Below are 60211 nucleotides of genomic sequence, written 5' to 3'. Positions count from 1 at the left end.
GGAAGAATATCAACCCTGGCCTTTGGCTATTAGGGAAGACTCCACAAAGAGGCGAACTAAACCAAGATAGAAGCTAGGGATGGTGAAAAGAGGAAAGAGTCCTGAACAGAGGAAGAAGCAAGCCTCCAAGGCAGAGAGAGCTCACTCAGTTCCGTGGGTGCATAGAACCCGGTGATGGAGAGCCATTTTGAGAAATTTTAAGTCTAAGGACAAACCTGACCAGATAGGCATTTCTAAAACTACTATTGGCTGGTTTGAAGAATATCTTGTGAGTAGAATAAGAAGAGAAATGGGGAGAACTATTAGGGGGATATTGCCTTCGGGGTAATCCTGGCCTAAACCCAGAAGTAAGTAATTGTAGAGATGGAGAGAACTAGAGGAACTGGAGAGTTATTTAAAAAGTAGATGTGACCGTAGAATGACATCAAAAACATCAAAGAAGACTGAATCAGGAGGTGTCCTAAGTTTCTGCCTTAGGCAACTGAATGGATGGGATGATATTCACAAAGATGGGAAAAGCAGCAGATTAAAAAATGGGGTTGAAAGAAGATAATTCCATTTTGACCATATTGAGGTACTCATGTAACATACAAATTCATAGAGGGATCCATTCTTTTTTTTTTTTTTAAAGATTTTATTTATTTATTCGACAGAGAGAGATCACAAGTAGGCAGAGAAGCAGGCAGAGAGAGAGAGAGGAGGAAGCAGGCTCCCTGCTGAGCACAGAGCCCGATGCGGGACTCGATCCCAGGACCCTGAGATCATGACCTGAGCTGAAGGCAGCGGCTTAACCCACTGAGCCACCCAGGCGCCCCGGGATCCATTCTTTATGAAAGAATAATTCACATGAGTTCTTTTAATCACCCAGTTGCCCTAATATGTTTTTAGTAGGTTTTTCATCTAGTAATATACAACTCCCTCTCTCTCTCTCTCTCCATATATATATATATATATATACCCACACACATACATACACATACACACACACATACACAAAACACAAACACAATTTATCTTATTATCTTATCACTAGGGCATTTCTAACATGAAGAGATGTTAGAACAAATAAAAGAACTAATATAGTTCTTTTTAAATGATTAACAAACTACCAAATGGATATAAATTTTTAAAAACCTCTAACAGTACAAAATAAGTGTGTAACAAAAATAAGTTTCTTCATTATATGAACCTATGTTAAGCTTAATAGAAATACAGATGGTTACATATAAAGTATGTACTATAGATATGTTTATATACATATTTCATAATACATAAAATGTCACCTAATATTATTTCATAATACACACATGTATTTCTTTGCTCTATCAGCAATGCCATCCCAGAAGCAATGAGCGCACCTACTACCCACATCTTGGTCTCTAATACTGTGTCCCAATAAAAGAAACCAGGTGGCCTTCCTTAGTGAAATGACAGATTCAAGGACTGATACAGAAATTATGCAAGATGAGCCTGGAGGGGCTCCTGGCCTGCTCAGTCAATAGAGTATGTGACTTTTGATCTCGGGGTTCTGAGTTCAAGCCCCAAGCTGAGTGTAGAGATTACTTAAAAAAAAAAAAAAGATAAGCCTGGAATAAGCCTGGATTATCCTGCAATGTCAGAAAGTAAGGAAGTGCTCCAAAAACCAAAACCAAAGCCACCCTACATTGATGGGGACATATGGAAGGGACACAGGAGCCAAATGAAAAAGCTTTCAAGGCCAAACCTGGAATAATTTGATGAACAAAATAAAGTAGTATTAGATTCTAACACAAAGAATAAAAGAGTCATGATTCCATACTGAATTAAATAAGTAATTAAATGAATAAATGGATAAATGGAGGGGGTTGATACAAATCTCTGTTACAGAAGAATTCTAAGTATCGAAACTGTGTATCCTTGATATGGTATGATAAAAATGGCTCTTGGCCTGTATGGTTTTCTTCCCTCCCAAAAGTGTAACAGCAATCTAAGTATGAGAAAAATCAGATAAATGTCAACTCAGATGTACCCTACAAAATACATAGCCAGTACTCCTCAAAATTGTCAAGGTCATCAAAAGACAAGACTGAGAAACTATCACAGCCAAGAGGAGCCTAAGGAAACCAGAAGACTGAATGTAATGTGGAACAGAAAACTAATGTTTGGTGAAAACAAAGGAAATCAGAACAAACTGTTGACTTTAGTTACCAATAAGGTATCAATATTGGTATTCTCGTTGTGGCAAGTATACCATACAAATTCAAGTTGCTAATAGGAAGAACTGGCTGTAGAGTACATGGGAACTCCATACTATCCCCTCAATTTTTCTGTGAATCAAAAACTATTCTAAAAATAAAATGTATTTTTAAAAAGATCTCTTGTTTCCATCAGAACCTTGTTTCTGATGGATCATTCTAGAAATACTCTGTTTATATGCAGATATCTTGACAATTCACCCCCTCACTATTCTTTTTCCACTTTTCTCTACTCTGCTCTGGGCCCCGAAGACTGAACTTATAACCTTAGCTCTCTGGCCTCTTCCAGTAGAATTTGGGTAATGGAGACACAGAGGGGTGGGGAAGATCCAACCAGTGAAAGATGAGAGGTAAGGAAGGGAAGCAATCTGTACATTTATCCCCCCAGCTTCTTCCTTATTGGGCCTGGAATTAGCAGGGCTTCCATTCCTCTCTTAAGAGAGGGGCCATAGTTCTTGCTGGGCAGCCCTGTCCAACCACTCTGGGTTGTGGTAACAGCTCCCACCTCCTTTTCCCTCAAGCTAGAATTGCTGCCAGCTGTCTTCTCAGACAGTAGACAGCTGACAGCTCCCCTCAGCTAGCCCTGAGGTGCTTCACCATTGCCTTGTTCATTTTCTTTGACCTCCCCACACTTTTTATATACAGCCCCCTTATTAACTATCTCTCGGGATCTTATCTCTTTCTTGCTAGGACTCTGATTATTGCCAGAGACAAATATTCCTTTCCTTTATACAACTAGGAGCATGCTTTACACACTTTTTGCACCTTGCCTTTTTTTCATCTATGATACATTTTGGGGTCCCTTACATGTCTGTATTTATCGATCAACTTCGTTGGTATCCCATAGTATATCCTATTGTCTGCAGATATCATAGTTTAAAATATTATATCAAAAGAGAGGAGTTAAAAGCTGAAACCTAGCATAGAGACCATGAATGAAGCCTGGGATAGGGGAAGAAGATAGAACTAGAAATTCCATGATGTTGTGGTGAGGAGAACAAACCTCACCAAAGCTGACCATCGCCAAAGCTGTGGAGACATGAAGAAGGTGGAAGTTAAGAAGGTGGGCTTTGGGGGCGCCTGGTTTAAAGCCTCTGCCTTCGGCTCAGGTCATGATTTCAGGGTCCTGGGATGGAGCCCTCAGGGTCTCAGCATCAGGCTTTCTGCTTAGCAGGGAACCTGCTTCCCCGCACCCCTCTGCCTGCCTCTCTGCCTACTTGTGATCTCTGTCTGCCAAATAAATAAATAAATAAATAAAATCTTTAAAGAAAGAAAGAAAGAAAAGAAAATGGGCTTTGGAGTCAAGCTGCTTGGGTTCATATTCCAGTTCATCCAACTTGGGGGCAAATTTGGGCAAATTACTTAACCTTTCTGTGTGTACTTTCTCACCTATAAAATGGGAATAGCAATATCCACCTCAAGGTAGTCCTTATGCTCAAAAGCAGTTAAGTTTTCAAGTCAGCTTTCAAGGCATACCACACTGGGTAATATGGCACATCCAGTGGAAATAATGCCATGAACTTCCATCCCCGTCTTTCCTCCTAGTTCCAATCCTTTGATTCTTTCTCTTCAACCTGCCTCAGCTTCTTCCTTCCTTGCTCTTCACACCAATCTCTCCCTTTATGCACGATATGCTATCTCTCTTGATACTGAAGATTTGCTTTTAAATGAAGAAATCATAGGTTCTAGGATTAATTGTGTCATTACTAATTTATAGTTCTGCAGAAGAGGTATAAATACTTTTTAAAACCATTTTTAAAATAAAGCAAAATAGCTGTCAGCCAGCCAAAAAACAAACAAACAAACAAAAAACAAGAAAGAAAGAAAAGAAAAATAAACTGTCTCAGATAATATGCTGTTGTTTTCTACAAGCAGTTAGAATTGTTGTCTGGATGAGAGTCTGCTCAGTTCTAACACAAATTACCTTAACTACTGAAGAGAACTTACTGAGTGTAAGGCACCACCAGTTCCAAAAAAGAAAGTAATCATACATGGGATAATTAGAAACAATTTAATAATTCTAAGTACCAATGTTTTTCCTTTATACATGTCATTTAAAAACATAGCTACCAACAAAACTTTACTCAGAAATAGTTCTCCAAAAAGTTCAAAGTATTTTTTAATTTAAATTCAATTAATTAACATATAATGTATTATTAGTTTCAGAGATGTAGTTTAGTGATTCATCATTTGCTTTTAACACCCAGAACTCATTACATCATGTGCCCTCTTTAATGTCCGTCACCCAGTTACCCCATCCCCCCAAGAGTTCAAGGTATTTCAGATTTTTTTTTTTCTCACCACCTAAATTCAAGGGTCATCTGCATTTTGCAGGAAAAAAAAGAGGTCTTTCCTTCTCCTTCATGACCTCTCAAGGGCTTGGTGCTGGCTTTTTTATCTGTCTACCCCGCCCCCCTCACAAAATGCCTGGGTGTAATTGCTACATACATATGTACGGAGGGCTCCCAGGATGCTATCTGTAGATCTGACTTTCCTGGATTTCAGCTATACTACCTTCCTTTTCTCAAGCACACCCTGCTCTTTGCTGACTCAGGGTTTTAGCATTTGCTGTTCCCTTTTCCAGGAAGGCTGTCTCCTCATCTTTCAGATCTCTCTTCCAGTGATAGACACCATTGAAAGCCATCCTCCCACTCTCCTTGCGGTGCCTTTTCCCCATCAGCAATTCCACGTGACATTGTTCTGTTTATTTCTCCCATAGATTTTATCACAACTAGAATATTATCTGATTTATTTCTTTGCTTGTAGCCATTGTCCCCCACAGGAGTATAAAATTCTTTGGGGGCAGGAACTTTGTCAAACCTGCTCACTGCTGTATCCCCAACATTTAAGAGGGAGTCTGACATAAGTAAGGGGTTCAATAAATATCCACTGGATGCATAAATAAATGGATGGATGAATGCGTGAATGGAATGCCTAAACATCCAACTCATGACAAGGCACATTCCTCAAGTTTCCCTTTTCTCCCTCCATTGATAAACCACAGGATAAGGTGTGCAAGGATAATTTTAAAATTTCTTGCTAGCCAGAGACAGATTTCCAGACCACACGTCAAGTTTGGATTCATATTAAAGAATCTGGTGCTTCCTCTACTATCTGAGAATTATCAAATTATATAAAAATACATTTTTGTTGACACTGCAAATTATTTAAAATTTAAATTTTTATTTATGTATTTATTTTTTGCAAATTGTTTTTAACTGGAATGCATGGTCACACAGTTTTAGAAAAATTCTTTTTTTAGGGATTTTTTTTTAAAAGCATGGGTTCTAAGTTTTTTAAATTAGTTTCATTCCTGCCTAACAATGTCTCAAGATTCCATCATTAAAGATCCACCAATCAATAATTTAATGAGTATTTCTTCAGTATCTATTACATCATCATGATTTGCTAAGGTCTTGTCTAGAGACGCAAAAGAAGACTAACATTATAATCTCACAGATAGGAAAAAAAAGACAGGCAGGAAACAATAAAAAAGCTTAATGGTGATTATCTGGGTAATGAGATAGGAAGTGAATACTGTTTTCTATCTTAATATATTTTTTAACTGGTCCACTTAAAGTCATGTCTTATTTTTTTTTTTAAGATTTTATTTATTTATTTGACAGACAGAGATCACAAGTAGGCAGAGAGGCAGGCAGAGAGGAGGAAGGGAAGCAAGCTTCCTGCTAAGCATATAGCCCAATGGGGGGCTCGATCCCAGGACCCTGGGATCATGACCTGAGCTGAAGGCAGAGGTTTTAACCCACTGAGCCACCCAGGCACCCCTTATTTTTTAATACCATAAAAGACATACATGATATTATTTCTGTCTTCAAGCAGCACATCTTGTATCTGGAGAGGGGAAAAAAGTAACATACGGGAAACAAACAGAACTATTGAATACGAAATTGTATGGTTACTGAAAAGCAGCCCAGTTGTTCAGTGGAGAGATTGGAAAAGGTGAGAAAAAGTCAAAATTCTTCCTGTGTATGCATATGGCAGAAATTTAGCATCTGTTGTCTTGAGAAGGTCAACTAGGAAAATGAAAATAAATGCTCAGGCTTAGAGTTGATTTTCCCAGCAAAAAAATGGCCACTTCGCCAGGCAGCTGATTATTCAAAGTTTCTACTGATCCCCCGCACCAGCCTGAGATGTGAACAGTGTTTCTGTTTGAAAGGTGGGACAACAGTGAGTTCCAAACACTGCCTCCAAACAGAAGGGACTCAATTCAGTTCTACAGATAAATAAATAAATAAATAAATAAGCAAGCTACACACTTTACAATTCAAAGGTAGAAGATGATAAACATCAAAGTCTAGGTTGCTTTTGAATCATCAAAATCATCATCAAAACAGATTTGGGGGATTATTTGCATATTTCCCTTAGTTTGTAGTTCTGATTGGAGAAATTTTAAGTGGTTTGAAACAAAGAAAGTAAAACTTTACACCATAAATTTGCCCTCTAGACCAGAAAAGAGTGAAAACTTGCCAAAAAAAAAAAAATTTTGAAAATGCTGCTAATTAAATTCTAGGATACCTTCAATTATAGGATGAGTCCACTTAAATGGTGAAAACTGTGCATTTTAGAATCATTGAAATAGTGTATATATTTTGTGACCATTTGATGAACGTCTGCTACACCCACAGATAGGAGACCAGTGTCCATGCAGCTTTTGTTTATCATTATAACCATGGCCGGCCCGAACCCGTTCTTAATCCTTGAATGAATGAATGAATGAATGAACCAACTAGTGTGTAGATCGAAAAGTGAGGTTTGTCTTACACTCCAAATACCTAAATGGTAATAAGAAATGCATTTTAAATCAGCACTAATGGCTAAATAAGTGCTGGAAAGTAACAGTAACATTGTCTGATACTTACTTTGAAGTGACACAGTATCTCTTTGGAAAGGAGACCTAGAAAGGATTAAATTCTGATAAATAAGAACCACCCACCTCTACGTGAACCAGGTGAAGCTTGATTTGTAAAGCCTAACTGAGTAATTTGAGGTGTTTAATGTAACAAATAAATTGACCAGGGAGAACAAGCTGTTAGCACACCCTACTCTTCCTCTGTTTTTAAAAGAGAGCCAGATTCAGACTATGAGAAAAGCAGTTCTCTACATTCATTGAAACCTGTAAGAGAGATGCCATTCTGTCCACGCATCATTTCTTTTTTTCTTATAAAAGGCATTTAAAGGGTGCCTGGGTGGTTCAATTTGTTGGCCATGGGTTCTTGATTTCGGCTCAGGTCATGATCTTGGGGTCCTGGGATCAAGAATCCCGTACCCCTAACTCGACTCTCAGTGGAAGGTGTCCTTGAAGAGTCTCCCTCTGCCTCTCCCCTCCCTCCATGGATAAATAAATCCATCCCTTTGTAGACAACCTGGTTCGGTTTCAGGGTTTTACTGGTAGCAGAACAGGTCCCTTGCTGTAATCTCTTGAAAGCTCTCAACACAAGGGTTTGTTAAGGAAGGAAGGACTGACTGACGGAAGGGAGGGAGGGAGGAAGGAAAGAAGGAAGAAAGGGCATTTAACAGAAGAAAACAGATCTTTAACCAGGTACATGCAGCACTTACTATGGTACAATTATTAAACCAAATTCTTATGTAGAAAGATGCAGTTCAAAGAATAATTCTACTCGCCAAAGGAAGTTACCCCCTTGCCTTCTAGTGCAAGTTGATAATTTATTTTCTCCTCTGTCCTTCCGACACCTCTACCCCACTCCTTATTCCTTTGATCTCTACCACCACCACCAAAGTCCCATTAAATTCTGATACAAGTGGTCTGCAGAGCTGACTGGCCCAGGTTAGAAGTGTTCAAAACAACGAGTAACAGGGAGCAGAAATTCTAGAATGGGATGTGGGTTTATATCTGTGTTTGTGCAGAGCCTTTCCACATTAATTCAACTAAGAACTAGCTGTGAGTCATTTAGGTGAATGACTGTGGAACCAATTGTATGAATTGATGATATGAAATCCTAAGCAGTCATTGGCAAAAGTTAGGAAAAATCCGTATGTACTCACCTGGAAGATCAATGACATAGACTTAATTTAAAGAAATTAGTTGTAGACTAACTTAAAATTTAAAATTTAATTTAAATTTAAAATTTAAGGAAAAAAGTTGTAGACCAATATGTAATTTAAGTTTTAGTTTTTTAAAGAAATATGTTTGGTTTATAAGTATATCTGTCTAGAAGACATTACAGAATATAGTAATGATGGTTGAGGGAGGCATAGTACGTGCCTTCAAAAACTTTTGGTCTCCAAAAAAAAGTTTTGGTCTGGTGAGGGAGATAAGACTCGTATGAAAACAGAATTAGGATATTAAAGTAGATAACAAAGGGCATCTTGAGAGAATCAGTTAAGGGGTCAAAAGAATTCAGAAAAAAAAATTGGATTAATTCTGATTAGGAACATCAAGGAATGTTCATGGAGAAGATAGTGTTTCGACTGGAGCTTGAAGCTGTGTGTGAGAGTGCAGAGAATGGAAACATTCACAATCTACTTTAAGACAAATATTTACCTCCATTTCAGAGTAGTTGAGTTACACATCCAACAATGTGTTGCTTATAGAAAAAGTCTGCATGTATATGTATACATATATATATGGAGAGAGATGCACATGTGTAGTACATATAGCAATTTAGTAATAGATGTACATTTTAAGTAACATACAGAATCTTAGAGGAACTTTGACCCCATCATAGGATGTTTAATAGCATCCCTGGCCTCCTTCCAGTAGATCTCATTAACATACCCCCAGGCATAACAACAAAAATGTCTCTAGACATCGCCAAATGCCCCCCAGAGGGGCAAAATAGCCCTCAGTTAAGAACCACTGGTTCTTAGTAAAGAACCACAGCTGACCTTTGAACAACATGAGTGCTAGGGGTTCCAAAACCTGTGGAGTTGAAAATCCCCTGATAACTTTTGACTTCGCTCAAACTTAACTACTAAAAGCCTACTCTTGAGTGGAAACCTTACCCGTAACAGTTGATTGACTCATGTTTTATATGACTTATATATTATACACCGTATCTTATAATAAATTAAGATAGAGAAAAAATGTTAGGAAAATCACAAGGAAGAGAAAACACATTTATAGTACTGTAGTGTACTTATGAGAAAAATTACACCTATAGGAGGTCCTGTGAGGTTCAAAGCTGTGTTGTTCAAGAGTCAACTGTACGAGCAAAAGTTCCCCTGTGAGTGGATAAGAATTCTCAAGTTCATGACCTGGATTTTTATTTTGGGGTCCCTTCTTCAATGGTTCTTTATTTTATTTATTTTTATTTTATTTATTTTAAGTTATCTCTATACCCAACACGGGGCTTGAACTCAGGACCCCAAGATTAAGTAAGAGTCGCATGCTCTTTTGACTGAGTCAGCCAGGCACTCCTTAACCTTATTTAAGAATCAAGTAAGTTTTTGAACATCTGTTGAAAGCTGCTGACTCATTCATTTGTCAGGGAAATGCACACACTCTCACCATGTGGAATACAAGTACAGGGAATTTGCACTGGGGTTCTCCCCAGAGGAGTTCTGTTTCCTGGAGCTTATAGAATTGTCATGGTCTGTATTTTCCAGCTAAGCAACTGCAGGCTGGTGTCCAGAAGGTCCACAGTCTTTTTGCGAGTCGGTTCTGTATTTACTTCAGAAACTGACAATCAGGAAAGAATCTTCCTGTTTACCAAAATCTCCCGTCCTTCATTTTCACCTGCATTATTAGTCAGTGACATTCATCCCAGCAGAAGACAGAACCCTGCTGAGCTAGGACACATCTGACTCCCTGTCACTTCTTTCTAGTCTCCCTTCCTGTGCAGTCCCGCTGATTCCTTCCTTAATTGCCTGGATGTCTGAGAAGATAGATAGAAAGAACCAAAGAGGCAGAAGGGTAAGAAAGCCAGTACCCTGGACACTTGGTTTTGATTGTGAAATACAACACACACAGGCACACACACAGAGAAAAGTGCATAACAATGTATCTAAAATGTATGAATAAATTATGAATTCTCTATAACCACCACCCACTGAGTGCTTGTGAAGAAACCGTCTCTAGAAATACAGGGACTGGCCACTGCTCCTTTCCTCCCCCTCTCCCGCCCCCCGCCCCAGCCCCAGCCCGAGCAGTATGAGAGCCTGACCCGAGCTGCTCGATTCACACAACCTAGGAGCCAAGGTCAGCGCTCCCTGCGGTCGTGTTTTCCACACAGGGCGGGGCTCTGCTCTCCTGCAACAAGTTTCCCTCTCCCACCCCCGACTTCGCATCCCGCGTTAGCAATCGGGACGTGAGTGAGGATCCCGTGGGCCCTCCCGTGACAACCAGTGAGATTCTCGGCCTTCCTGGTTCGGCAAAGGGAAAGAATAGGTGGGGAACGACGGCTGCCTCTGCGTCCCTCTCTTCGACTCAGGTGTCTCTGTTGTTCCATAAATAAAACGTCTCACTGCCTTCCGCGAGCGCTATAAAGGCAGCGGAACGGCGGTCCCGGAGGCATTCCGGGCGGGCCACCAGCCGACACAGGTGAGCTGGCCGCTGAGGATGCCGCTTACCCCACCCAGCTCTGGCTTAACTCTCGGGAGGCATCGCTAGCCGCGGATGGGACTAGTGCGGGGACACGGAGCGGGCGGGCAGGGGGCAGCACAGCCTTCTTTCTGAGCCGCTGAGAGCGAGAAGGAGGCTCGCAAAACAGGCCCGGGCAAGAGGTCTGCTCCACCTGCCCAAAGTTCTGCCCTCGGGAGAACTGCGACCCGCTGCTGGAATCCGTCTGCAGCACGTAGCCTCGAGACCCGGGGAACGTGGCTGAGTTTCCACGCCCGGCCGGGGGGCCGGTGCTTCTCTCCTTGTGCGCGCCTGGGGCTGTGCCCTGGTCGGGTGCGACGCGAGAGGAGCGCTCACAGTGTTCCTGTCCGTCCCCGCAAGCGCTCGCGCTCCAGCCGGGATTTGGGGAGATTTCAGGACGCGGACAGCGCCCTGGCTGCCCACGGGTGGGGATTGGGTCGAGCTCCGGAAGACCCCGAGGAGGGCCTCAGCCTCTTCAGAGTCCGGGAGCCCCGGGCAGCAGGTGCAAGCTACGGGACCCGAAGGTCCTCACGTGCCCCGGCGCAGCCTGGTGGGGCGCGCCCGGGGGCGGCGGCCTGGAGCGGCCAGGACGGCTGCGCGCAGACCCGGCGCTCCCGGAGCGGCTGCAACAGGTGGGGCCAAGCGACCGCTAACGGCGGTCGCCTCTTCCGCCCCATCCTCTCCCTTCTTCCCCGCTCCATCTCCTCCTCCTCCTCCCCGCAGGTCATGGAGGCGCCCGGCAGCAGGTTGGAGCCGCCACCGCTCCCGGAGTACAGCTGCAGCTACGTGGTGTCGCGGCCGGTCTACAGCGAGCTCGCCTTCCAGCAGCAGTACGAGCGGCGCCTGCAGGAGCGCAAGACGCTGCGGGAGAGCCTGGCCAAGGGCTGCAGGTAGCGGCCGCGGCGGGCTGGGCGTGGGCAACAGTAGTGGGGCCTGGCGTGTGGGCGCGCGGACCCGGCGTGGGATGGCGCGCCACCCTGCCGGGTCGCCCGGGTTTCAACCATCCGCACTGCTGTCCTTCCTGGTCGCACGGTGGCTCCATCATTCTCGGCCAGAATTGAGTCCAGTTCCGGAAACTCATCTTTGGGGACAGTGTGTTCCGGGTGCCCCATCTCTCTTTTTTTCCTCACTTCGGGACATCTGGAGTGCGCGTTGGGGTACAGGAGATCCCTGCGGCCTTCTCGTGAAGGTCTGGCTGAGGAGAGTGGAGAAATAGGGGCCCGATTCAAAAGAAATGATGGGTAAACCCATCACCTGACCAGAAGTCCTTGAAAGCCCCAAGTTCATCTAGGCAGGACGCCATTCGGAGATCCGGAATGAAGGCTGGAACCCAGGAGAGCGTACTCCAAAGTTCTCCCCTGTCAAACAGTGGGACCCCCAGGGAGACCTGCCATCACTCCCTAAACCCAAACTGCCGGCTGTAATTAGATACCACAAAAAGAACTAGAGAATTGTCAACTGCTGCCAGAATTTTCTTTCTTTTTAAGAATCTTTTATTACAGAACTTAAGTATATACAAAAGCAGACATAGTGGACTAATGAAGCCCCTCCATGTTTTTACCTACCATCCAGCTTCAACAGACAAGCTCTGTCTCCACCTACTTGCCTCCATTCCACGATCTTTTTTTTTGAAGCAAATCCTATATAGTGTATCTTTTTGTCTGTGTGCATTTCAGTATATATTTCTAAGGACTCTTAAAAAAATAACCACGATCTCCTTATCACACCTAAAAAAATAATCCTTAATGTGAAAAACGTTAAAATTTCCAGTTGTCTCATAAATACAATTTAAAAAGTTCAGTTAAATGGGAAGTCAGATAATGTCCACCCACCCTTAACATATTTTTTTTCTTTTAACTATAGGGTGCTGAATTTAAAAAATACTAAGCAACAAGGTACAATAAAGTGTACATTTATCTTGTTAAGATTTTTGCATAAACTGGCTCCAAGCTTGTATTGCCAAAATAAAGAGAGCATGTTTATTTTTTCTTTAAAGAGAACGAAGTAGTAGAGGAAGGCGTCTGGGCTAGAAGTCTGAAAATTAATCTCCGGTTGGAGACTCCACATTGATCGTTCTGTGGCTGGTCTAGAAAATGGGTCCTTGTGTAGGGATATTTTCTCAGAGGATTACAAAGGTGGGAGAGGGGAGGGAACACTTAATCCTGTGTTTTCTAGTACAGCGCATTTAAAAGCATAGATAGAGTTCTTGGCAAAAGCATGGTCAGCACTGGAGCGTTAGGATTTGACACACGCTTCTCATTCTTTTTCTAAGTGGTTGTAAAGAGCAGCAGAGTCCTGCTCAAAACTTTGTGCTTTGCAATTGGTCATGACCGAGATGGTATTGAAAAAAGTCTAATTGCCTTTCAACAGTTGTTCAAGAAAGAGGGGACTTGGTGTGCTGAAGACGCTTCTGCCCGTCCTGGACTGGCTCCCCAAATACCGAATCAAGGAATGGCTGCTTAGTGACATCATTTCGGGAGTTAGTACTGGGCTAGTGGGCACGCTGCAAGGTAAGGTGGTTGGTGGACTTGGCTTCCAAGTGACTGAGAGTAACAATCTCCAGCAGCAGTTTGTAACTTCCTTCTGAGTCCCAGGAGTCTGTACCAAGTGTTTGCTTACCCTTTGAGATCTTCACCTTTCCTCTAGAGCCCCTTAGTGGACAGATTTGCCTCTTTTTCCCTCTTCCTTAGAGTTCTCCGGCCGGGAAACCCTGCTGCTGCTCAAGCTGCAGGGCTTCAGCTAAAGCCCTAGCATCTGAGCTGTGGGTCCCCAACTTCTGTGAACCACAACTCACAGGAAGAAATATCATATCATGACATGCGCATGCATATCTCAAGTTTCTTGAGATAATATTACCCCTCACTACAAATGATATGTCTCTATCTATATGTTTCTACTCTGTTTCTATTCTGTCCTCTTCTATTCTGCTTACATTTTACAAGTGCTCATTGCAGTCCATTACAGTATTTTGCATCCCACACATGGGTCTTGACCGGCAATTTGAAGGTCGTTTAAGGGAAAGTGAAGGAAGTGTTTTAGTCTGGAGTATTGTCCATATGCATTATTTTCTGTTCTCCTTCCTTTTTTTAATATATCCCCTTTTTAAAAATCTCTGGCAAAATGTCTTAACAGAGGTGTTTTGCTTTGCTTTGTTTTGCTTTAAATAGGCTTTATGTTATATTTTCATGAGCATCTTAGAAACCTGTTGCATAGTTGGTGAATTGCAGTATGGGCATTCTCCTCCATCCCCCACCCCCATTGTCTTGCTTCTCCTACCCCTCCCCCACCCCCTACAACTCTACAAAGCCCCTGGACCATGAAAACAGAAGTATCATTTACTTATGATAATTTGATGGGGCATCTAGTAGCTCCAGGCACTAGGTGTGCTAATGTGAATGAGCTGGACCACCTGCTCTAAAGGAGCTCATGGTCCATGGGAAAGTGGATAATAACAATTCCACAAGGGCTGTGATAGGGGTAACAAGGCCTCGGAGGGGAGCATCGAGGCTTACAACCCTGCCTTAGGGGACTGGGAATGGCTTCCCGGAGGCTGAGTTGTCAGATGGAGTTTTTGTGAAGGTTAAGTCTGAGAGGGCCTCTTGATGGGAGATAGAGCCAGGTGGGGATGTGGGTGGAAGGATGGCTTGAAAATGGACTATTTCAGAAGTTAGATAACAGTCATTGAGCAATGTCAACGTTTGCCCATTGAGCTCTTAAGATTACTCAGAGCAAGCCTGGGAGAGTTCCACAAAGGAGGGTAATTCTGTTGCCCCCATGTGGAGCCCCAGGCTGACCCACCATGGTTTCAGTCACAAAGGTGGGTGGGAGAGGAGGTAGGACTGGGCAGTACATTAGTTCGATGACGCCACGTGCCCACAGAGGACTCTACAAGCTATGACGTAGCAACACTGTGTGACTCCTAGGGGACAGGAACCATCGAATTAATGTTTGCGGGTACCTGGCATGGAGACCGGTACAAAGTAGTAAGTAGCTGGCCTCATAAACACTTAGTGAAGAGGACTGAATTGCCTTTCTGATGATGAATCATCTTTATATGTAAAAAAAAATGATATTCTAGCTCCCAACTTTTCATAAAGTATCTTATAAGAATTAATCCTATTTTTAATTTTGTTTATGAAGTACCAGACACTATTCTAAGGGCTTTGGCCGATTATGTCATTTAATCCTCACAAAAATAATTGTTAACTCCTTTTCGATAGATGAGAAGTCCATAAAGCCTTTTTCTATCTCTATAAAGTTATCTTTGTAATGTAAATTTCTGGGAGGCTAACCTGGTTCATTGAGGCATTCATTCATCTTTCATTCACTTAATAGTATTTATAAACCAGTCCTGTATGCCGGGTGTTCAGTCCTGAAGATTCAGTGACTTATTGACAAGCACAGGTACTGACCTCAGCACAGGTACTGAGTTCTTTTCAAATGGTGGGCATTAATTATTAATTACATAAAGAGATTAAAATGGACAAATAATTATAGATTGTAATAGAGTTAGTCCATTGCGTTGGATTAAATGCTCTGTTTTAGGGATGACTTGGAGGAGGGAGTATGTATTTGAGATCGAATGGTCAAGGAAGGCCTTACTCAGGGGATGAAATTTAGTCAGAGATCCAGAGGATCAGGAGGCCACGGAAGGAGCAGAAGGGAAAGTGTTAACCAGGCAAAGGCCCAAGGCGAAAAGGAATTCAGTGTTTTCCAGGGAGCTGCAGGAAGAATTCTCTTGTGGGCAGGGGCAGTGTGTTGGGGGAGAGGGAACAGAGTTAGATAAGGTTGGGTGGGGCTGGGTTACGAGGAGGCAGGGAGGCACTTGCTCTCCGGAGGCTTCCTTGAATATTGTGCCTCGGGGACCTGCCTTGCCTCACCCCACTCCCAACCCCGGAGGACAGATGTGTCAGCGTAAACCAGCTCAGGCAGGAGACGGAGAGATCTGCAGAGATCTCAAACGTGCTTTGGAGCAATCACTGGTGTCTACTGATGGATTTAGCATGTAGAAGAAAAGTCCCAGATGGCTCCAAAGTCGTTGGCTTGAACAACCTCATACATGGTTACATCACTTATGAAAATGGCTGAGGATCAGGTTTGGGATGGAAAGTGAAGAGTTTCCTTTTGGACATGCTAAGTCTGAGATGTACAGGAGACCTCCAAGCGGAAATGCCCAATGTAGACTTGGAGCTATTGCAAGTGTGAAGGGCAGAGGAGAGGTCTGGGCTAGGCAGAAAAATCAGGAATGCATCTGTGTCGAACTGGTCTTTAAGGGAGTGGGAATGCCTGAGACTACTCCTGGAGGTAGGGCAGATGGAAGAGATGGCAGGACCATTCAGAGGTCTGGAAGATAAGAGGAGGGCCATGGAGACCCATGAGAAGGCTCAGGGGGCTGGAGAGAAGGAGCAGTTGGAGGCATGAAGGGTCAGAAGCCAAGAGAGGAGGCTGTTTTTAAAAGGACTGAGGGGCGTGTCGTATTCTTCAGGGAAGAGTTTGAAGATGGAACATCGACAATGCCTTTAAGAAGGTTTGCTGTGTGAGGCACCTAGTTAAGTGTCTAACTCTTGGTTTAGGCTCAGATCGTGATCTCAGGATGGTGAGATTGAGCCCCACATCAGGTTCCACGCTCAGTGCGGGAGTCAGCTTGAGATTCTCTCTCCCACGGCCCCTCCCCCTGCTCCCATCCACACACGTTCTCTCTCTCTCTCTCAAATAAATACATAAATCTTAAAAAAAAGAGAGAGAGAGAGAGAGAGAGAGAGAGAAGAAGGAAAAGGTTTGCTATGAAGCAGAATAGAAAAATGGCTGTAACCAGAGAGAGGTAAGGGATCGAGGTAGTATGAGGGAGGATTTAGGTTTCTTTTAATAGAAGAGATACTAGGATATATCTGGGAACTGGTGGGAATGTCCTTATAGAGAGAAAGATATCTATGGCCCCCCAGGGTGGAGGAGAAACTGAAAGTGGTGAGAAGGGGAGACTGCAGCTGGGGTTCAAGGACAGAAGTAGGTGGGTTGCTTCTTAAAGACAGGAGGGATATCTCCTCCATTTTTAAAGAAAGGACAAATGGTGCAAATATAGAAGCATTTGAAATTATGGTGAAAAGCAAATTAGGAACATCTCTGACGGATTCTTTGTCTTAGACTTTACCTAAGATTCATCTCTGAACTGAGTCTACGTGCAAAAGCAGGGGGCAGTTTGAGGAAAATACGGGAGATCTCAGTCTTTTTCAGAGCAAGGACATGGAGTTGGACCACCAGGCAGTCCTGGGGCTGTGAAGGATAGGGACAAAGTGAATCAGTTAATCCTTTAGAAGCCCCATGAGAAAAAAAGAAATGTTGCAACAAGGAGTCTGGAGTAGGTAGGCTGAAAGGCTAGGAGGCTATGGCTTGAGAGAGGGAGCTCCAAATTGAGATTTCAGGGGGTGATGCCATTATCTCTAGTGGTGGCAAGATCCATGACCCCCCTCTGGCCAGCTGGACTGCTGAGGAACAACTCGTCAGCGAGGGCAGGCTCAAGATACCAAGAAGCCATTGTTGCTAAGGATAATGGGATCTTTCAGACTTTGGCTATGTAAAAAAAAGTTACTACCAGGCAGCAAAAGATCAATGCAGGCCTTCTAGGGCTATCTTCATTCCCAACTGTGGGGAGACAGCTCTCCAGTGTCTAATTCCACCTTCTAGATGCTTGCAAAAGGTTGTTAGCCCCGCCTTTGTCAGTATATGCCACCATCCTAGATGGGAAGAGTATCAGCACAGAGGTTCTGTGGCTTAAATCAATGGCTTAGATTTCCTTACAAACTGCGTAGTTTCAAAATCATTGCACCAAAGTCCTTTATAAATAGAGATGATTACAGTCTATTTGAGTAGCAGTTGTCCCTAAGTAGGACACTGTATGGAAACAGACATTTTCTCAGGACGGTAAAAACTGCAGAGCCCAGTTCGGGGAAGTGAAGTTTGAGAAGGACTTGGGAAAAGTACATAGAAAATAGGTTGTTTTTATTTCCCACTCCTCCTTTGTTCGTCTTCCCTTTCGGGAGTCACCTTTCCATTCCATGTTCTTGGGACAAGTGATTGCTATTTCTTGTTGTAAGTTATGTCTTATGTTGTAAGTTATGTCTTAAAACGATTGCATCAGTAATACAGATTATTCTAGAATGCAGATTTTCTAAGGGTAGACACTTTCTTTTATGCACTCCCATAGCCTCTCAAACCTAGAACAGTTTGGGCACATGGTAGGTACATAATCAATAAATTGTCAAATGAATAGCCCAAATGTTTATTGTAGGAAACCAGAGAATACACATAAGGAATCTGAAAGGTACCTCCTCCACAAACTAGAAGTCTCCCTTGATCCCACCGCATAGACAACCCATCAATATTTTAGTAAATATCCTACTAGACACATAAATCACATAAATGCACATCCTTTTTTGAAACGGATTTTATTTTCTTATTTGTTAGAGAGAGAAAGAGAGAGAGTGAGCACAAGCAGAGGGAGGGGGAGAAGCAGACACCCCGCTGAGCAGGAATCCAGATCGGGGCTCCATCCTAGAACCACGGGATCATGACCCGAGCCAAAGGCAGACGCTTAACCCACTGAGCCACCCAGGCATATCTATAACAAGTAAGGAAAAGCAGCCATATCTATGAAAAAGAATAAACTGTCAGAATTGTAAGCACTTTGTCTTCTGGGGGTGGAGGGAGGAAGAACGATGTGATTGAGGAAAAGTACGCAGAGTGGCAACTTCACTGGCAATTTATTTCTTAAGCTGGACAGTGAATACATGGGTGTTTATTAATTACATAGTCTTTTTGTATATGGAAATGACTTAGCATAATATTGACAATCTTTCGAGATTTTTTGTGCACGCAACATCCATGTTTACTTTTATAAAAGTGAGAGCATGCATACTTACCACAAATTTTTTTTTTTTTGAGATTGATTTATTTGAAAGAGAGAAAGGAGAGCACAAAGTGGAGGTGGGGACAGGCAGAGGGAGAGGGAGAAGCAGACTCCCCGCTGAGCAGGGAGCCCCACATGGGGCCTGATCCCAGCACCCTGTAACCATGACCTGAGCCAAAGGCAGATGCTTAACAACTGAGCCACCCAGGGGCCCACTTACCATGATTTTGAATCCTGCTTTTCTCTACTTTTTCCTTTGTTCTTTACCTATCTCCATGTTAGCAGATGTATTCTTATACATCACATCAATTTCACTTTATAGAATCATAGTACGTAAAGTATGATTCAGTTAACCACTTTTCCATTCTGAGACATTCATTCAACAAATAATGCAGAGCACTTGTGAGCCAGCATATTTTGGTTGTTTTCTGCCCTTTTTAAAACTGCTATCAATGTAATCCTTTGTTGAGAACCCAGTGGTCAAAGGGCGTGATTTTGCTTTCACTGTGAGTGAAATGTGAGGAAGCCATAGGGAGTGAGATGTGCTGACTCCCTAAGAAGTATTTCACGAAGGAAAAGAAGGCATCATTGCGGTCTTCCAACTCCCACGTATGTGGAAAAGTTGAGATTTCTGCACACTGTGGGGTGCGGCCCCAGATGCTGTTGGGGATAGAGACCCAGCGAAGGAGCTGAGCTGGAGGAAAGCCTAGTAGAGTTGTCTTACCTGCTGCTGTGTACAGTTGTCATAGCTTCCTTTGTTTGGATCTAGCTTCTGTTCCCCAACAAGGAAGCGGGTATTACAGCACAATAACTCTGTCCCTCCAGACACACCAAATCACGGCATTCACACGAAACGTCTGTGTGCCCAGCTGCTCTGAGCCTTTGGGCTGAGTTGATGGAGTTTTTAACCAACTGACTTGACTCTCTTTTTCCACTCGTCTAATCGGTGGATGATTGGATTACTGATCGAGTCTATCAATTCATTTCAGCAGGTGGTGCATGAGGATGAATCATTTTCTCCGCTGATCCAGATCCCGTTCTGCATTCTAGCGTAGCCCCAGGCTGTGCGCAAAATAAGGAAGACCTCGCAGGGCAAGATGCCAACGGGGGTGTCTAGGAAAAGGCCTTTCTTTGCACAGTGGAAAGAACACCCTAACTTTTGTTTGTGAATGTAATCATTTTGGATGTACTTGCAGGCATGGCGTACGCTCTGCTAGCAGCAGTCCCTGTCGGATATGGTCTCTACTCTGCTTTTTTCCCTATCCTGACCTATTTTATCTTTGGAACGTCAAGGCACATCTCAGTTGGTAATTATAAGCATATATTGCAATTGTATTTATTCACGTTTAACGTGTTTTGGCTATTGTATGTGTATTATGCTTCCGTATCTTTGTTAATGTTTTCCAGGAAAATAGGCCTCCAGTGTTTTGCGGGCTTATCCAATTCAGTGATGCAATGGTTCTTCTTAGCTTTCAAAATACCATCTCTTTAGTATTAGGTTTATACTTAACTCTTTTTTTTTTTATAAAAGAGGAGAAAATTGAAAGATTGTCAAAAGTACAGCCTACCTTCAAAGTCTAGTATATTTTCCTTTTAAGAAGTGTAATAATTTTGACTCCATATTTAGAAAGCGTTCTCTTCCAAAATACAAAATGACAAGAGAAAAAGATGTTCAAGAGGTCTTTAAACCTACTGTTTTACGAGACTAACTTATCATTTACTAAATTATATTCATCGAATACATATTCATCATTTCATTAAAAAACTGTACTCATTTTTAAGTCACTAATATTGGAACACTGGCAAAATTGTGCCAAAACTATTTAGAAACTAAGCTTGGCTTTCCTTCTTGGTATGGCTCAAAATAGGCTTATTTTCTGCTGTTCCTAAAATCTGAATTCTCTTGTGCTGGAATGTTCTAGTAAATGAATGTTTTAATGCTATTTTGTGACTTTGACATTTATACTTGAGATAATTTTGCGCCTACATCCATCTGCTGGCTAGACATGTTACCTGGACAATCCTCTTGAGACAAATACAAGCATCTCCAGCCCATATCCTCATCCTTAGCCGTATTATCCCCAGTATCTAGCATATTGCCTTGCCTATGGAAGGAGATCAGGAAGAGGCTGTTGATTGAAATTGTTTCCTCACCTGGGAGAGACAATCAGTGTCAAATCCTTGACAGCATGTGCAACGCAGAAGCTGATTTTTTTTCTCTTTGGTATTCTATACATTTAAATACTCCAGGTTACTGGATGTCAGTACTGAGCCCTCCCAACTGTTAACACCTTCCATGACCAAAGGACAGGATCGCCATCATGGATAAAAATATCAGGAGTGATTGGGAGAATAGGAATACTTTTAAAACCACAGAATCTTGTAGACTGCCATATGACATGAAAAAATAATTAGTCTTGAAAAGAGAAAAAGAAAAACTACATACTCTTTTTGTTTTTTCTTTATCCCAAACCGGACCTTGTGATATTGATCAAGGTCCTCAGCACCAGAGAGATCGGGGCATTGGATGCTCTAGGAAATGAGCTTTTTGGAATAAATAAGATAGAACAAATAAGGATTCAGTTTCTTGGCCACCTCTGTCAGGAAACCTTTCCTGGGAACTCCCCCCACTGTTGCCCCAATATGCATGAAGAACATGCAAAGACAGGCTAGACAACCTTCCTGTGGATTCACAAAGCATCCTGAGTACTGTATTATAATTGCCTACCTACATGTCTCTCTGGGTCATGAATGCCTTGAGACATCTGCTTTGCAGCTTCCTTTGTGAACAAATGATATTCTCCCAATCACACCTAATAATTCCACACATCTTTCTAATCCTATGTAGACATATGGGACCTAAACATTTGTGATGAATAATTATTAATTGATAGAGGCTTTGCTCCCCCCAGGACCGTTCCCAGTGGTCAGTTTAATGGTGGGATCTGTTGTGCTGAGCATGGCCCCCGATGAGCACTTCCGCGTATCCAGCAGTAATGGCACCGCGTTCAATACCACCGTGATAGACTATGTGGCCAGAGATACAGCAAGAGTACTGATTGCGAGCACCCTTACTCTTTTGGTTGGAATCATACAGGTAATACAAGTACAATGTGGATCTACATGATTTTATTTGAAATAACTGAGTGTAAAACACATGGAATTCAAGATTCATTTAAACATGAAACCAAGCAATTTATTGGACCCCCAAAGTTATTTTCTAAATTATATTGTTTTAGGTCAGATGCCGAAATAGTCAGCAAGACCCTACTTATGAAGGCTTGAGTATCGTCAAAGTCAGAAACAGAAAAAAAAAAAAAATCAGAGTAACATGTGTGATTTAAATGAGGATGAGGGAAGGGGAGTGTGCAGAGCCAACAAAAGAGAAAAAAGTGTCCTGATGAGCAGAGCCATGGGATCTAAAAGGCACAGAAATAAGCCACATGATTTTGCCTTTTCTTCTTACATATCTAGAAGTACTTCAAGGTTCATATTACAAGTTTTTAAATTTTAGAGGGGGTAGAGGAGCATTCCTACAAGTATTTTTTTGTTATTTGCAGACTACCAGTTTGAACTGGTGTTAAGTTTGACTCCTTAATAGTTCAAGAGAGTTGGTCCTTCTCTCAGGAAAATGTTAACTTTCTCTTTCCTTCTTATCCTAGTTGATATTTGGAGGTTTACAGATTGGATTCATAGTGAGGTACTTGGCAGATCCTTTGGTTGGCGGATTCACAACAGCTGCTGCCTTCCAAGTGCTGGTCTCACAGCTGAAGATCGTTCTCAACGTTTCCACCAAAAACTATAATGGAGTTCTCTCCATTATCTATGTAAGTGTGGCTTCTTACTCCGGGGATGGCTCACTGAGAGAACTCTCGTCTTTTCCTCTTGAACCTGCGTCTAGAGAGCAGAAGTTCCTCCATGCCATACTTTGGGTGCCATGGAAAACATTTTTCTCTGAAAGCAAGCAACAGAATCAGGAGTAACACTGAAGAAGGCACATTTTACAAATCTTCGTTTTCAACTGGTCAAAATGGTTTCAGAAGAGTCACTGCACATAAAAATATTAATGGAAACAAAGGGTTAGGGTATAGGATAAAGTGAAGTCTGGTCTGGGAGGCCATGAACTTGAGTTCCAGTTTCAAGTTGGCCTCTGAGAAGTTTAGTAACCGTAGACACGCCATGGAGGATAGTGGCTGAAAGCTCAGGTTTGGAGCTGAATGTCCTGGAGTCATGTCCTCACTCTATTGCCTACTAGTTATATGAGCAAGTCACCATGCCTCAGCTTCCTTTTCTGCCAAATAGAGTTGGTGATAATATCTATATTCATAGTTAAGTTAAATAAGGGTATAAGAGAAGCACTTGGTCCAGAGGCTGGCACATAATAAGTACTCAAAAAAAGTAGTTAGGTTGGAATTATTATTTCATATCTCAAGTCTTTCTTTTTTTATTTGTAACATGAAATGACTGGAGATGTAGCTCTAAAGCCCTTTCTAACTGCGTGAGTCCATAAAATGCATAATGTAAATGTCTCAGCAATTATAGATGAAAAGGAACATTAGATTCGGAGATGATTCAACATGCAAAAGAGATGCAAAAGAAGGATGTAGATCACACTAATTAGATTTGAAAAAGTTCTTGGATCTAAATATACGTTCTATAGAAAGCATGCTATTGATGCTTGAAAATGGTAATGATAGTAACATGATGTCATCCTAGCTTGGGGAGAATGATACTATTCAAAAATAATGTGCTGGCCTTAAGAACGGAGCTTAAGTCCTTTAGTGACCCATGGATTAGCTTCTAAAACAACATGAGGCCCTGCATCCATATGTAAAAATCAGAGAGGTGGTCAGGAATTTGCTCGGTTTCGCGACAGTGCTGTAATCCCACGTCGCCCTTGCCATTCAACAGATCTTGCCCAGCGCCTGTGGCCATGTACTGTGCAGTGAGAAAAGGTAGAGGAGGCGGTCTCACATAGTGATTAACCAGAGGCTTTGAATTTCAGTAGAGCTGAGTTGGAAACTTGAATCCACTGCCTACCACCCATGTGATTTGGGGCATGTTATATTTCACATCTCTACAACTCACTGTCCATAACTGTAAAATGGAAGTAGTAACAGTAACTGCCTCTTAGAATTGTGAGAATTAAAAAGGAAAATCTGTATAAAGCATTTAGTACACTATCTGGCTCACAGTAAGACCTTAGTGAATTCATTATTATTATTGCTATCGTTATTATTTTCATTACTAAGGTGAACAGACCCCATGGAGCTCACTGTTCCCAAGGAGACAGCCTACTAATGCAGGCTGGGTTTTTGTTGTTTTTTTTTTTTTTGAAGAACAAAAAATTTTTTATTATGAAGATTTTTTATCGTAGCATGTGGCAAGTTGTGTGGTCTTTCTTCAATCATCTTTAAGCAGCCTGGAGAGTTTACTCCTATCTGGAAAAGTTGAGGTGAAGATTGCTTTAAAGGATTCCCACCTCCATATCTTAATAAGGCCTATAGGTCTGTTACTCACACAGTAACGCAGTGACATCATATCATACCCATCTCTCAAAAGAATGCAGGCTGGTTTTTGATTTAGAATTATTTTTGTCATTGTTGCTTTTTTTCCTACCGAGTGCTTGATTCATTTCGGAACCTTCTGACTGCCTTTCTCAGACAGGCCCTCTCATCTTTGCAGTCCTTGGCACGTCTTGCTTTTTCTTGCATTCATACTCTTGTCAACCGTTCATTCATTTATGCCTTCATTGTCATTCATACAGTTCATCGGTCCAGTAGGTGTTTACTGACTATCTCCAGTGTGCTGGGAACTATTTACTCCCCAGACAAATCCACTATGCCCTGAATCCAGCAAGAAGCCCCTCACTGAGTGTACTCACCTCTTCATGAACGTTGCTTGGCTCGCATCCACACAGACCCCAGGAGCCTGAGGCCAGTGGTTAACTTCATTCCCTGGCCATTGGGGGAAACTCTGCAGATACTAAGAGTCCTTCTGGTCTCCTAGGACTATGGTTTTTTTTTTTTTTTCAAGCTTTTATTTTAATTCCAGTATACTTAACATACAGTGCTATATTAGTTTCAGTATCATGATTCATTACTTCCGTATATCACCTGGGCCTCATCAAAAGTGAGTACTTAGTGTCTTCACCTATTTCTCCCATCCTCTCCACTCCCCTCCCCTTCGGAAACCATCAGTTTGTTCTTTATAGTTAAGAATCTCTTCTTGGTTTGCCTCTCTCTTTTTCATTTTGCTCTTTTGATTTGTTTCTTCTATTCCACATATGAGTGACATCATATGGTTTTTGTCTTTTTTTGACTGACTTGTTTTACTTGGCATAATACCCTGTAGCTCCATCTACGCTGTTGCCCATGGCAAGAGTTCATTCCTTTTGATGGCTGCATAATATTCGTGTGTGTGTGTGTGTGTGTGTGTGTGTGTGTGTACACACCACATCTTCTTTATCCTCTCATCTGTCAGTAGACATTTGAGCTCCTTCCATATTTTGGCTATTGTAGACATTTGCTGTAATGAACATTGGGGTGCAGGTGACCCTTCAAATCACTATGCTTGTATCCTTTGGATAAATACCTAGTATTTACAACCATGCAATTGCTGAGTTGTAGGATGGATCTATTTTTAACTTTTTGAGGAAACTCCACACTGTTTTCCAGAGTGGCTGCACAAGTTGAAATCTGGAACTGTGGTACCTCCACTTTTGTTTTCTTTTTTCATGATTGCTTTGGCTAGCAATCAGGGTCTTCAGGGTCTTTTGTGGTACCATACAAATTTTAGGACTGTTTGTCCCAGTTCTGTTCTGTGAAAAATGCTATTGATATTTTGATAGGGATTGCATTAAATGCGTGGATTGCTTTGGGTAGTACAGACGTTTTAATAATATTTGTTCTTCTAATCCATGAGCGTGGAATGTCTTTCCATTTCTTTGTGTCTTTTCTAGGACTATGTTTATGGCAAAGCTTGCTGCAAATGATCCCACTTTCAAACAGGGAACCAAGAAACCCTAGAACAAGGTCAAAAATAGTTGAAAACCAAACACAATTGTTACGTGTCTGTTGAACATTACTCTTGAAATATTAGGTTAGAATGTGTCATAGAATTATGTGAGAAATTCCTCCAGAGCAGTCAGGTTGGATGAAGATATTTCAATCTTCCCTGTGTCATCATGACTCTTAAGTTTGCTCTTCAGAAAAGGAAGGATCCCCAGGTTTGGAAAGGATTGCATAAGGTTGAATGAACCACTCAGTACTTGAACAGAGAATTTTGCTTGTGACATAACCAGATACAATCATTCATGAAAGAATCCTTCAACAAATGCAGAGTAGTCGGGATTCCTCCAGGAAAAATTGGAAGATTTTTATAAGATACTTTATCTGGCATGTAGCAACTTAACATCTCTCTCTCAATCTCTCTCTCTTTTTTAAGATTTTATTTATTTATTTGTCAGAAAGAGCACGCAAGCAGACAGAGTGGCAGGCAGAGGCAGAGAGAGAAGCAGGCTCCCCGCTGAGCAGGGAGCCCAATATGGGACTCAATCCCAGGACCCTGGGATCATGACCTGAGCCAAAGGCAACCACTTAACTGACTGAGCCACCCAGACGTCCCTTTAACATCTCTTTTGTTATAAGGCTATACTTTGGATTGTTTCCCTCCCCCAGCTCCTCTCCAAAAGGAAAACAGTACAAAGAATTGGAGGAGGAATTGGAGGAGGAAATACCCGGACAGTAAGAAAAACTAAAACTTGAACTCACAGATGCCAGAGCCACTGAGAATAGAGGTCGCAGAAGGGGGAAAGACAGGGTATTGGCAGAATTCACAGTTAGTAAGTTAGTAATACCCCTCCCCCCCCCCGCCCCATGCCACCAAGTAGCTTCTCAATTATGTAAGTAAATCACAGAGCACATTTAAGGGTGATTGTTTTCCTATCATTCACTTTAAGTGGCTTGTCTCAATAGACAAAGCGAGACTTTCTGCTTGCTTACCAAAATGACGGCCACCTCCTCATTTCTTCCTCTAACGAGGTGGAAGACCACACTGAAAAGTTCTGCCCGGATGATGGGAGTTTTGAAAGCCACCATTAAGCTCGATGAGACACTCTCTTGAATCTGTTTCAGTGTGTACCAATTAAACCATTCCAATAAGGAAAATAACGCTTGAACTGGTGATCTATGTATGGGCAAAAATTGTTTCTGGTAGGAGGAAATGCCCGACTGCAAGGGGTGATTATAAAGGGTTTGCTCTATTTATAGAGATGAATTAAAATAAATTTGGCACTAGAAGTTAACTGATAAATTTCCTCATGTGTAACAGCAGGTATAGATCTGTTTCTTATGGCTTTGTACCCCCAGGCAATGCTAGGCAAAAAAGGAAGAAATGATCTGAATGAAATGGTCCTAAAATTCTCCAGGCATGGTAGGAAATAGAGTAAAATATTTCCCATCACTGAAATGGTCATTATTATGATTCAACCTGTTCAGAATACTAGGTTGAAATACAGATTCATACGTGTATCCACATTTTAAACATATTTTAGGAAATATTTTAATAGTAAACAAAATTGGAATTAGTTTTCGGTGCTTCCTTAGAGTCTCATTTCTGTTATCTTTGAGTATAGTCTGACTACTTCAGTTTTATTTCTACACAGACTAAACTTTTTATTGTGGAACTTTTCATAGGAGATATCTTACTATATAAACAACTAGTATATGCTTGCTTAATGTAATTGCATAATATAAACTGATTTTGTTTTTTGCAACCCATATTACACTTTTAATAAACCAGAGGTGCTTTTTATTCAAAGCTCTCAGTGACTCTCATAGATTAAATGGGAATCCTGGAGTGATCATTTTTGTAAGGTGAAAATGTTTTTGTGATTGAGATCATTATCTGATTGTTTGTTTTCAAGTTTGGGTTTTTCCCTTTTGAGTTGAAAGTAAACCTTTACTACATAAACAATTAAGTGAAATATTATATCCAGCTTATGAATTAATGAGGCTCGTCATCAGAAAACCGATGATGGGAAGGGCCAGGCAGCAATGCCATAAGACCAAGACATGTGGGCCTGTTGGCTCCTGAGGCAGATGCCCTAAATTCTTGTTACTGTGCCCACTTGTGGTACTCCTCCGTTTTCTCTCTCTCTTTTTAAAAAAGATTTATTTATTTTAGAGAGAGAGAGAAAGAGAGTGTGAGTGTGTGTGCATGAGCAGGGGAGGGGCAGAGGCAGAGTGAGAATCCTAAACAGATCCCCCACTGAACAGGGAGCCCCATGCAGGGCTCCATCCCACGACTCTGAGATCATGACCTGAGCCGAAATCGAGAGTCAGATGCATAACCAACTGAACCACCCAGGGGCCGCCATTTTCTCCTTTTTACCCTGCTATCGTTAGCTTCCTCTTTTGCTCTCCCTGTAACTGCCTCTCTCAATTTTGACTGCCTCAGGAAGGCAAAGTAAATTTGTTGGTATTGGGTATCAAGCAAGAGCAAAAATACTCTCTGAGTGAAAGTCCAAGAGGCTTCCTGTAAGTCAAATGCTTGAACTCTAGTTCAGGCACTCGGTGGACGTCTTTTGCTAGTATAACAACTTCTTCTGTCATTCCCTTACTCTTGGAGCTGCTGGCCAAACGACTGCTGGATCACTTAAGGCTCTTTATACATAACTGTTATTGACTGCCATTGTGATTATTTAAAATAAAGCTTGTCTATAAAATTAAGTAATACATGTTATAAACAATAAGATACTTCATTCCTTTGTTTTCATATAAAAATGTATCTATAAAGGGACTCATTAAAAAAAAAAAAAGTAACCTTCACTGAGAGATTATTTGTTTCAAAGAATGAAAGAATACCTCTGAAATCATGCCTTCTACAGGACCCAAGCTGCGGGAACAAAGGTATTAGTGTTCTTCCCTGGGAGTCTCCCTTGCTAATCTCCCTTGATTCCCAGAAACCTCCTATTTACAAAACAAGACGAATTTATTCTTGAGTTGGCTTGTCTGCCCACTTGAAAAGAGTTGTTTTTATTTAAGTCATTTTAGTTCAAGTTTGAACTAAGTACCAAATTAATTTCTAAAAATTTATATATATATTTTATATATATATATATTTAAAGATTTTATTTATTTATTTGACAGAGATCACAATTAAGCAGAGAGGTAGGCAGAGAGAGAGAAAGGGAAGCAGGTCCCTGCTGAGCAGAGAGCCTGATGCAGGGCTCCATCCCAGGACCCTGAGATCATGACCTGAGCCGAAGGCAGAGGCTTGTTCACTGAGCCACCCAGGTGCCCCTAAAAATTTATATTTGAACAATGTATCAATTTAGTAGTTTTTCTTCAGGATGAAGAGTGGATCAGACCCTATGTAGCTACATATAAAGTATTTAGGCATTTTTATTTCCAGCCATCTCATTCAGGTTGGGGAAGAGTTTTACCTAAAATATTGGCTAATTGGGACTTTTTGGTTTGTCAGTTTTTAGTCTCAATAATAGCACATCGACATTGTGAAATTAGGTCACTTAATAGTCCCTATAAAACCGCTTTAAGATATAAATTTTTAAAGCTTTTCTGCAAGTAAAATTCAGTATGTAATGAAATTTTTTCTTTTAAAACATCTCATTTTTATTGTAAAAAAGTGCAGATGAACAAAAAAGTAGAAATCACCCATGGTTTTACCACTCCAATTAAGCATCATTAACTTGGTATATGTACTGTTAAGACCGGATGTTTTTAATGGTCTCTGTATTAGCCGAACACATTTTTATGATTTTACATGAAATTTTTAAGTGCTGTTTGATGATGTTATCATGATTTTTCATGTGGGAAGAATATACAATTGTTTTCTTTATACAGACTTTGATTGAGATTTTTCAAAATGTTGGCAACACCAACCTTGCTGATTTCATTGCTGGATTACTCACCATTATCATCTGTATGGCGGTTAAAGAAGTGAATGACCGATTTAAGCACAAAATTCCAGTCCCTATTCCTATAGAAGTAATTGTGGTAAGTAAAACATGTAATTAGAAAGTTCAGCATTAATGAGTTTAATAAGAAGTTGTAATATATATATATAAATATGGAATATTACTCAGCCATAAAAAAGAATGAAACCTTGCCATCTACAACAACATGGTTGGAGCTAGAGAGTATCATGCTTGGTGAAATAAGTCAGAGAAAGAGAGATACTAAATGATTTCACTCATATATGGAATTTAAGAAACAAACAAACAAAAAAGAGACAAACAAAACCCCCCAGATTCTTTTTGTAATTTAATTTTTAAATTTATTTTTTATTGAATTATGTTAGTCACCATACAGCACATCATTAGCTTTTGATGTAGTGTTCCGTGATTCATTGTTTAAGTATAACACCCAGTGCTCCATGCAATCTGTGCCCTCCTTAATACCCATCACCAGGCTAGCCCATCTCTCCACCTACCTCCCTTCCAAAACCGTCAGTTTGTTTCCTGGAGTCCATAGTCTCTCATGGTTTATCGCCCCCTCTGACTCCCCCGTTTTCATTTTTCCCTTCCTTCTCCTAATGCCCTCCATGCTATTCCTTATGTTCCACAAATTAAAAAAAAAACCCAGATTCTTAAATACAGAGAACGAACTAGTGGTTGCCAGAGGGGAGGTAGGTTAGGGATTAGGGAAAAAGATAAAGGGGAATAAGAGCACTGTTTTATCTTGATGAACACTGAGTAATGCAGAGAAAAGTCATATCATTTTACCGCACACCTGAAACTAATATAATGTGTGTTAATATAATGTATGTTAACTGTACTTGGATTTAAAAAAAAAAATAGAAAGACAGAAACCAACAGGGCAGGCTTCCTAAGGAGGAGACCAAAGAAAGGGGGTGAGGAGTTGTTAAAACATGTAGTTTTTTAAATTTTTGAACCTCTTTTGTTTTATTTCAGACAATAATTGCTACTGCCATTTCATATGGAGCCGACCTGGAAAAAAATTACAATGCTGGCATTGTTAAATCCATCCCAAGGGGGTGAGTGCGGAGCTCCTCTTAGGCTATACTAAATCAGTACTTTCTATTTAAAAGAAACCTTTTATTACAAGCTTCATTTCACTGATGCTCCTTCCATAGTCTTCCCCGTGTGTGATCTTAAGGAAGCACCCACTGGTGCAAACGGTCAGACAAACTGTGTGTGTAGAGAAAGTTTGAGCCATTTGTTGAAAAGCAGCTCCCATAGGCTCTAAGGTTTTTTTCTTCATTTTCTTAAAATGTGGCAGGACTTACACAGTCACCACCAGACTCCTGACTTAAACTCCTGTGTATAATTACAATATAATACAAATAGAATCATGGTTAGTCACATTTATCACACTGAGAACAATCTGCTTGAGAAATAAGGGACAGCTGGCCTTAATTCTCCACCAATTAGTTTAATCAATCTTGGGTAATAATTATGTCATTGGTTCTCACGAATAAAATGCATCATCTTAAGGGAGGTTTTCTATATATTTGGTAGTTTGGTGAGTTCGGAAAGTAGAGTTGAGTATCTTCGTGCACTTCTGTCACCACCTAGATGGGTGAGGGGGTTCTCCTAATTCGGGCTTGTTCTAAAATGCCAGTGAGATCTCTCATAAAATGCACTGAATGGACCAAGTGCAGTACGCTGTAATTTCAACATACGGCATTAAAAAAGAAACCCAGATGTTTGCTAGATTGGTAACATTAACCTCCCACAATTATGACCAGACTCACTGTTAGATAGCCAGCAGGTACTGGTACCAGAGGATGTCACTATCATGTTTGTTTCCACTGCTTTCAAAGTGACGTGCTTTGCACTTGTGTTTGAGAGTGTGGCGCAGGGGGAACGGGGCAGGGGAGGTCAGCAGAATCATCGGGGGTTTTCTCCTGGCTGCCTTTGGAAGGCCACTTTTCCATTCTAGTTGGAGCGGTGGTGCATTTGCCAAGTGTTCAGGGCCAACCTCAAGTAAATGGAATCATGTTGATCATGCCTGACTCTCCGTTCTAGGGTCCCACCACTCCCCACCCTTATCTTTTCAGAAAAGCCTCCTTCACCCTCACTCACCTTCATAGCATTAGCTCATGATCAGGCCAGACATGGGAGGGTTGGCTGTAGCCAAACAGGGCCTCTGAAGAAGGGCAGGAGGTAAGGGAAAGACAACTCAGAGGTCATTGGAAGGTGTCCAGTGTGGGTCCCAAGTGAGTGACGTGAAGCCAAAAATCAGCCCTGCTAAGAACTAGCAAGGTAATACAAATGGATGGCAGCTGTGGTACATTCAGGGTCTCCCTACACTTACTGAGCACCTACTATGTGCGTAGGTACTGATTACTTACTCACATCATCCTTCCTTGACTCCTTCCAATAACCCTATGAGAAGAGTATATAGCCCCCATTTGACAGCTGAAGAAACTGGGACTTGGGAATCTTGAATAATATGCCCCAAGTCAGTCAGCCAGTCAGTTTCATACAGAGCCATGGAGCCAGCATTTACATCCTTTGACTTTAAGTCTCTGTGCTTTACACTTTGTGACCCTGGAGAATCAAGGACCTGGTAGAAGGCCCTGGCATTAGAGAAGTTGGCAGGCAGGCAGTGGGCATTAGGTCACAATCAAAGCTGAACTCTGTAGGACTGGAAAGGTATCCGGACAGACTGAATTACCTCGAGTAAGGCTGATTGGGTCTCGGGAATGAGTCACAAGCCTGATAGTATATAAAGATTTTCTTTATTTGTCAGAGAGAGCTCACACAAACAGGGGGAGTGGCAGGCAGAGAGAGAAGGAGGCTCTCCACTGAGCAGGGAGCCCAATGTGGGACTCGATCCCAGGATACTGGGATCATGACCTGAGCCAAAGGCTGATACTTAACCCACTGAGCCACCCAGGTGTCCCCACAAGCCTTGTTTTAAGAAGTGATGTCCAAGCCCACGTCCTGATGAGCAGAGGTGTGATACAAATCTTGTGAGTCAGGATGAGATGTGGGAAAAAAGGAGTCTGGAAAGTAACCTCACCTGTGGGGAGAAAAAGGCTACTGGGGCAGAGAATCAGACAGATCTTGTTACGACGAAATCAACATTCATACTAGACCTTACTAAATGACCTTGAACAAGTCACTTCATGTCTCTGGACCTCAGTTCCCTTATCAACAAAAGGAGAGACGTAGATTCAACCATTTCTAGGATAGTAGATGAGCATATTAATTTGGATGATATCAGGATATTAGCTAGCTCTAAATTTCTGTGGTTTTTTAAAACAATCTTATTTCTGCTATAGCACCTCCCTCTGATTAGAGGAGGGGAATGTAGTTTCCTATTAAAGGAAACTCAGACATAAGTGAGGTAGGTGAGGGAGATTGTTTTGGTGGGGTTTTTCTGTTTGTTTGTTTTGGAGGTTTTTTGGCTAGGGACCTCTGGCTGTACGCTCTATGGATAAGTCATCAAGATACAGGTACATGAAAGCCATTCCCCCAGTTTTCATATTTGGGGACAACTGAATGATTATAAACATGTAGGTTTCCTTCCTTCCCTCCCTCCTTCCTTTTTTTCCTTTTTAAGTGGGCTTTTGTGCCCAAAATGGGGCTTAAGCTCACAACCCTGAGATCAAGCATCACATGTTATACTGACTGAGCCAGCCAGATGCCCTTAGGTTTATTTCTTTACATGGTCTGTAGAACAGTTCTGGTATGTCCAACAGTAGCCGTTCAACCCCACAGTCACTAGTCTTAGTCATTGTGATTCTGGAGCATTCTGATAATTACATAAATGTAATCTCATCTGGACTCAAGATTTTAAATATCGTGGCTCTTAAGATGCGGATTTTTTACTCAGCTCTTTTAGCATCCAATTATCGTTTGTCTCTTTCATAGACCCGACATCTCTTCCCACAAGGCAAATCTCATTTTATGGCCAGACTATCTTTTAAATTCAAAGACCTTTAAGATAAAATTGTGTGAGGAGAAACACTAATGTGTGAAATGGCGTGGCATCAGGCTGTATACTACAGAATCCATAATGACACATTTATTTGTGTCAGGGGTATAGATAAGGCAGCATTTGTAGAGGGGATGAAGAAGTCAGCTCATGAGAGAGCGCCAACTTCTAATTAAAAACTGTAAAAGCAATGCTACCACTTAGTTGTCCCAATCTGCTTTCCTCCCTCGGGATCAAGCAATTTCATGCCTGACTTGGGTCTGGGTGGATATAGCCTTTGACGAGGTAGGAACAGAGAACTGTGGTCAAATCCTCACTGCGTTTGTTTGTTTGTTTGTTTGTTTGAAAACTCACTAGGTTTTTGCCTCCCATACTTCCACCTGTGAGTCTGTTTTCTGAGATGCTGGCTGCCTCGTTTTCCATCGCCGTGGTGGCTTATGCTATTGCGGTGTCTGTGGGCAAAGTTTATGCCATCAAGTACGATTACACCATCGATGGGAACCAGGTACGGTCACCCTTGCGCTGACCTGCTTTTGTAGGGCGGCAAAGAAGAGAAAGGCATAAGCGGGACAGACTTAGTTGTCTGCTGGAGAAGGGATTGGTTTCTTTCATCAGTCCTTGTCGAGCTGGTTTCCCTCTTCCACGTGCTAGTTGAAATTATTTTGAAATACGCAGGCTGCGTCTCTTTTCTTTTTAAGAAATAAGTTGAAGCCAGCCGAATTCTAAGAGTTAATTCAGTCAGGTCCTAAATAACATTCAACGCTCACATATGAGGTCAGCATGAGAATCCTTCATGCAGTCCAGTGTCTCTGGATATATTTCATAAGGGGAGCTATAATATAGCAAAACAGTGCAGCAAACGCCAGCGATGATGGTTGTGACCGTTTTAAATTCAGGCTCTTGTACACACGGGCCCTTGTTCAGGTGAGCTGATTTTAAATTGCTCCACGTGTGCAAGCATGGGCAGTGTCTGGGGCTACCAGACAGGGTGGGCTTGGGAGCTTGCTTTCCTCCTCTTTTTCCTTAAACTCTTGGCAGGTCTTGCCCAGTGATTCTATTCGTAGCATCCCTGTCCCCCGGTCTCTGCCTTAGGAATTCATTGCCTTTGGGATCAGCAACATCTTCTCGGGATTCTTCTCTTGTTTTGTGGCCACCACTGCCCTGTCCCGCACCGCCGTCCAGGAGAGCACCGGGGGAAAGACCCAGGTAAGGCACAGCAGCGTGGGGGTGTCACGGTCCTGCAAGGGATGGGCCGGGGAACAGCACCCGGAAAGGCATTTAGGAGAGCCGAGTAAAGCAAGTAGCCTTGGAGCGCGGAGGCTTCTGCCTCCGGAGGCACAGATCTGAGCAGATCTGAGCAGATCTGACCTGGGGCTCACTTACCAACTTGATCCATCTCCTCCCCAGAAACCTCTCTGACATTGACGGTTTCCCAATGCCCAGATCCTCAAAGGAATCTCTGTGTCAGTGCTCAGCTCGCAGGTGGCTGTATTGACCTGCAACCTGGGTTTCCGGGATAAGAAGAACTGACAAGGAAATCAGTGGTAAAGAATGCTGATTTTTATCAATGTGTTATCTGGAGATAGAGAAGACGGAGCACGCACTTTCTGGTGTTAGTGAGCTGTTGCATTTTCGGGAGAATCCAAAGTGTCCACTATGTTTCCTTTCCAAGGATCAGGAAAGTTCCTGATAGGAAGTTCCTGATAGAATTTCCTCTAGAAGCCTTCGTCCCACAGAACAAATCTGCCAGCCGGGGATATTTTGGTGATAACATTTTGGCCTTTCCTCTCGAGGATGATTTTTGTTCCTGAAGTTCTACCCATGGATTTAATCTTATCAGTGTGGTTTTAGGTTGTTACCTTCACAAAGGGACCTCAAATCTGGCATCCCAGTTCATCTCTGAATCACCCCACCTTTGGCCACAAAGCTAAGGAGCCATTCTCAAAGGCTATCCTTTCTAGCGGGGCATGGGGTCAGATTTGCCAAAACAGGTGAATGGCGGCAAGGGACAGGCTCAGGAATTGTGTTTCTGTTGTGCCTGGGGGGTGGTTCCCTTCCCCACACAGAGGTATTGTAAAAAGTGTATTGAGACTATAAAGAAGGATGTCATTGAATACAAGGTAAGTACTAGGACACACAGGAGCTTCAGTTAGGCTTTGTTATGTCAGGGACACAAAGCAGTGTGAAAGAGATTGAGAAAACTAGTGACTCCCTACAGTGGCCTGCCCAAGAGGAGCCTTAATTGTCCCCAGGGCACATGTGATGCTCCTTTCCCATTTATAATGGATCTCTGTGTAGGGGGATTGGAAGAATGGGCCTCTTCCAATTTCTTGGGTCCTGTTGAACAACATCTAATTTTAATTTTCAGAAATTTTCTTTTTAAAATTGAACTTCCTTTTTTTGGGGTGAGGGGGAGACAGACCAGACCTTTCTAGCTCTGTGGGAGCAGGGAAGACAATCCAGCCCGTACCAGGAGGCCGAGCCAGGCGTCTGTGGTCGGGGAGAAGAGGTCAGAGGTGATTTCCAGAGCTGCCCCATGTTCCAGTGGCGGCTGTCAGCACACGAGTTGAAGTAAGATGAAAGCGCTCTGCTATCATCGGAGATGGGGCATTGACAGACTCTCCAGGGCCCGGGGCTGTATGCGGGTGTAGGCGGGTCCCCCATGGGTGATGTCCACTCTCCTGCTGTGGCGTGCAGGCTCAAAGGAGGCACGGGCCAGCCGGCCCAGGAAGAATGCCCATGTAAAGCGACTCCTTGGCAGAGGGCTTGGGGATAATGGTGTTCTGGTAAGCTAACACCCACCGCCACACACTGGCATGTATTATATTTAGGAATGAAGGATGCCAGCATTTCAATAGTGAGGAATGAAGCAAGCACAGAAGGGGCTTGACATTTAATTACTGAAATGTATACTGAGTTCTGGGGTTAAAAGTCCAAGTGCCTGGACTGAAATCCAGGGACTCAAGACTACATAAACTGGATGGTCTCCCCCTGTTGTGTGGCTTCTCAGGCTTTCTCTCATGTTGGGGGCCTTGGTGTCAGTATCTATAAAATGGGAACATTAACTGCATCCACTCAAAGGGATGTTGTGAGGATTGAATAAAAACGTCTAGAAAGTCCTGGCGCGTTCTTGTGAATGCTGATTGTTCCCATCTGTCGCTCCTCACGGTAGGGGAGCATCGTGTCCCAGTGATACATATGTTGTCCCTGACACAGAAGAACCAGTCCTCTCCCAGCTGAATGAACGGGGTAGCGAGGGTTAGTGCTCACTGTGTGCAGCACATTCTCAGACTGCAGCAGGGCTTAACGGTACAGCCCGTTCTTTCTCTCACCCTCACCTGACTCCTACGGACTCACCAGAAACTCTGATTACTAACTGTTCTCTGATCTGATTACATTCTCACTTAGAATCATTAATTATCTAGTGATTGAATGTGCTCATAGATATAAAATCTACCGCAATTCCAGCCTTAAAAGTAAGTACAAGTAATAAAATCCTCTCAGATTTTAAGAGAGTGGCCAGGATTCATGTCGGTCCCCATCATTGGTGGCTTCCTGTCCCATGTACCAGGCGGGTAGGTGGCCATTCTCCCGGCAGGAGCTGGGCAGCTGGCTGTGATCTCTGTCCCCAGATCTCCGTTTCTTTCAGCTACTCGCAGAGCCCCACATCCACAGCGAGATGCAAGTGGCTCGTGATTGGCGACCAGTGCTGGTTATGCCATTATATGGAAGGGAGGGAGGGAGGAACAAAAAGGGAAGGAAGGAGCATGGATGGATAGGTAGAGAGAGGATATTAGTTTCTCTGCTCAGATAGGAGAGGGAAAGCCACCAAGGTACAGGCCTCCTAGAGGTGTGGTGCTAAGGGGCAACAGAGCCCAAAAAAGAAGTCTGGAAGTACAAAGCGAAGTTTCTAGTCCAACAGATACATAATCTAACCATAATGAGAAGGTTGGAATGATCCATTTGCCAGGTGGGAAGACTGTGACTTTGAAGTTTTCTGATGTTTCTGGATTTTCCTTTGATGTGGGCCTGATCTCTCTCTTCACCTGCAACCTCTAGCAGCCGGCGGCACTTGTGCCCCAGCCTGTCTTCCCTGTTGCTTCTCCCACTGCTTTGCTTCTGGTGCTCTGTCTCCTTTTCTCCTCTGTTTCAGAGTTTCTGGTCTTCACCTCCGCCACGCGGCAGCCGTCTCAGTGCTAATCACACCAGAGAATAGCCCCACCCCTCAGCCTCTCTCCTAACTATTCACGGATCTTAGCAGAGCTTTTTGGCCAGAGAAGGTAAAGTTTCTGAAGGTCCTTTATGCCCCGCGTGCTGGTGGCCCCGTCCCTGGGGCCACACTCTGAGCCTGTGTCTGGGGACAGAGGAGCAGGGGATGCGGTCCCACGTGTCCTGGTGCTCATGTAGCATTCTGAATTTGCGCTGGGACCGGGCCATTTAGTTCCTCTGCGATTTTTGTGGGAATCATATGCCGTTAGTACCAAGTGTTGTCAGAATCGCTGTTAGGGCTGCGCCTTCTACGATGCGGAAGAATCCGATGTGAATGGCACAGTTTATTTCTTGGGGGAAGAGGTGGCCCCGCTCTGGCAAATGGTTACAAGTCTGGCCTCCCGACGGGACACCGAAGCTCTAGGTCAGTAACACATCGTGCAGCAATCCCGGTGCCGCTGGCTTTCCCTGCGCAGGCTCCGTCTCCACGTTTCCTTTAATTCCTCTGTGATAGCCACCCTGTGTATGTTGCCCACTTTTTTCCTTCCGTTGTGGAGAGTTTTCGGAACTAATTCTCATTTCTCTCAACAGTATTGAGCAGGAGGAGGGAGTAGGGCAGCGTCAAGCAGCCCTGCAAACAGACTGTCCTGCACGTACCCGCATCCCACAAGCTAGACACCAGTGGGGAGGCTGAGCCCTGCTCATGGCAGGTGTGTGTCTTTCAGATTGCCGGCATCATCTCGGCTGGGATCGTGATGATCGCCATCGTCGCCCTGGGGAAGCTGCTGGAACCCTTGCAGAAGGTACAGCCCTGCTTCTCAGCATATTGATTGCATAATCTCGCTTCCCTGCTCAGCCACCGGAGAAATAACAGGAGGTTTAAAACTCACCCGGTGGAAAGCCCTTGCCCTGAATAACACAGCCTTCCCTGTCTCTCCCTGCAGTCGGTCTTGGCTGCCGTTGTCATCGCCAACCTGAAAGGGATGTTCATGCAAGTGTGTGACATTCCTCGTCTGTGGAGACAGAATAAGATAGATGCTGTAAGTCACTTACTGCCTGTTTTTGTCTGAAATAAGATTTGGTTCTTCTTATTCTTTTTTTTTTTTAAAGATGTTATTTATCTACTTGACAGAGAGAGAGCGAGCGAGCGCACAAGCAGGGGGAGTGGCAGGCAGAGGGAGAGGGAGAAGCAGGCTCACCACTGAGCACAGAGTCCAATATAGGACTTAATGCCAGGACCCCCAAGATTATGACCCGAGAAGAAGGCAGACAGTTAACTAACTGAGCCACCCAGCCAAGATTTGGTTCTTATGTGCCTCCTGCCACATCATTATGTGGGGGACATGTCTCCTAAATCTCATTTGCCTTTTGGGATTCCCAGAGAAGAAACTAGAATTGTGTGTATAAGCCAAGGCTCTGAAGCCAAGTTTTGTGAACATCCTGGATCTCTGGGGAGATCTTTTGCCATCTAGGAAGAATCTCCTACAAACAAACACCAAACAAACCAACCAGACCAACAACCAAATTAAAAAGCAAAACAAATTCTTTAAAAAAAAAAAAAAAAAAACCTCTGTAATATAGAAGGACAAACAAAACACAAAACAAAGCAAAACCAAAGTACAAAACCCTTGCTGAGTCTAACTCTGACCAAAGTAAGCTTCGCAACTGAGGAACTGTGACAACGAGAAGCTATATCCTTCCGAGTCCTGCTCTCATTTAAACTATGGCAGACAGAAAGGAGAAAAATGCATCCCTCCAAGATGCATTGTAAAGTGAAAAAGAGACCAGCACAGCATGGCATAGTGTGTACAATGCATGAAAAGACGGGAAAAGAAAATACTGCTGTTCAGTCATATTTGCTTGTATTTGCAGAAAACGATGCTGGTGAAAAGTGCGCACATGCACGTGCCAGAGACACATGAGAAAACAGAAGAGAACACAGGGAGAGAGGCTGGATGGATGGAGAAGGGAGGGGGTTGGGAGCAAGACTTTTCACTGTAGACCTTTTTCATATTAATTCCACTTTGAACTTTGTTCGTATTTTCCCTATTTAAAAGTCATGAAAGCACGTTGAAATGGGACAGTCGGTCTTTACCAGAAAGGTCAATTTCCACTTCCTCTTAACATGAAGTAGAGTCCGAGTATATATAAAAAAAAGCTGTGATTTGTTCATGGACAGTTGATCTGTTTTCACAGGTAGTCTCTCACTGGACGGCCCCTGCTGGATTAAAGCAGTTCTTCCTTTTCTGTTTTGTCCTAGGTTATCTGGGTGTTTACGTGCATAGCATCCATCATTCTGGGGCTGGACCTCGGTTTACTAGCCGGCCTCATGTTTGGACTGCTTACTGTGGTCCTCAGAGTGCAATTGTGAGTAATGCAGACCCAGGTCTCCCTTAAACAGGACCACACACCCTGCGCTTCCTTATACCATTTTGATAAAATATAAGGAAACCACTCCCTTTCATAATAGTTTCTATACATTGAGGGCTTCTATGAATTAAGCCCATAGTGCTTGACATGCATTATCATATTTAGTCTTCGGGAAAAAAAATCCCATGAACAGATTTTATTATTGTCATTCTATAGGTAAGCAGTTCGAGGCTCAGAAAGGTTAAGAACTTTTCCAAAGATCACACAGCTAAGTCAGGCTTTGAACTAGGGTGTGTCTCACCCCCAAATCTGTGCACTTAGCCGTGTGCTCTTTGGCTGTGTGCTCCTTTCAGGGGTGATAAAACGCAAAGATTCATGACTCAGCAAAGGACTGAGGTGAGTTCCTTCTGCAGTTCCTTGCAGTTCCTTCTGCAAATGAGACGCCGCACGTGGGACACGCCGCCCGAGGCTAGGGTCAAGGTAGCCGCTAAACAGATTGCAGCCCGGTTTCTCCTGAAGCTAGGAACCCAGAACGGGAGACTTTGAAAGTGTTGATTGTGGGCAGGATTCATTCAGACCCACCAAATGGAGCGTGCGTCCCACAGGCCACACGATTATATGAAGTAGAGGTCATTAGGACATATGCAGAGGGAAAGCAGCAAAGGCGTGGCTCGACGCCACCAAGAGTGATCTGTGAGGGGTCCTGAGCGTCTGGGTTTCTGTTGGTTCTGTAGTGACTCTTGAGAGGCTTTCCATGTGTGCCCTCCTGGGTCTGTGAAGCCCTCCCAGTGGAGAGGCAAACAGAGCCTCTCTCTCCTCAAAACCTCTGTTCCCTTTCCAGAATTCTGGCCTCTTCTCTGCCTGGGCTTTGGTTGCAAAGGAGTAAGAAACCTGGAAAAACATCATCCAAGACCCCTCCCACTTTGCATAAGCCCACCCTTCTTCTTCTTTTTTTTTTTTTTTTTAAATTATGCTATGTCAGTCACCATTCAGTACATCATTAGTTTTCGATGTAGTGCTCCATGATTCGTTGTTTACGTATAACACCCAGTGCTCCATGCAATCCATGTCCTTCCTAATACCCACCACCAAGCTCACCCATCCCCACACCCACCTCCCCTCTAAACCCCTCAGTTTGATTCCCGGAGTCCACAGTCTTTCATGGTTTGTCTCCCCCTCTGATTCCCCCCACCTTCATTTTTCCCTTCCTTCTCCTAATGACATCCATGCTATTCCCTACACTCCACAAATAAGTGGAACCATATGATAATTGACTCTCTCTGCTTGACTTACTTCACTCAGCATAATCTCCTCCAGTCCCATCCGTGTTGATACAAAAGTTGAGTATTCATCCTTTCTGATGCCTGAGTAATATTCCATTGTGTATGTGGACCACATCTTCTTTATCCATTCATCTGTTGAAGGGCATCTCAACTCCTTCCACCGTTTGGCTATTTTGGACATTACTGCTATAAACATTGGGGTGCACATGACCCTTCTTTTAATGACATCTGTATCTGTGGGGTAAATACCCAGTAGTGGTATTTTTAACTTTTTGAGGAAACTGCACACGGTTTTCCAAAGTTAAGCCCACCCTTCTCATTGCACCAACCAGTTCCCCTTCTTCCCAAAAGCTTGTGTTCCCTGCCTCGGGGCCCCTAAGTGGTTGCCTATGGGCCCAGAGAGTTCCCAAGTTCCCTGTGTGCCCAGTTTGCTGCTGGGAAATAACTCCAAACCTGTGCTTGGAAGATGCTGCTTCTCGTGCTCTCTGTGCCTCAGTGTCTACTAGGCCTTGTGAGGGTGTGGTTGGGAGAGGAGGGTTTGTGGAGAAAGATGATGTAGCTTATGAGCTTTACATGAATATTCAGCACAGCCCGATAAGCTGAAGATAAAGCAGCAGCACATTTTAGCTCCTGATTCGGTAACCAGGCTTTTAGCCAAGCAAAAGCCACATCCTCCACAATGCTTCATTGCCAGTAATTATATGGCTGATCTGGAGAGCACGTTGCCAAGAGTACCCCAAACAGATACTCTTTCTTCAGGAATTGTTATTTAACATCTGTCCCTGGTCTCCCTTGAAGAATCACAGGATTTATTCGATTACATGAGGAGCAGGAAGACAACAGTCTGGTTGATGGGAGGAACTTTCTCCTGGTCCCCCCAGGCTCCCATTTCTACCAACTGAGACTAATTTGATCCCTGAAGACTCGTCATACTTCCTCAGAAAGTTGCTATACCTCATGAGTAAGTTCCAGGTGTTGTGCTAGGCTGTGAGGACCCCTGGGTCAAATGTAGATGCTGCCCCTTACCTCCAGGGCCTTTTTGACTTACCTGACCCTCAGCTTTCCCATAAAAATGAAGATAGGACCGCTGATCTTCCAGAAGAATAGTGGCACTTAGAGAAAATTTACCATGTGTGAAAGCTCTTTGTTTGTCCTCTGAAGTGTAATACACACGGAAGAGGGCTGCTCACGACTTCTCTCAGCCCTCAGGGAAGTCCTCCTCCACCCAGGGCCCACGCAAACACCAGCCGTTCATTTCGGAGCAGAGCTGGCTGTAGGAAGATGTCATCTGTAATGAAGACACAGGCTCCAAACACCAGAACGATGGGCTCTTTCCTATCGGTTATTTCTTCTAATGTTTTATTCCAAAGGAGGCCTGTTCCAAAAAATCCTGACCTGATTTTTCTTCTCTTAGTCCCTCATGGAATGGCCTGGGAAGCGTTCCTAGCACAGACATTTACAAAAGTACCAAGAGTTACAAAAATGTAAGTGCCTTTGTGAGACATTTGCTGGATTTGGGTTTTCTAGCCTGGATTTTCAGGGCCAGCTTATTTCTCTTTTAGTGTATCAGGTACAAGGTAGTTAAGGGGGGAGACTTCTGCCAGGAATGTCTAGAAGTCCACGGAGGCGGGGGGGTGTTGTGAAAACTTTGACCCAATGTGCCTTCTGATATGCATGACTTGGATGAATTGTGCCCATGCTAGTGTGAAAGTCCTATTCATGTAAAGCCATTGTAAGAGAAATCTCTTAAAATAGCCAATTTGAGGATTGCAGGAAGTTTCCACAAAATTCTATTCCTCTGCTATGTAATCTTTATCCTCTATGAAATTACCTGAAATCCCCATAAGGTTATCTTCATTTAATTCTAACCGGAGACTTTTAAGTTCTCGTCACAAGGAACCTTCTTTGACATGTTGCTCTAATCTTGGAAGAAACAATATATGATACCGGAAATGGAAAAAAAAACAAATCCCACGGATGGACTTCTGTCCCTGCAAACAAACTAGCTTAGTGGTCACCAGGGCAAAAAGCAGAGGAAGAAAATTTTGGACACTGACCCTGGAATTCCATTAGCTGCTACTTAACTTATTTCCACATTCTTTCTCAGTTATGTTGAGCCAAGTGCTGCCCAGAGCTAAACATGATGGTAGAGAATCTTCTGGCTCATGGGCTGAATTTGGGAGTTTGCAGTTCAAGGCTCCACCCTGGGGAGAGTGACACCGTGTGTCACTCAGCCTCCCAGCTCCTACTTGCTCCTCTCAGGGACTGAACTGAAATTGCTAGGATTCCTAAAGACTGGAAAAATCTAGGATTCTGTAAGCTTTTTTTTGGTCTGGCCACTCTGTGTCAGGGCAAGAAGAAGCAGATGATATCACAGGCCTCAGTTCTTGCAAATCCCCTTGTTTGCTACTTTTTTTTTCCTTTTAAAGAATAGTAGCCAAAGAACAAAGTGGGCAGGGAGTGGTATGAACTTGAGGCAAAATTATTGCTAAAAATAGTGTCACTGAAAAATAATCATGTCACTGTTCTCAGCCTCAGTTTCTCCATCTGGAAATCAGAGGGTGCATCATTGCTTATGGAGGCCCTTCCTAACTTGACCTTCTGTGAGACTGTAAAATACCAGTGGTTTTATTTTTACTTTTAAAGATTTTATTTATTGGACAGAGAGAGACAGTGAGAAAGGGAACACAAGCAGGGGGAGTAGGAGAGGGAGAACCAGGTTGTGCTGAGTAGGGAGCCCTGCGTGGGGCTTGATCCCAGGACCCTGGGATCATGACCTAAGTTAAAGACACTTAACAATTGAGCCACCCAGGCGCCCCTCCAGTTTTAATAACCTGTGGCCTCTAACTGGGGGAAGCCCCTATTCAGGTAGAGGTGGGTGCTGCTGCCTAGCTCCTTTGAACAACTGAAACTCCCCTCCTAGTGGAGAAGCTAGAATTTTTTTAAAAAGATTTTATTTATTTGAGAGAGAAAGAGAGAGAGAGAGAGAGAGCGAGCAAGAGGTGGGGGAGGGGGAGCAAAGGGGGAGGGAGGGGGATAAGTAGACTCTGGGCTGAGCATGGAGTCCAAGAAGAGTGGACTCCATCCCAGGACCCCTGTGATCATGGCCTGAGCTGAAACCAAGAATCAGAGGCTCCACTGACTAAGCCTCCCAGGTGGCCCAAAAAGCCAGAAATTGAATCAAATGTTTGAAGCCCAAGATTATTATTAACCTCACGCTTTTTTTTTTTTTTTAATGCTAGATTGAAGAACTTGAAGGAGTGAAGATTCTTAGATTTTCTAGTCCTATTTTTTATGGCAACGTTGATGGTTTTAAAAAATGTATCAAGTCCACAGTGAGTATTTTATCCCTAGAAATTTGGTTTCTAACCTCCTTTGAGACTTCCTTCATTCTATAGGTATTTATTGGCTCAAACTGGGCTAAGGTCCTACACCCTATTCCATCTGTATGGGGCTTTAAGAATTATAACATCCAAGTAAGTTACAGTCTATTGGAGGATAGGAAAATACCAATAATACCGTATGTGTTAAAATCCAGGTAGCAATAACTATGGAAGACAAAAACAGCAGAGATGTCTCCAGGCGGAATTTGAGTTCCAAATAAGTAGTATACACAGTACATGTGAGGAAGTTTCCAGAAGGGAGCAATCCCTGCAAGTTGGATGGACCAGGCTGGGTGTGACAGTTGGGCAGAAGAGTGGTTATGTCAGGTGTTTGGGAACCCTGTGAGCTGAGAGTCCAAGGTATGTACACATCTTTGGGTTGGGAGGTATTTGCCCAGTTGGAATAAAGGGCAAAAAGTGTAAGTGAAATATGTCAGCAGGAAACTGTGGTCTTGAATGCCGTGCCAACTGTGGTCTTGAATGCTTAGCTCTGATGCTAAGTCTCCCTGAGGGGGATCCAGAGCAAACTGTTTCACAGGAATGGTCCTCTGTGATTTTGCAATAACATAAAGGCTCTGTGAGGTCAAGGACCTTTGTTAACATAGGCTTAAAGCTAAAGAGGTTTTTCTTCACTGTTTTTGGTTGTTTTTTGTTGTTGTTCTGTTTTTACCAGTGTAGAGCCTTTAATATGAGACTGTCTTTCCTGAGTCTCTGGGTAGGTGGGGGAGGGTTGATGGGGCGACTGCCACCAGATCTTAGAATTTCTTTTTCAACAGGATGTCTCAAGGAATAATAGTACTTGAGAAACAACCTTCCCAGATAACAATTGCCATTAACGAGCATTAGGAACCAGACATTTTAAGTAATTTGACATTTTTTCCCAAAGGTTGGATTTGATGCCATTAGAGTATATAATAAGAGGCTGAAAGCACTGAGGAAAATACAGAAACTCATCAAAAAAGGACAATTAAGAGCAACAAAGGTGAGGCGACATTTTTCTTTTCCCTGTTAAATTCTTTCCCTGCTCAGAGGAAAATGAAAGCAGTTAGATAGTTAAAATTAGATTTATTCCCTTTGGTACCCAGATATGTACAAGGAGACAGTAATGTTGTTCTTGTAGGCAAGAGGAAATGGGAGAGAATTTAAAAATCAGCAGACCTCTCTGGAAACAGAAGGTTTGATTTTTTTTCCCCCCCATCGATAAATAAACCTTATTTTTACTGAAGGGAACAAAATTAGTGCTAATTCAATGCCAGAAAATTGCTCACAGTAGAAGACAGTTAAGTTCATAAACTTTTAGATCTATTACCTTTTATTCAGACTCTCCTGCCTATGTATCTCTTGGCCAAGTTCCACAATCTTCCAGAAATCAAGAGTTTCCTGGCTGCTCTGCTCTTCCATTTTTCTTCCTAGGGAACATCACAGTTTGGACTGAGGTAAATCTCATTCCTTAAGAGTTCATCCCTTTGATGTTTTGCTTGCCAAGGAAAAGTGTATAGGACTTTTAAGTAAATGGAGTTGAATCTTTGAAAGATGTCTCCCAGTGTTTGGCACTGAAGCTGGCAGTGTTTTCTTTGTTTAGAATGGCATTATAAGGGATGCTGGTTCATCGAATAATGCTTTTGAGCCTGATGAAGATATTGAAGATCCAGAAGACCTTGATATCCCAACCAAGGAAATAGAGATTCAAGTGGATTGGAACTCTGAGCTTCCAGTCAAAGTGAATGTTCCCAAAGTGCCAATCCATAGCCTCGTGCTTGACTGTGGAGCTGTGTCTTTCTTGGATGTTGTTGGAGTGAGATCCCTGCGAATGGTAAGGTTTTGGTGCTTTGGTTTATAGATCTGGAGCTTGGGCAGTAGTAACAGGGTAAGGGACACCTGGTCTTACAAAGGGACAATTGTTGGATCTGTAGTTTTTGTAGAGGAATGCTTTTGCAATAGAGTATAATATTTGAAAGTATGGGCTGTGTGCCCAGACGGGGGGCAGGGGGGTGGTGTTTTGAATCCCGGGTCTACTACTTACTAGTGGTGTGACCATGGACAAGTCACTTAATCTATCTGTACCTCAGTTTCTTCATCTGCAGTATGGGGGTAATGATGGTACCTACTTCACAAGGTTTGTTATGAGGATTAAATAGGCATATATATATATATTATATATGTAGTTTATTTTATTAGCTACATATATAATATATATTATATAGGTATTGTGTATAAAGAGGTAGTTTAGAAGAGTATCTTAGGAAATATATTTATTAAGTTTTCTTTTTCTTGGAGTACATAGAAGATAAGATATTAGAAGGAGGAAAAATGGATAACTGTTTGTGTCAAGTGTTATGTTTTTATTTGTAACACAAACAACAGCAGGGTAAGGACCCCCAGAGAACATGGTAGGACTGGAAAAGCAGGTGTCATTAAGAGGTTAGAACAGGAAGCAGGTCGGTTATCTAAGACATCAAAGCAAGAGTTGAGGAGCATGTGGGACAGAAACTTTCATGGTGTCAGAAACCAGTTATGCAGGCTCAAGCAAATAATTGTGGAGTGCCTAATATTTGCCAAGTGCTCGCCAGGCATAAGAGAGACACGATAAAGCCACCGCAGCCCCTATCCTGGGGGGACTAAACAGTCTAGAGGGGAAGGCAAACATTAAGCAAACATTTAACCAACTGTATGAAGCGCCCCCACACACAGACTAACCAGTGTGTCAATGTGGCTAGATGTTAAATTTAGGTGAAGTTTCAGATAGGTATTAAGAGGGTCGGGGTTTGGGGCGCCTGGGTGGCTCAGTGGGTTAAGCCGCTGCCTTCAGCTCAGGTCATGATCTCAGGGTCCTGGGATCGAGTCCCACATCGGGCTCTCTGCTCAGCAGGGGGCCTGCTTCCCTTCCTCTCTCCCTATGATCTCTTCCCTTCCTCTCTCCTACTGTGATCTCTCTCTGTCAAATAAATAAATAAAATCTTAAAAAAAAAAAAAAAAAGAGGGTCGGGGTTAAAAACAGGTTCCAGGCACCGACAATCAGATGTAATACATGGAAATGACCCCGGTGGGTGAAGGGGATTAAGAGTACACGTAATCATGATGAACATTGGGTAATACAGGGAACTGCTGAATCCCTACATTGTAACCCTGAGACTAACACAACACTGTAGTTAACTACACTGGAATTAAAATTAAAAAAATTTTTAAGTCTATTTAAAAAGTATGGCAATGACCCCTAACTGGAGTTTAATCCTAACTGGAAGCTTAATCGGGGCTTCCTGGCTACCTGGGCAAGAGCAAGTGATGATTCTACGGGGTGGGTCCTGGGCTGGTGAGGTAGAAAAGTGATTATTCTACTAGGCAGAAGAGTTCAGGAATATGCTGGCAGGTTCTATTCCAGCTATTTTGGAAAACCTGGCTAGTATAATAACCATTTGAGAACGGAAATGAAGACATAAATCTTGTTCTGCCTTGTGCATTTCACTCAACTGCGGCTCAGATCCATTGTAGATTGTGTTAGTCCAAGGGTTTAATGAACTGCTTTTGGGGAGAGTCAGAACTTATTTAATGCCAGGATAGTTTCCACACCTAACCAGTGGTTCTTTCAAATGCTTTAAGGGCAATTATGAGATCTCCAAACATTATACTTGCGTAAAGGTCTTGATTTTTTCCCCCCAGAAATGTCACGTTCTATTTTATTATTGCCCATAGGTCTTGTGTCTTGTTTTTTTGTTTTTAATTTTTACTAATTTGTATATTTTTATTGAAGCATAATTTTAAAAAAAGATTTTATTTATTTATTTGACAGAGAGAGAAAGAACACAAGTAGGCAAAGCAGCAGGTGGAGGCAGAGGAAGAAGCAGGCTCCCTGCTGAGCAGGGAGTGTGATGCAGGGCTTGATCCCAGGACCCTGGGATCATGACCTGAGCCAAAGGTAGATGCTTAGCCGACTGAGCCACGCAGGCAACTCTACTAAAGTATAATTAACAGTGTTATATTAGTTTTGGATAAACAATATAATGATTCAAAAATTCTATACATCACTCAGTCTCATCACGATAAGTGTACTTTTCATCTCCTTCACCTATTTCACCCATCCCCCACCCACTTCCTGTCTGGTAACCATCAGTTTGTTCTCCGTATTTAAGACTCTGGGGTTAAAAAAAAAAAAAAAAGACTGTTTTTTTGTTTTTGTTTGTCTCTTTTGTTTGTTCATTTGTTTTGTTTCTTAAATTCCACTTGTGAGTGAAATCATATGGTATGTCTTTCTGTGACTTATTTCACTTAGCATTATGAGTGACGTTGAGTATCTTTTCATGTGACTGTTGGTCCATCATGTTGTTGCAGATGGCAAGATCTCATTATTTTTCATGGCTCAGTAATATTGGTGTGTGTTTGTGTGTGTGTGTACACCACTTCTTTACCCATTCATTCTTTACCCATTCATCTATGGTTGGACACTTGGGTTGCTTCCACATCTTGGCTATTTTAAGTAATGCTACAATAAACAGAGGGATGCATATATCTTTTTGAATTAGTGTTTTCATTTTCTTTGAGTGCATAAATACCTAGTAGTGGAATTACTGGATCATATGTTACTTCTTTTTAAAATTATTTTAGGAAGGTCCATACTGTTTTCCTCAGGACCTCCACCAATTTACATTCCCATCAACAGCACACAAAGGTTGCTTTTGCTCCACATTTTTGCCAACTCTTGTTACTTCTTGTATTTTTTGATACCAGCCATTCTGACAAGGTAATACCTCATTGTGGTTTTGATTTGCATTTACCATGATGAGTGATGTTGAGCATCTTTTCATGTGTCTGTTGGCCATTTATAGGTCTTCTAGAGAAGATGTCTATTCAGGTCTTGTCCATTTTTAATGAGATTATTTGGGGTATGGAGGCGTTGAATTCTATAAACTATATATTTTGGCTATTAACACCTTATTGGATATATCATTTGTGAATACATTCTCCCTTTCAGTAGGTTGCTGGGTTTGGGTTTTGTTTTGTTTACAGTTTTTGTTTTGTTGATAGTTTCCCTTGCTGTGCGAAAGCTTTTTATTTTAAGAAAGTCCTAATAGTTACATTTTGCTTTTGTTTCCCTCGCCTGAGGAGTCATATTTAGAAAAATATTTCAATGGCTGATGTCAAAGAAATTACTACCTATATTTTCTTCTAGGATTTTTATGGTTTCAGGTGCCACATTTAGGCCCTTAATCCATTTTGAGTTTATTTTTGTGTTATGATATAAAAAAGTGGCCCACTTGCATTCTATCAGACTGTTTTGATTACTAGAGCTTTGTAGTGAATCTCAAAACCTGGGGTTGTGATATCTCCAGCTTTGTTCTTATTTCTCAAAATTGCTTTGGCTGTATCTAGATTTTTTTTCATTAAATTTTTAATTTTGAGATAACTGTAGATTCACATGGAGTTGTAAGAAATAATACAGAGAGAGCCTATGTACCCCTCACCCAGTTTCTCCCCACAGTAACGTTTTGCAATACTAGAGTACAGAAATCACAATCAGGACATTGACAATGACAGAGTCAAAATACAGAGGACTTTTTAGGTCAGTTTTTGCATTTGGCATCCAGTGGCCACATATCCATGCTTACATGTCTTCTTCTCAAAGATAGAAACACATACTCTTGTTTCCAATCCACAGGGGCTGTGTTAGGAAGCTTCCTGTATTTTCTTCCCTTTCTTCCACAAATATCAGTGAAGCCCCTCTGTGCCATCCAGATGGCAACATCTGCTGCCGTCTCTGGAGACATGGTCTTCTCATCCCTAATCCTGCCATCACTGCAGGTCGAAAACCTCTGTGGTTTTCCAAGAATGAACTTTTCTCCAATAATCCACTTTCTTTTTTTTTTTTTAATTTTTAATTTTTTAAAAAAATATTTTATTTATTTATTTGGAGAGACGGAGATCACAAGTAGGCAGAGAGTCAGGCAGAGAGAGAGAGAGGAAGAAGCAAGCTCCCTGCTGAGCAGAGAGCCTGATGAGGGGCTCCATCCCAGGACCCTGGGATCATGACCTGAGCTGAAGGCAAAAGCTTTAACCCACTGAGCCACCCAGGTGCCCCTAATAATCCACTTTCCTCGATGTCCTGGTTAACCATGAAAGTGTTCACATTTCTCCTGAGCAGGTAATGGAATGCTCCGTAACTGTGGACAGATAAAGTCATTCGCTGTTACAATTTTTTTTGTTTGTTTTTAGATTGTCAAAGAATTTCACAGAATTGATGTAAATGTGTACTTTGCATCACTTCAAGGTAAGTGCATATACAAATATATCTGCCTCTAAGACTTTCTTCTAAGCTTTTTCCTCTGCCTTGGAATGTGGGTACATAAATCAGCCTTTTTTAAAAAAACTATGTTTTATTAGGGTAAGAAATGTCTAAGTATAAAAGTTGCCATTTTAGTCACACTGACGTATACAATTAAGTCAGCGGCATTAAGTAGAGTCACAGTGTCGTGTAACCATCACAACGATCGATTTCCAAAATTTTTCAGTGCCGCAAACAGAAACTCTACTCGTTATGCGATCTCTCTGGGTTATTTTTTGAATCTGCAAAGATATTATTTCCTATTTGTTCAGTAAAGCTGGTAAGTCATCTGAAAGTATGTCCTGACAGCAGTGCAGGGTCAGTGGGGGAAATTTACCATGGGGATGACATAGATCCCTTGAAAGTAGAGGATCCTCCAGGGTCTGAGTCTTTGTCTGTCTGTGCACCAGTGTATGTATATAGAAACATGCTACGGCTTAGGCTGAGTTCCCTAGAAGCAGGCCCTGAGATAAGGATTCTTGCGCAAGTGATTGAGAGTGTACAGGAGAAATTCGTGAGGGGCTGATGGAAGAGGATAGGACAAGGGAAGAGGCTGGACGAAGACATGGTTTTAGAGGTCTGCCTGAGCCTGATGTCATAGGGGGCACCCAGCAAGAAGAACATCACGGGGATATCCTTCCTGAGGCGAGCAGGCCATTCTTTTTATCCTCGTATCAGTCCGTCAGGGGCTATAGGCCCCACGGTTGGGGTTTAGACTGGTGGCCAAGGAAATTCTTCAGAGAAGGTCATAGCCGGGAGCCATTAGCAGCCAGCCTTCTGGCAGCCCGAGGGTGGTGCCCTGGCAAAAACAAGATGGTCAGGAGCCAAGTCTGCCCACTCCAGCCAGTTAGGGTATAACCATTCCATGTTCTTCTGGAAAAGAAGTTCAGTCAGCTGAGAGCCGGGTCACATTTTGAAAATGAGGGAAAAAAAAATGAGGAGCTGACAAAAGTTAGTATTGGCTGATGTTAAAAACGTGCTTTCCTAGAGACTGAACATTATTTCCTTCTTTTGAAGATCATGTGATAGAAAAACTGGAGAAGTGTGGTTTCTTTAATGATAACATTAGAAAGGACATATTCTTTTTGACCGTCCATGATGCTGTCCTCCATCTACAGAACCAGGTTAAATCTCGAGAAGTTCAAGATTCCATTTTAGAAACGGTAAATAAACATTTAACCTTTCTACATAGGTATCTTTCCTAAACTTTGATGGTTTCTGTGAAGAGAAAAAATTCCACAAATGTTGGTTTGAATCCCAGTCTAGTAGGATTTGGGGCCACCTGCTTAACTTCCCAGAGCCTCACTTTTCTCATCATTAAAATGGGAGTAAAAATGTTGACCTTACTGGGTCGGTAGGACAACTAAATACGATAGTTTATAGGAAAGCACCTGGTGGTACCAGATACATATCCGTTTTACAATGTGCAGGTTTACTAATAAAAGTAGACATTAGCTATAAAGATGCCTTTTTAGAATATAGATGGTGAATCTTGGATTTTCTGTGATTTAGGTATACAAAGCACAACTGTGTATACAATTTAAATTTTCAGCCAGCTGGAAAATCTCAATGGTAAATGTCTTTAAATAGGATCCATTAGGTCACGAGTGATCTTTGAAAAGGGAAAAAAAGAAAAGTCATGAATCAGCTCAGAGTTAATTATTTCCAACAAAATAGAAAAGACCCTGGTTTTCCAGGAGCCTCCCTATTTTTGTCAATTCTCCTGATATCCTCAGAAACCCAAGCATTTCAGCTTGGGTCATTGGACAGGTCAGTGGGTTGGGTCATTGGGCCTAGGCCAAGAAACTCTTCTTTCATAGACCCTCTGACCATGAACTTGGGCAACTAAAACAAATACTTATAAAATAACAACAGTAGTAATTACTTCGGTGACACGGTGTACTGTATTTTCAGTTGGTTACTTCTTTTTAAAAATAGGATGAGTAGATTTTTATTGTAGGTCGGAAGCTGATCTTTGAAGTAAAATTAATCTAGAAAACAATAATGCATTATTCTTTTCAGCTCTTGTTAGTGGAGAGACTGCTTAATACTGCTGGGAGATATATTAACACTAAATATCAAGGTGTGGATCTGAAATACATAAAAGAAAAAAAAAGTAGTAAAACCACAAATCTCAAAAGAAAAAAAAGAAGAGAAGAAAGCAAGCAAGCTACATGCAAGAGGCTGATCTTTGAAAACTCATAAACCTTTTTCTATTTTCTAACTTAAAATTCTCTAACCCATAGATAACAACAACAAAGCAGGATCATACAAAGCATTAAAAAAAAAAAACCAAAAAAACCCTCACATTAAAACTATTTAGAAGTGAGGTGTCAAATTCTTTCTCAGCATGAAAATGGTTGTTTTGTTATTTGTGTTTTTTTTTTTAAGATTTTATTTATTTATTTGACTGAGAGAGATCACAAGTAGGCAGAGAGGCAGGCAGAGAGAGAGAGAGAGAGAGAGAGGAGGAAGCAGGCTCCCCGCTGAGCAGAGAGCCCGATGCGGGACTCGATCCCAGGACCCCGAGATCATGACCTGAGCTGAAGGCAGCGGCTTAACCCACTGAGCCACCCAGGTCCCCTTGTTATTTGTTTTTACTCTATTTCTGATTCAAGCTCTCAGGCCAGGAATGCTGCAGAAACAGCTAAACCACAAGTGCCCCTTCCAGGGCTAGACTCAGTCTTTTGGCATCATGGAGGCCTCGTCCGCCATCAGTGCGTGGCTGGGATGGCTTTTTCTGGCCTCAAACAAGTGTTAGCCTGAGTATCACTGAGGGCTTATAACATACAACATAACATATAACATACACTTATAACATATAGGCTTATAACATACACTTATATGTTATAACATAGCATATAACTTAAAACATACATACATACACTGGTTCACTAAGTAGAGGGTTGAGCAGTGCTGACAACCTGTCACACGAGGAACTTACACTTTTATGTGCCCTCACTGCCTAGCACAAAGCCTCATACCCAGTAGATGGATAGCAATAAATCTGGCCTTTGGTTCTTTCCTTTCCTTCAGGAAATGTAATGTGTGGGTATTGTGGATGCAGTGATGGGACCCTCTCCCTGTGACCATCACAAGGCTTATCCTAGGATAGCCTCAAGCGGTGGTTCTACCTGCCCCCTGACTTTTACGTCATGGCCATCTGCACAGGGACTTAAGAAGTCTTTAATGCATTTCCACCCAAGCAAAGAGAATTGGGTTATTTATTTCTGAAATGAAAAGTCGCTCAAAAGCACTTCGAAACAACACCCTTGCCTTGATACACATCTGGAATTGCTTTAGAAATACCCTTCATACGTCAACCAAGGCCCAGATTGTTATTGATTTCCTCTGTGTGGAAGATTAAATTGCATGCTACTGCTAAAAAGCAGAACTTTCCTGAACAGTCAACCAGAGAGTGGTCCGTACAGTGTGGCTTCCACTGGCAATAAAATTAATTTCCATCCAATTCAGCTGGGAGCGGCTTATTGTCATTGGTCACAAGCCCTTCACTGGGCACTCACTGTGTGCTCGATGGGGTACTAAGTGCTCTCAGCCTAGCTGCTGAAGGAGAAACACAATTGATGGCTGAGTCATTGAGGCAGACAGGGTGACTCGCTAAGCGGTGCACACTTCAGAGGCTGTGGAAGAGAGATGAGAAGGAGGCGAGACAATGGCCATTCATGACCGTTCATGACTTGACATGTTCACAATTGAATGTGGAAAAAGTAGTATGAGGAAGAATCCTGAGGTGGGAAATGTAAAAGAACAAGAAAGCTGAAAAGGATTTCGTGGTGTGGAGATTAGAGATGAGAAGCACCAGCAAAGCTTCAAATAATTTTCAGGGGAGTAGCAGGGTGGGCTGATGTCATTATCGTTCCAATAAATATCCTCTGTTCTCTTGGTCAAGATCACTCTCATGCAGGACTGTAAAGATCCTCTTGAATTAATGGAAGCAGAGCTGATTGAAGAAGAACTTGATGTCCAGGATGAGGTATGATCATTATTTCCTTTCCGAGAAAATAATGTGGATTGAACCTTGACTGGATAGAATAATACAAATAGTGTCTGTGTCTGAATAAAACCATTCAGGGAAAATGACTTTGAAAAAGATACTAAAAGGATGGCTTCACAGAAAGGGGAAAGTGGAAAACAAGAACTGTCCCTTAAAGACGTTAAGCACCTAGGGGACCTTTTGGCCCAGACATATAGGCATGTTCAGTGATTGGAAGCAGCCAATATACTGGTCCTGACTTTATACTTAAGCCTCTGTATATGTCTTCTTCCTGCCCCACCTCAGGAAAGTGGGCAGGGGGAAAGATGGCTTGAGGGAATTTCTAACCGGGGAGTTTTATAAACTTCAGAAGTTTGTGAGGGACAGGAGGAACCTCACAGAATTTTCTTCACCTGACTGATAATGGTAAACAAGACACACCCTCCAACTGAAACTGATTCCATGTATTTTTTGGAAAGATTTTATTTATTTATTTGAGAGGGAGAGAGAGAGAGAGATCGATTGTGATAGAGATAGTGAGAGTGAGAGACAATAGGAGCAGGAAGGAGAGGGAGAAGCAGGCTCCCCGCTGAGCAGGGCTTGATCCCAGGACCTTGAGATCAGGACCTGAGCTGAAGACAGACACTTAACCCACTGAGCCACCCAGGTGCCCCACGATTCCATGTATTTCTGATGCTCTTGGGACGTCAGACTCTTTCTAGGAACCTTGACCTAAAAATAGTATCTGACTGACCTTTGTGGCTCCACCACCAATTAAAGTGGGACCAACAAAGGGAGATCACAGGAATTTTAAAGTTGAAAGATGTCTTGGAATAAGACATCCACATCGTAGCCCCTACAGATGTTCACTCAGCTTGTACGTGAACATTTCCAGATATTGGCAAACGGTAGCTTTTCAAGGGAGTTTGTCACGTGATTGGATGTCGCCAAGTGCTAGTTTTGCTTCCAAAACTAGATGCAGCCTTTCTTTAATATCCGCCTTCACAGCAACACAAGCCCTCCTACCGCCCAGCCCTTACGTATTTGAGAGAAGCTCTCATGGGTCCACCGGACTCCACTCCGGGCGAGATTCCTCCTGTTCCCTTTCTGGTACTCCTCACGGGCACACAATTTGTCAGTGCTTCTCTGTCAAGAACAGGACACAAAATCCCAGGTGGAGTCAGGTCAGTGAGGAGAGTACACAGCCACGACCGACCTTGATCTTGTCGAGACACGTCTGTTCCTGCGACTTTAAAATGTGTTTATTTTCATTGCAGCCACATCAAAATCTTGGCTTCTTTTTTTCTCTTTTTCTGTTTCTCTCTGAGAGAGAGAGAGAGAGAGGGAAAGAGAGAGTGAGCGGGGGAGGGGTAAGGGGAGAGGGCACGACTCACAAGCAAACTCTTGCTGACCCTGGAGCCCAATTCTGGGCGCTTGATCTCACGATCTTGAGTACATGAACTGAGCCGAGATTTGAATGGTTAACGATAAGCCATCCAGGCGCCCCTCAAAACCTTGACTTCTGTTGAGCAGGGACCAACTAAAAACTTGGGCATTTTATACAAACTATGACCCAGGTAGGCTCCCCCTTTATATTTACGTAATTGGCTTTCTACCCTAATGCGGGGTTATGCATATGTTTGCTAGATTACATCTTGTTGGTTCTAATTTATTACTGTAGTTTCAAATCCTGAACTCATCACCCAGCATATTAACGACCCATCTACTTGCTATCAGCGTGCCTTCTCTGCCTTACTCCAGATCTCGATAAAAGATGTTGAGAAAAATAATATTCAAACCCTTATGGTAAAATCAGGCAGTGTGGATGACAGGCAGAGATTTTTGTGGGGAAAATACATTGTTAGGATGAAAATCAGAGGTTCTGTGTCCTTAGTCCATCAGCTTAGTGAGTTTTAGCTAAGTAAGAACTCATCACATTGGAACTTAAGGGGTCGCCTGGGTGTTTAGGTTAAGCATTTGCCTTTGGCTCAGCTCATGATCCCAGGGTGCGGGATTGAGCCCCACATTGGGCTCCCTTCTCTGTGGGAAGCCTGCTTTTTCTCTCTGCCTGCCACTCCCCCTGCTTGTGCTTTCTTTCTCTCTGGCAAATACATAAATAAAACCTTTAAAAAAAAAAAACTGGAACTTGGGGCTCCTGGGTGGCTCAGTGGGTTAAGCCTCTGCCTTCGGCTCAGGTCATGGTCTCAGGGTCCTGGGATCGAGCCTCGCATCGGGCTCTCTGCTCAGCAGGGAGCTTGCTTCCCTTCCTCTCTCTCTCTCTACCTGCCTCTCTGCCTACTTGTGATCTCTAACTGTCAAATAAATAAAGTCTTTAAAAAACAAAAAACAAAACAAAACTGGAATTTAATGGGTGCCTGGGTGGCTCAGTTGGTTAAGTGACTGCCTTTAGCTCAGGTCATGATTCCAGAGTCCCGGGATCGAGGCCCGCATTGGGCTCCTAGGTCCGCGGGGAGTCTGCTTTTTCCTCTGACCTTCTCCCCTCTCAGCTCTCTCTCTCTTTCTCTCTCTCTTTCAAATAAATAAATAAAATCTTTAAAAAAAATGGAACTTAAGAAGTTCCACATTACAGAAGTATTTTCTGATTGCCACATAAACTAATGGCATCATTATCCAAGTAACAGATAAGAGGGTCATTCAGGTAAGGTTTCTGTGGGTAGCAAAGGAGTAATAGTAGAGTGGAGTGGTTTTGAGGGGTATGAGCTGTATTTCTTTTTTTTTAATTTTCTTATTATTTAAATTCGACTAGCCAACATAGAAAACATCATTAGTACCTGACATAGAGGGTATGAGCTTTAGAACAAGACAGACGTGTGTCCGCCCCAAATCTACTACCTACTGGCTGGGTAGCCTGGGGAAGATAACTGACCATGTCTTCATTTCAGTTTCTTCACATGAAATGGAAATAGTAATACTTCATAGAGTTGTGGAAATTAAAGGACGCATGTGAAAGAATAATAGTGTCTTGTACATAGTAAGTGCTTGATCAATAGTACATCTTGCTTTTAAATAAATCTAAGAACAATGAGGTACAAAATAAAGTTTTTACCCTATACACACCCAAGATGAGCAAATGTGAGTAACCCAAACTATCAAATCATAGTTGTAAAAAACAAAGAGCACGTAGACTCAAGGAGAATTCGGTTGTATGAACGCTTTGTTTCCCCTTCATTTCCGCAGGCTATGCGTAGTCTTGCTTCCTGAAAGCGGGCTCAGGAGGTTGCTATAAGCAAGAACTGCAAGGCAGAATTCACCCACCGATGTCATTCTATGCAAACATTTTCTGCATTGACTATTTCTTTGGACTTGAAACACTCATTCTCTTCCCATTCGATTTTTAAAACGCTTTGATTTTTTTTTTTTTAACCTCTTAGTCAATGAAAGAGAACCACTAAGAATTTTTTGGAAAGGCTTTATTTATAAAATGGATAGCCTACCTCTAAAATGTGCAAAATGGTGAGGAGAATTATCCAGGTGATTTAGTCATGTCCAGATCTGCTGATGTGATGATGCTGCTGTTCCCCCGTCCACCCAACAGATTTGCTGACAATGTTCTCATGGGTACTGGAGTCCCTTTGTTAGTTGGGATAAGTGTGCCCCAACAGCCTCTGTGGGCGGGTGAATCAGGAAGGATTGTCATAAAGAGAAATCCATTTCTCACTGAACTGGATACCCAAGAATGGCACTGGTCACAGTGTAGGGTCACACTGAATAACTGCAGAAATTTAATTAACACATTTATCAATCAAAGTCTTCAAAAGTCGCTTTTAGTAAATGCATAAGCAAAGTTTTTAAAATGCAAACTTAGTACTTAATAATCAATGTGATTATACGTGACCAGATATGTAAACAGAGCTCAAAATTTTTAAAAAAAGATTCACTTAAAAACTATAGAGCCAGGCTGATCTGTTTTACAAACACTGATCCAGAGAAGCAAAGCAATAAGATTATTGTGGTTGGTAGAAGTCATTTTTTGGTATGATAATAGTCATGGATCACAATTAAGATCAAATAAAATATATGACAGATTGTCTCCAGCTTAAAAATGTAGCTTTAATTTAGTTTGTAGGAATGATCATCATGTACAGGTATAAAGAGGTATGGTCTATTTAAAATATAATGCAAAAATTGTGTTATTTTGAACATAAAAATTTTGATATAAGACTGAGCTCATATTTTTGTCTAAAACTTAAGCAGTGTGTCCAGTGATCTGTAACAGAATTCTGACTACCTTTCCCCCCCCAAAAATTTAAGAAGTGAACATCTTATATATAAGTCTATGTTTAAAATGTTTTTTTTTTTTTTTTTAAGACAGAACATTCTAAATGAACTTAATATCAAAAGACAAAACGTTGGTTTGGAATATACACATTGAAAATACATAGGTCTTTAAAAATCCATATTTTAAACCAGAACATTTTGTATCTTTTATTTTTACGTAATCTTTTCTGAGTGCCAATGGTTTTCTAGGTATTATATATAATATATAGACTTTAGTCCTGAGGACTATTACCATATATCACACCGCAGTGAATGAAGTTGTACTTGATTTCTAGGGAGAAAGAAATATGCAGGTCCCCAACTAAGACACTGTTTTGCCTGGTTGAGATTTGTAGTGTACCTTTGGCACAAATGTGTGAAACTCCCAAATGTGTTCAGCTATGCAAAGGCATCATGTCTTATCTCTGTGTTTCTTAAATACGATCAGAAACAGGCTATCTACTTCTGAAGGATTATTATCAGTGGTCATATCAAACTGGTTCACTAAAACATCACTGTCATTTCCCCTTACCCAAATCATTCTGCATACCGGAATTGGAGTGAGTTGCTATGGATTGCAATGCAACAATATTCTTTCACTCATGGGTTGTACTATCCTTTGCTGATATGGAACAGATATCTCCCCTGTTGGGATCAGCCTAACTAGGATTATGATATTATCCCATTTCCACATCAATACCTGCCTGTAATAGTGACACATCTTCTAAGAGTGAATAGAACAGTCTTGCAGAAA

General features: G+C 42.3%; 1 protein-coding gene across 2 annotated transcripts; it reads left to right on the top strand.

Moving 5' to 3' along the window:
• Nucleotides 1-10492: 10492 nt before the first annotated feature.
• On the top strand, nucleotides 10493-59872 carry SLC26A4 (solute carrier family 26 member 4). Of its 2 annotated transcripts, XM_004739529.3 has the most exons (21): nucleotides 10499-10755; nucleotides 11518-11684; nucleotides 13165-13304; nucleotides 19894-20004; nucleotides 21610-21794; nucleotides 22360-22524; nucleotides 29563-29715; nucleotides 30633-30715; nucleotides 33985-34132; nucleotides 34720-34833; nucleotides 38562-38639; nucleotides 38781-38876; nucleotides 40097-40203; nucleotides 42904-42973; nucleotides 44732-44824; nucleotides 45759-45854; nucleotides 46455-46685; nucleotides 51077-51131; nucleotides 52203-52348; nucleotides 55096-55179; nucleotides 58378-59872. In XM_004739529.3, the coding sequence occupies exons 2-21, from the start codon at nucleotides 11521-11523 to the stop codon at nucleotides 58399-58401; spliced, it is 2343 nt and encodes a 780-aa protein (XP_004739586.1). In that variant the 5' UTR covers nucleotides 10499-10755; nucleotides 11518-11520; the 3' UTR covers nucleotides 58402-59872. The 2 variants fall into 2 exon arrangements, with proteins under 2 accessions (XP_044945594.1, XP_004739586.1); XM_045089659.1 differs by lacking the exons at nucleotides 51077-51131; nucleotides 52203-52348; nucleotides 55096-55179; nucleotides 58378-59872 and adding an exon at nucleotides 46193-46308 and having other exon boundaries at nucleotides 10493-10755; nucleotides 46455-46547.
• The last annotated feature ends 339 nt before the right edge of the window (nucleotides 59873-60211 follow it).

Source organism: Mustela putorius, unplaced genomic scaffold (assembly GCF_011764305.1).
Source record: "Mustela putorius furo isolate JIRA1106 unplaced genomic scaffold, ASM1176430v1.1 tig00003845_pilon_pilon_pilon, whole genome shotgun sequence".
NCBI lineage: Eukaryota > Metazoa > Chordata > Mammalia > Carnivora > Mustelidae > Mustela > Mustela putorius.
The sequence above is the reverse complement of the archived record's forward strand: the minus strand, read 5'-3'. Positions and strand labels throughout refer to the sequence as shown.

What these genes read in the sequence shown, in the direction of transcription:
- SLC26A4 (XM_004739529.3), top strand. Translation starts at nt 11,521, where the DNA reads ATGGAGGCGCCCGGCAGCAGGTTGGAGCCGCCACCGCTCCCGGAGTAC. An exon ending in ACACCATCGATGGGAACCAG is followed by an intron (nt 34,133 to 34,719) that starts GTACGGTCACCC and finishes TCTCTGCCTTAG; the next exon opens with GAATTCATTGCCTTTGGGAT. An exon ending in GAGTGAGATCCCTGCGAATG is followed by an intron (nt 46,686 to 51,076) that starts GTAAGGTTTTGG and finishes GTTTGTTTTTAG; the next exon opens with ATTGTCAAAGAATTTCACAG.